Raw genomic sequence first — 72089 nt, 5'->3', positions numbered from 1 at the left:
TAAGTATGACTAATACCATAGGTATGTGCAATTGATGAACTAAATGAGTAATAGGAGAAATTTAGCACAAAATATTTCATCAAGGTGGAAGATGGCATCCATTAAATAGTAAAATAAATAATATTTGGTCTTTTAAAATTTATTAGGAAACTTATAAAAATAAATTTATATTTAAAATTTTTAAATTTAAAGCAGATATATCTAGATTGTTAAAGATAATTTAAATTATATATATTTTTAAAAACATATCATATATCTAGATTGTTAGAGATATATCCAAAATATATATATATATTTAAAAAGAATTGTATAGATGGTTTAATAGTTCATTTTAAAAAAGAAATTACAAAATTATTGATTTTATTCTAAATGTATTTGAAAAAAGTGAGCTTGAGATAAATTTTATCTTATTTAAATTAAAATAGAACTCTTGAAATATTAAAACAAACCTAATTTTAAAACTTTCAAATATTTTTTAAAATGAAATAATTATTGAATGGGATTATTTGGTTAAAAATTTAAATTAAATTATTATCTTACATGTCAAAAATATAAGTTATCTATGTAAGCATTCACGTGGCATATTTTATCAGGTATCCATATATTCTGTAACATTATATATATTTATATATATATTAGATTTTTTTGCATTTAATGTTTGGAATTTAAACCTTTTCTAAGTTCTAACCAAACGTTAAATGTCTGTTTTATAGACTATTTTTTAAAAAAATCACAATCTAGATTGATTCTAACCTGTTAAGAAAACTACCAGTAAACATTCTTTTTAGTCCGAGGCTTAAACCAATTGGGCACAGATCTGATCCGAGCTCAATTGTCCAATTTCTTACATTTTTTTATATCTTGTTTGTCTTATTTATTTATCTTTTAGTCCTTTATTTATCTGGTTTTAAATTTTTATCATAAATTATGTAAATAAAATTTGTAGAATAATTTAAGCACTAATCAAGGATGATATCAACAATTAAGACTAAAACATGATCTCTTCAAATATTAAAGAAATGTTGAAAAGAAATCAAATTAGGGAATCAAAGTCAAATTTAATTTGGTGAATTTTAAATGATTTTAAAAAACTAAGAAAATAGAGACAATTCCAGAAATTAATTAAACCGGTTTTAAAAGGAACCAAGAAAAAATTAATTCAAAGCATAATCATATCTGTAATTTTTTTCATTCAATGCAAATCCCTAAAATTCCTAGTGGAATACCCTATATAAACACCAATCAAACACACACACACAAAAAAAAGGAGAAAAATATTATTCAAAAAATTTTGACAAAAAAAGAGAGAAAAATCATTTAGAAAAAGATACGATTTTCTAGCAATAGGTTTTTTTTTTTCTTTTTGAAATTCTTTGTAGAATCTGGAATTGTCAGAATTTATTCTAGTAAGTTGCACAGCTTAATCACTTAGCAGAGCTGACTTCAATTTTTTTTTTTTTATTTATCTAACTATTTTGTTTATTTATTTCTTTATTTGATTATCTATTATTCTTTAAATATATTTTTATAAAAACATATTTAAATAAAAGCCTTACTAATAAATTGGACGACAATCATTTTTTTTTTTTTAAATAGGGTTTTACAATAGAGTAGAGGGCCAATATTTTATTTCTAAAATAAGGTTTTACCATCATATTGGAAAGACTTATAATTTCCTAAAAAAATTAAGTTTTTAAAAATAATAAAATAATATTTTCTATCTTTTTGCATAAAATTCTACCAACAAATTGAAGGATAATTTTCAATAGAAAATCTTACCAACATATTGGAGGATATTTTTGACCATAAACTTAGTTTATAGGTATTTATTTCTGGAAGCAAATTTAAGTGAATCCAAAGACGGAGCCTTTTCAAAACATGACAAATAGTCTCTTTAAATACTCCTAAGGTGAGAAAATATTCTTAAATTATTACAAACACATTGGAGTAATTTAAGAAAAATTTTCAATATAAAATTATTTGGTAAATTTTAAATATCTTTTAAGATTGGTATAACCTTTTGGATATGTATTGTGAAGGTGCTATAACCTTTATCATGCATATCCGTACTCTTAGATATAAATTTTACTTTCGTAGATTAGAATGTACCTTTCAAAGATACCCAAATTGAGTTTGGGATCTCTCTTTAAAATGTTATAGATTTGTTTGGTGGCCAATCACATCTAAACAAAAAAGATTGGTAGTGACTCATTTAGTCTATGTCTAGCGATAGGTTTACAGATTTATACGCTATGATAGTTTGGCAACTCCACTAGGGAGATTGAAAGTAAAGCTAGTAAATAATTTCTTATTATCCAAGCCTAACCTAATAAATTTAAGAATTTTTTTCTCTTGTTTGTATTTTATTTATTTGATAATTATTCATTTCATATATCTGTGATTCACTTGTATATGTATAACATGATCTCTACACCTAAGTTTTGTCCCTTAAAAGGGAGTAAAGTATCTACACCTTCATGATATTTCATGTCTCTGCATGGGTTAACGAAAAGCTCCCACTCAAATTGAATCTTTTCGGCTTGTAGCCTATAATGGGCAAGGATTGGGATACCTTACTAGTTTGTGATAAACAATGATAAGAAGAACAATTTGGAAACTTATGAAGTCAACCCCAAACCACATATATTGAGCTATAATAAACTTAACCCATCGGTAGAACTAAGTCTTTCCTTTTTGTAGAAATAATCCAAATTAGGTCATATACCTTTTAAGTTATGCACTAACTTGTTTTGTATTTTTTTTTCTTTCTTTATATTAGATGCTAACTTTGTTCTTGTTTGTTATTTCTTAAGGTTTGTAATTATTTATTTATTATTTGTTTGTTTGTCTATTTTCACTCATTTCATACATTTTACTCATTCATAGATCATCATCATCATCATTCATTCATTATGTCATCACTTAATAGAATGCCTTTGCTTACCTAGGATAGAAATTCAAAAGATATGGTTGATCAATTAGAAGTACGAATCCAGGCCTTGGAACTCAACCAAGAGGAATTAGGCATGGCTTGCAAGAAATAAAAATGTAACTTACCAAGCTGGTAAAAAGTGTTGACAATCTTGAAGTGGCCCATTCTCAAGAATCCTCATCAACTCCAATCCGTATGTGCATTAAACAACCACTTTGTCAAGATAAAAAAGCCATTCACAATACTGGTGGCCCAAGAAAAGACTAAGTTAGAGAAGAAATGGAAGAGATAAGGTCTTCTAACCTTGCATCGACTTTGCATATTAGCTCATACCTAAATCCCTAACTAGTTATTCCTAAACAACTTCTTTTGGCATCCCAAACAAGACCTATTCCCATTTAACCTCTATAGATTGGTCCATACCCATACCTTATCGATTATGAACTATGCTTTTCAAAACTTTCGTGCTTATCAACCCATCTAGCAACCAAGTTTCCCAATGAATCCTTGGGCATATACACCTAGTTTTACTCCAAAACCTACACATCCAAGTCAAACAGCTATTCAACCCAAAAAATCATTGAGTAAAAAAAAAAAACCCTTATTGATCAAATCTTATGACTTATATAGAATTATTCCCACTACTCTTCAAAAATTATCTAATCACATCAGTTCCTATAGAGCCACTAAAATCTAGTTATCATAAATGGTTTGATGCGAAAGTTTGGTATGATTATCATTTGGGGAATATGGGCCATTCAACAAAAAATTACCTTACTTTTAAACATAAGGTGTAGGATTTAATTAGAGTTGGTGCATTGAGTTTTGGGGATAAAGGAAAGCCCAAGATTGTTAAAAGGTCATTGCTTAATCATAGTAGTTGAAGAACTTATTCATGATAGTACTAAGATCTTGAAGCTAAATGATAGAACCATGCAATAGATTTTAAGATTTTTTAAGAATGTTTTTAGGTGTTCTTGTTAGAATAATTTTTAATTTTTAATTAAATATTCTTTTCTTTCTTTTTATGTAATGGCACTCAATGCATTCATGCATCCATTCATTCATATATAATTTTTTTTTTTTGCATAAATTTACAGTGGATATTATCCTAATTCTTAATTATGGTAGTAAAGGTTCAAGAGCCTAATATCAAGAAAATCTACTTGCCACTTATAGAGCCAGAACAACATAGTCGAATTGAGAAATTTGAGAAAGCTCAAGATTTGGCCTAGATAATGGAAATGTTAAAAAATTTAAATCAAGAGAAAGAAGTGGAGAAAGCCTACGTATAAGCATCTCAAGAGGCATAATCATAACAAGCACCATTTTTTAAAGCATACTCTCATCTTGGAATACTTTCAATAGCCATAAAAAGATAACTTCAGGGATATACTATTTTTAGTGGAGATAAATTGATCCAACCTAAGTCCTTAACAATCCTGAAGAGTTAGATAGATTGAAAGAAAGTTTATTTAAAGTAATAGAAGATTCATGTACTCAAAAGAAGATGGATCTCATAAAAGAAAGGTTTCAAGCTATCAAGAAAATGATATCTATGGATTTTTAGATGCATCAAAGCTTTACTTAGTGCTTGATGTGATTGTCCCACCTAAGTTCAAAGTCTCAGAATTTAAAAAATATGATAAAACTAAATGCCCAATGACCCATGTTACTATGTATTGTAGAAAAATGGTTGCTCATGCCCTGATGACAAACTCTTAATTCATGTATTCTAAGATAGTCTTATAGTGTCTACTGCTAGATGGTATACTCAGTTGGACAAAACTCGAATCACTTTATAAAAAGAATTGGCTAGAGCATTTATAACTCAATACAAATACATTGTAGAGTTAGCCCCAGATCGATTGTCTTTACAAAGCATGAAGAAAAAAGATGTTGAGAGCTTCAGAGAATATGCTCAAAGGTGGAAAGATGCTACCACCCTGGTTTAACTTTTTTTAACAAAAAAAAACTACAATTTTATTTGTCAACACTCTTAAAACTCCATACTATGAAAGAATGATTGGAAATGCAACAAAAAAATTTACTGACATGGTCATATTGGGGGAGATAATAAAGAATGTCATAAAAAGTGAAAAGCTTAAAAAGAATGATGCAAATGGCATGAATGATATAGGTGTACTGAGAATGGAAAGAGAAATTGTTTAAGCTAAGATGTATAAAAAGAAATAGGTTAAAAATTTTATCTCACACTATCTTTATTTGATGTACCAACCTTACTACCCTACCGTAAATAACCTTTCTCAATATCCTTATTTTCACCAACTAGCTCAATCGTCAATTCCTCATGTAAGTCCTTATCCCCAATCTACTGCTCAACTTTTAAATGATCAAAAAAGATCCAGCAACATTTCAAAAAAATTCTCAATTCCAATTTCTAATCATTTTCCTTTGTTGGTAAAGTACCAATACCTCACCCCCAATATTTTTGAAAGCAATTCCAAATCCATTAGCCAAGAGTTATGATATAAATGATAAATGTAATTATCACATGAAGGCAATTGAGCATTTGACTAAGAAATATAGGCAATTGAAAAAAAAGATTGAGAGTTTCATCCATAGTGGTACTTTAACCTAAAAGCTTTTTGAGTAATGGAAAGTTGCTTTATCATAGGTTGATTGTTCTTTGTATATTCATTTCTTGAACATGAAGTCATTGGTTTCTGATGAGTTTTGATTGTTTGGGTTCATACAAATACATGTGAAAAAATCTCAAAATTTTGGTTATTACTATTAAGAATAAGCATCTTTAGCCATTTTCCTAAACATGTTATTCTTTTCAATTTGTAGATTAAAAACCATAATAATTTCTAAGGATAAAATTTTTAGAACCTCACCCTATTTGACCATGATGAACCTTAAAAATTATTAATCTTTATTTGGGCTATGAACAGTGTGATAGTAAATTAATTTGCAAAATCTTTTAAGGTTACTCTCTTAAAATTTTTTGGATTTTGTTAATTTAATAAATGTCAAGGTTAGTTCAAAGACTTCACCACCTAAATTCTTTAAGCTATATTTTCTCAATTTGTTTAGTATTCTAGTTTATTCTACATTCATCTTCTTTTTTAATCCTTTACCAAACGATCCACTATACTCATTTTAGGGTAAATTTATTGAAAAAGCCAAATTTACTTGATGTCTCAAATAACCCTTTTGATCATTCTAATTCACGAACATTCAAATGGCTTTGTTATTGAAATGCATGAGTTACAAAATACAGAAAGGCAAAAAAAGAGTTGATTATGAAATCATGCATATGAGGCATTCAAATGAACCTAAAGTCAATCAAAAAACAAGTTGTCTCCTAAGAATGGCTTTTTAATAGTTATCCGTACTTGAAATGAAAAATAACCATCTTTCAAATTCTCCTCATAAAAGAAGAAAATATCCATTTGTCATCCTTTTTAAGCCTATTGATTATTCTTTCTAGATGAACCCTAACCAAAGATCACCCTTCAAATTTAAGGACAATTTTAAGAAGAAAGGGATCTTATCAAGATGGCATGTGATCTTGTGCTGAAGATTAGAAAATAATGCCTTATGTTAAGGAACAAGCTGGAGATAAAATGAGTTTCAAAAATTTTGAACTCATGTAAAAAAAAAAAATAAGTGAAAAGTGAAAAACATGTTTTAAGAAAAGGAAAGATGTCTTTGAAAAAGAAATGATCCTTGGTTTAATCACCTATAAATACATTTTTGGGTCTGTTTTATCTTTTCTTTCAAAACCTTAAACCCTAGCCTATGTCACGTCCTTTAAAAAATATATGTTGATTAAGTATAGATATCTAATTTGAAAAGCTTTTCTTTAGGAAATCACCATCACTTTTTTATTTTTGATGAATTTTGAACGCTCAAATGCATGATGAAATATAAAAAATATATATATATATATAAAGAAAAGAAAAGAATGAAGATCTAAGGTGAAAACCTGAAAGGGTAATCTAGAGCCAGATTGAAACTCCAAAAATAACTCATGACTTTTCATGTAGCACCGATGAGACTTTTCTTTCAAAGCCCAAAGAGATCGATCTCACTATTAAGATTCCCTCTAAAATTTAGGTCTTGTTCATTTTTTCAAACCTAAAATTTTGAGCTTAACATAGTTGGTCTTAACATTTATTAAAATACCACATATCAAGAACTAAAAGGAAAGCTTAAATAGATTGCACTTTAAAAGACTATTTTCAATTGTGAGCCAAATGAAAAGATGTTCCTATTCTCATTCAGTTGCCAAATTTTTTTGGTCATTAAGATCTTTCCTGACATGCCAAACCATTGCATCTTTCTGGAAAGTCCAAAGTTATGATTCATTATCCTTATTCTAGGCAATAATCACTAGTTTTTAAGAAATTTGATCATATGTGGAAGAGTTTTGTGTAAGGCAATTTCCATTGCTATTTTTGGGAAGTTTTGAGAAATGTTCAAAATGTATTGAATCTTAATACTCATGATGGGAGATAGGTGAATGCTATAAGAAAACTTTCTGGGGCAAAAAAATGCCAAATGCAAGGGACCAATACTGAAACAACTCACTAGACGAGAATAATAGTTTTCAAAAATGAAAATGTTGAAAATGTTTCCTTTATTGCATGAAAGAACTTGTCAACTAATTGAGAGGCTATGTTATAGAAAGATGGAAAAAAGAATAGTTTCGAGAATCCTATTACCATAATTAAGGACATTTGATATAGAATTCATGCATTGCTTTCATTGCATTTCATACATTGTATGCATCACATCCATTTCATATGTTGCATTCATATTTTTTAAGGGAAAGAGATGTTAACTTAAATTTTTTATAAAAAAAAATTTGGTCAAACAAAATTTTACCTCAAGATATATTTGTTAAAACTTTCGAGTATCAGTCTTAAAAACCTTTAATAATTCTTCCTAAAACCTCTAAGTACATCTATAAAATTGTTAAACATTTTTTAAAAATCCTCTTGGCTAAATTTATAAAGCCTCCAGGCATAATCTTAAAAACCTATAGATATTCATTTTTTGTAAAAGTGGTTGAACATTTGTTTTAAAGGAGCTTTTTTGAAATTTAGTTTGTAAGACCTCCAAATGTAATCTTTAAGTTCTCTGACCAAGATTCGTAAGTCTTTGAACTGAATTTGTTTTAGAGTCAAGATTTGTAAGACCTCTAGACATAATCTCTAAGTTTCCTGGGTAAGATTCATAAGTCTTGACATAATCTCTAAGTTCTCCGGGTAAGATTCATAAGTATTATGAGCTAAATATATTTTAGAATCGAGATTTACAAAACCTCCAGATATAATCTCTAAGTTCTTTGGGCAAGATTCGTAAGTCTTCTAAGCTGAATCTATTTTAAAGTCAAGATTTGTAAAACCACCAGGCATAATCTCTAAATCTTTCAGATAAGATTCATAAGTCTTACAAGCTAAATCTATTTTAGAGTCGATATTTATGTAATCTCTAAGTCCTCTAAGCAAGATTAGTAAGTCTTTCAAGCTTTAAAATTGATATTTATAAGACTTTCGAGCATAGTCTTCAAGTCCTCCGAGCATGCTCTTTTAAAACTTTAAAGTACCTTTTTTTAAAATTGTGTAGCCTTTGTTTAAAGGAGCATTTTTTCAATAAATGATTTGTAGGACTTCCAAGCTTGATCTTCAAGTTCTTTTAATGCAATCTATAAAACCTCTAGACATGATTGTCAAAAGCTTCAGGTGTCATCCTTAATTTTTCAAAAAATTATGAGTTTTCATTTTCGAAGAGCCTTTTAAAAAAAAAAAAAAGAAAGTTGAATAATTTGGGTTTGGAGGTAATGGTATCTATATCTTTACACAATTCCTATTTCACAAAAATTGTGCAAAGAAAGGTAGCTGTAGACACCTTATTTAGTCCAAGGCTTATACCAATTAAGCCCAGATTCAATCCAAACCCACTTGTCCAATTTCCCACATTTCTTTCTTATATCTTATTTGTCTTATTTATTTATCTTTTATTATTTTATTTATCTAGTTTTAAATTTTTACCATAAATCATGTCAATAAAAATTTGTGGAGTAATTTAAGCACTAATCAAGGATGATATCGGCAATTAAGACTAAAATATGATCTCTTCAAATATTAAAGGAATGTTGAAAAGAAATCAAATCAGGGAATTAAAGTCAGATTTAATTTGAGAAATTTTGAAAGATTCTGAAAATCAAAGAAAATAGAGATAATTTCATAAATTAATTAAATCAACTTTAAATAGAATCAAGAAAAAATCAATTCGGAGTATAATAAGATCTACAATCTTTTCCTTTCAATGTAAATCCCTAAAATTCCTAGCAGAAGGCCATATATAAACATCAATCCACCACAAAAAAAAAAAAAAAGGAAGGAGAAAAAGATTATACAAAAACTCTTGAGAAAAAAAAGAGATGAAAATTATTCAAAAAAAATACAATTTATGATAGTAGTTTTTTTTTTTTTTTGAAATTCTTTTCAAAATCTAGAATTGTGAAGATTATTCTAGTAAGCCACGCAGCCTAACCACATAGCCAAGCTGACTTTAGGTTTTTTTGCTATTTTTATTTATTTAACTATTTTATTTATTTATTTGATTATTTCTTATTCTTGAAATATATTTTTATAAAAACATATTTAAATAAAAACCTTACCAACATATTGGAAGGCAATCATTTTTTAAAAAATGGGATTTTATCAATATATTGAAAAACCTTATAACCTTTTTTATTTCAAAAAAATAAAAATAAAAAGCTTTACCAATAGATTGGAGGGCCAATATTTTATTTTCAAAATAAAGTTTTACCATCATATTGCAAAACCTTATAATTTCCTAAAAAAATCAAGTTTTTTAAAAAATAAAATAAATAAATAATATTTCTTGTCCTTTTTGTATAAAATTTTACCAACAGATTAGAGGATAATTTTCAAAAGAAACTCTTACCAATAGATTAGAGGATATTTCTGACTATAAATCAAGTTTATAAATATTTATTTCTGAAAGCAAAATTAGGTGAATCCGACAACCAAGCCTTTTTAAAGTGTCACAAATAGTCTTCTTAAATACTTTGAAGTGAGAAAATATTCTCAAATTATTACCAATATATTGGAGTAATTAAAGAAAAATTTTTAATATTAAATTATTTGGTAAATTTTAAATATATTTTCAGGCTTAAATAATTTAAAATCAGACTAATACCATCTTTTGGATGGGTTTTATAAAGGTGATATAATATTTCTCATGCATAATCATACTCTTGGACCTAAAGTTTGGTTTCATATATTAAAATCTACCTTATAAAGATATCTTAATTGAGTTTTGGATATCTCTTTAAAATAAGATAGATTCAATTAGATGGTCAATCATACATAAACAAACAAAAAATTTGGTGATGACTCTTTTAGTCTATATCTAACTGTAAATCAATGTATTTATATGTTATGACACTATCCAAAAAAAAAAAAAATCTTTCCTTCTCTTTGATCTCAGCCACAATTGGAGCTTTTCAATCCTGTAAGTTATCTTTTCTCTTTCGTTTTGATTTAAAAAAAAAATCACAATTTAGATTGATTCTAACCTGTTAAGAAATCAAAATATTATTATATTTTTATTGGTATAAAATAACATTAATGTTTTAGGAGATACCGACGATGAAAGATGAGATAGAAAAAATTATTCTGTTACTTTTTCTTGTTTCTCGATTTTGGTTTTTATTACTATTGTATTATTTATTCATTTTCATTTATTAATGTGAGTAGCAATAAAGCGAAGAAAAATTAGAATTATACTACCTTTTATGAAATCATTGAGTGAATTGTAATTTATTCAATATTAATACAATTGTTTATTTCTATTTATAATTTTCTGTACAAAACTTATATTTTTTTGAACATATGCCTCGACAATTTCTTTTCTCTTAAAGAGTTAGCTCCTATATATGGATTAGTTCTTATGGAATCCATATGGTTAGTAAATATAAAAAACGTTCATGCATCACATATGGTTAGTTACAATAATGGTTAAAGAATCTAACATAGATAAGGTGAGTGATAATTGAGTACTGCATCATGTTGTGAGGATTTAAAATAGCCATTTATGTTCTTTAATTGTAAGTGATATATTTTCTGCAATGTACAACACTTAATTGGCTTCATGCAAGTGAAAAGAAAGCTTTCCTCAACTATTAAATTGGAATATAATATAGTGTTTTTGCTCTTGTTATAGGAAAGAGTTTCTTTTCCATCCTTCTAATAACCAATTGTTAATTAGGATTGCCCTTAGTTTTTCTATAAAACCGTATTTAAACCAGTAAATGTTTGTTAATTTTTATAATCGGTTTCCCAAAAAAATATATTGGTTTGCAAAATTTGATGCGTAACTTTTATTAAATGCTCAAATATGTTGCAAATCATTTACAAACAAACGTGTGTTGCATGCTTGCATGCAATAATAAGATTAATTCTTCTATAACTATAATTGTTTGCTAAATGAGTCATCACCGATTGCTTGAAAAGATGGATTTTTTTGTAAAGTAACATGGATATGTGAATTATCATTATTAAGATATTTGTTTGCATTGTTGCTTTTGCTTTTGAAGGCTACTGTAGTATATCATTCATTTTAAGAAAAAACTTGAAACTTTTATTTTATCGTGTCCTAGCATTGACTATTTTATTGATAGGTTTATAGCTGGGTTGCGCAATTTTTTGAAGAAGAAAAATTCTGAAGAATAAATGGTCTCTAAAAAAAGAAAAGACTACTAGGACGCCAACCTATTGATTGCATGTTCCTACCTTGCATTTTAAGACAAGATAAATTATGTATACAAAAAGTATTTTTGCCTTTGGGAAATAAATTGTTTGTTATGTTTTCATAGATTCAATCAAGTCAAACTAAATAAGATAATATTGTTTGTTATCTTTCCTTAGATTCAATTAATTGAAAATAAATAAGATAATTGTGCCATGTTAGAATGTTTATGTTAGACTAGATTTGTGTATTGTTTATAGGCAAAGTGCAAAAGGTTCGATGGCAATTAAAAGTTTCAACAATCAATCTTGGTCTATTGGCACTCAAATAATCAAGTATGAACACTTTTGTCATTAGCTTTGATAATAGACATTATACCTGAATTTGATTGTTATGAATTGTTCTTTGAAATGAAAATTTATTGTATGGTTTAGAAACAGTCGAAAGAATGAAATCATGGGATAGTAGTTTTTTAAAGCTTTTGTTGATAATGATGGAAGGCTTATGAGGCTTTAGACTTTAGCACTTCAAGGTATATCTTCTTACTGTTTGACCATCCTCCGTTTCAGTCTGAAGAATGATGTGAGAAAGATTAGGATCAGAAACATTGGCGCATGAAAGTTTTTTTACTTTTGAAATGGAAAGATTGAGGTATTTTGAAACTTCTTAGAATTATTTACATAACAGTGTTGTTTCTATTTCATCACCAACTTATCGTTAAATAGTATTTCTATAATTTTATTGCCTCATGATTTGATATCATATTGATAGATATACCGTGACATTGGTTCCTTTTTCTTATTCTCATGATTTAATTATGCTATTCTGTGACATTGATTCCTTTTTCTTATTCTCTTGATTTAATTATGCCCTTGACAATGGGAAGAAATGCTCAAAATAATATTCTTGATATTGTCTGCAAGTTTATAGAACTTCACTGTTGTTGTGTAGGAAGTCTTGGAAAGAAATTGTACAAATTGTCACCTGCAATTGATTTTTCAGTAATGGATTATGTTCCTTGGCAGCAATTTTGAAGATTGATATACATACACATATATACATATAATGCAAACTTTTTCTTTATTGAGAATTCCTTCTCATAGATATAATGCTCTGAATATACTTGGTTTAGATTTCGAATTTAGTATAAAAGATACAGAAAGCCGATGCTTGGTTCATGTTATCTGAGCTCGAAAACCCTTGCAGTTGCAAGTCTTACTCCAGTACTAAGAATTTAGATTAAGATTCACTCAGAAAACATGAAGGCTAGCATATTGCATAACCCTTCTGCTATTGAAGACTATGGAGAATTGCTGCAGGATTTTTTGGCTTAATGCCAGTGGAACTTTACTGTATCTATCTCATACTTCCCGTCGCTATTACATCTTTATATTTTTTATTCATTAACATAATGATTGCCTTGCTCATAAATCTGTTAGTTAAGTTGATCATGATCCATGTTTTCCTTTTTGAAATACTATTGACTTTACCTTTGAATTAACTGTTCAGCTTCCATTTCTATCAGTTCCTGCTACTACTACTGTTGAGTGAGCATTTCTTTAATTTTTTTTACATGTTTGCTAAAAGCTAACAAATAAAAGGATATTGATTGATATTCTAAGATTGTTTTATGTAATAATGTTTTTTCATGATTGTATGACATGTTAATTTAAACCTAATGTGTAAGTTATCAATGTTATGAAAGAATTGAATTTATAGTTTGTTGTTTGTTAAGTTTCATGTTGTTTGTAAATTGCTTCTGACATGCAAATGCACAAAATAACAATGCTGTTATTTATCTTTCAATCCCTTATACATGTGTTTCCATATGCCAAGCCTCCCAATGTATAAGAAATCAAAATTTGTTGTAATATTTCAATCTGTATTCACTACAGCAAAATGGCGTATTAGCGGCAGTTTTATAGTAACTTTTTACTTACAAACGCCGCTAGCTTCTATGTTTTTACAAAACTTCAGGCGTTTATTATCCAAATGCCACTAAATATTCAAATAGTAGTGTTGTTACTTATAAACGCCACCGAAGACTTATATTAGAGGCGTTTCTCGACTAAATTGCCTTGAATATTTTTTATTAAAAGTTTCTGCGAATAGTTAAGGCGTATTTCTAACAGACAACGCCTTCAATAATCATATCATAAAAAATTGTATGAGATTAAAGAAGGCATTATCTACAAGAAACTCCTTTAATATTTAGACCAAAAATTTTTCCAAGCTTATTAAATTTATTTTCTTCAAAAATTCAACCAATATTAAGCTTATCAAATTGTTAGGATTGTACGGATGTTTAATCACCATAAAATTGTTGATTCGATCCGTCCTTCAATCTTTTTTTGGGTTTAGGCACATATTATTTATTATTGATTATTCTAGGCATTTTCTTGGCATAAACGCCTTCACCAATTGCTTTAAAAAATTTATCGTAGAATATTGAAGGCATTTTTTGTTGAGAGATGCCCTTAATAATCGATAGGAAAAAATTTTTAGGTCAATTATTAAAGGCATTTTTGACTGAACTCACATTCTATAATCCAATCAATAAAATTTTTTTTGGATTTTTAAAGGCAGTTTTATAATAAACGCCTTCAGTATTTCATAGACAAAACTTTGATGGGATGGTTGAAGGCGTTTTTAGCTCAAAACGCCTTTAATATTCACAGCGATAATTTTTGATGGTCGGATTATTGAATGCCGCTATATCTAAAAATGCCTTCATAACTTTATGTTGGGATTATTGAAGGCGTTACTCGTAGGAAAACACCCTTCATAATCCATTCGATTTATTTTTAGTTAGTATTATTGAAGGCATTTTTTACCCAAAATGCCTTTAATATTTCAGACAATAATTTCTTGGGAGGATTATTGAAGGCAATTTTGGTAAAAAAATGCCTTCAATGTTTTCTGTAAGGGTGAATGAAGGCATTTTCTTACTTAAAATGCATTCATTAATCGCATCAAAAAAACATAATTGATATGTGAACTCAGTTGTACGTTCATACATAGAAAAATGTTTGCTATCAGTTGTATATTTATGCTCAGAAAACATTTGGTTTATATATCTGATACTATGAATTACATTTTGGAATTTGTATAATAAACATTGTTGTATTCCAAAAAATTTACCACACATCCGAAATTAAAACTGATAACGTTGCCATATTAATATACTTTTTAAAAATAATCGTACTCGGTAATTTAATAATTACACATAGTTTATTCATATTAAGTATAACAATAATATTAAACCAATACCCATAATGTACAAACTTAAAGTTTCCATTCAACATTGCATGTTAAAATATTATAACAAGTTGTTCCATATATATTTACAATCGACCAACAATGTCTAACCTAAAGGTTTATCAACATTGATAAATGACAATATATAATCACACCATTCTTTACGTACTTCATCCAGCTCCTCTTTTGTGAAGCTTTCTTTACCTTTCTACTAAAAAAAATCAAAAGTAAATGTTAAGAAATGAGAACATAATGTACCATTTTATTTTTTTAAATATATAACGATTTTGTGAAATTTATACTAACCTTGAATGGTGTGGTTATAAAATCATGTAACACAATCTCTCACATAAAACGAAAGACATAATATCCACATTCAGTATTACCGGGTTGATGAGGAACCTAAAAATTAAATTGAGTCGGTTTAGAAAATAGTTATCTACACAAACTCAATATTAAAAGAATAAATTTGACATTTACCGGTAATGACACCCATTTCAGTTTCTTTATCTTCTTATTGAATGTAGATATTACCCTAAATTGGAAAGAAAAAAAATTAGTGGGAACCTAAATAAAATTTACAATATGAAGAAACAGAACATATATAATATAATAAAGTACTGTAATACCTCTTTATAAAATTTTAATATCGGGGTTAAGCATCGCTGTTGGATTAACTAAATTAAAAAGGTATGACATTAAAGATTTAGTGTTAATCACAATAAGCACCCAATGACGACTGCAAAATAATAACAATGATATACTTAGAATAAGCATCAGATCATAAAATGGAGTAGGTTGGAGTAATTAAGGTTTGAATATAGCTTACTACGCATTATACAGGAGCAAATAATAATCACTCGATATTTTCATGCATTAGATCACATGATTAGCATGATACACAACTGTGCCACTCTACTCACAATGAAGTTAGGGTCAATGAATCGAAATCTATTCATCAACTGTCTCCCCTTCAGCTCTCTATAAAGGAAGCTACACAATAACAATCAACATTGCTGGTTAGTATATACTACACCCTAATACTAACTTACTACATATTGAATGTGCATATTTGTATTTATAAGCTTACCTCATATAAGTAACAATTTCAGCAGCTGATAATTCATTCTTTTCACAAAATTCTTTTACCTTATCCACACCAATGAAAGAAAATGATTGTTTATCAAATAAGTCTTCCTCAGCCTCAATGGATATGAAGTTTTTATCGGTACAATTTTTTTACGAATATTTTGTTAACTTATCCATGGAAGCCTGGGCTAGGGTCAGACATTGAGGTTGAACATCCTCCTATAATATTAAACTTATCTATAAGTATTAAAACTAAATCAATCAATATAATAATCAAATTAATATTCAAATTATAACAAAAATCTTACTCTTAGGTGGTAGCAGATGATGGGATCGCTTCTTTACTTGCATCACTAGCTTCTCGCACGGGGACGATGCTATCAGGCTAGGGAACTGGCATTACCTACCGTATTGCTGCCAACATGGACTCCAAAGCAGCGAGTCTTTGCTGTTGGTCATTGAAGCATTGCTCCTGGTCATTAATTTGTACTATTGTTGTGAAATTATTGCTTCATATTATACATTTTTCATTCATGGGGTTTTTGGTTGTTTACTAAAATACGTTGATGGCAAGACAATTTACCAACCTCACGAACTCGACTAGGTCTTTCTTTAGCACCTAATGCTAAAGACAAAGGATCTTTGCCATACTGGACTGCCAGTTCACCAGAATTTATTTTGACAACATAATCATCCTGAAAGATAATAATAAGTTGGGCTGTTAGAACAAATCTACATAAGCTAGTATACACTCATGCATACAACCACATTACCAATCATACATTATAGCAAAAAAGTAGTTACACATACAATCTTTTTTGCCAATTCCTCAGTTACTTCATTTACGAAGGATCCATCCTTCCATAGATGTCCTTATTTCTAGACATCCCATCTAAAAACTTTTGTATTTGAGCTCAATGATTTCTATTAAATTACCACAATAAAAGAATCATAATGTATGAAATGAATGTTCATAAATATTCATTAATGAGTATAAAATAAGTGTGCGAAGACATACAAACTTATACTTCACAGTTGCATATCCTTTTTTTACTGTCCGATGGTGATATTGCTGTTTGGCCCAAATGTCCCGATATTGTTCTTTGATTTTCTACAAAATAAAGAAATTACGTCAATCACATATGAAAATCAAAGGCTATATTGCATAAAGACTTATAAACTTGGTTTAATTTGGTAATGGGTTTGCGTATCGAGAAATTGTCTGAAAGTCGAGATTGAATAAAATTTATCCAGTCTTTCACACTTATGACATCTACATATGCCGTAGGTGGAACAGCCAAAATATCATCTTCACAGCCATCGGTAAAATATATTGGGTTGTCAATTTACTTTTAAAGTCTCTGAAAGCTTTCCCAGCAGATTGTAACACAATCTTTTTACACTCAATTAGGACGTCGAACCGTTCTTAAATAAGTTAACATAAATAGTATCAACACATTAAATTTCATTTAAATGGCCATATAACAAATTTTACGAAATAGTTGCATAAACATACCACAACGGACTACCATATCTCATCCTTTAGATCATCAAGAACTCGTCACCAATTGGTATACATAATTGAAATCCTCCGACAGACGATAGCTCTAATATGAGTAGCCATCTTGGTAGCTACTTTTGACATAAGCTACCCACTTTGATTGAAGTCAACATGAATTTTTATGTCAGTCAGTTTGATTTGTTTATTTGGGCCCCTTCATTTTCTTTTTTAGCCTACACTTATTTATTTTACATGTTCATTAGAAAGAGAATGATGTTGTTTGGAGTCCATATTACTTGCAATATTGATCATAATTATACGAATTACACAATATAACCCTCTAAATTGATCATTGCAATTAATTTAATACAACCAATACCATACTAAGAACAGAAACATCATTTAGCATACCATTCAGGAATGTGCTCATACACACCCTTCAGCAAATCACTCAGAAACATTATTCACCTCCCATTCAAACCCATTCAGTAAAACAATATCAGACAACAAGTTCAGCAAACTATTTAACATGAAATATTATTCAGACCCCTAATATCATATAATATCATTCGGTAATACAATATCAGTCAATAAGGTTCAGCAAACTACAACCTAGAGGAATGCGTACTACATAGAAACAACATACTTACCAATATTAATGAAAATATATAAACGCATATGCCAATATTAAGGAACTAAAAAAGCAAAAATTCTCTATTAAAGGTGTAAATAATATAGTGAACTAAAAAAAAAGACTTACCAACTTAAAACAGAGGTTCGCAGTGATGATTTATTGAAGGTCGGAGGCGAGGAATTGGAGAAAGAAAGCAATGGTTTGGTAAAAATGTGTTTAAGGGTTTGGTTTGTTTGGTAGAATAATGCAGCTTCTAATCGTTTTATGTACTAGGACTTTGCAACTTCCTATGTTCAAGGTAGGGAAATGAATATAAAATTAATTAATAAAGGCATTTCCATGGAACAATGCCTTCAATAATCACTTGAAAATTTTTTTGGAGATTATAAAAAACGTTTCTTACAAAAAAGATGCTTTTAATTTTAAGCCTTTAAAATTGTCCACCCAACTTATTAAAGGCCTTTTTTTTATAGAAAAAACGTCTTTTCTAAATCTTAAAAATAATAAAAGGCATTTTCAAAAAAAAAAAAAAAAACCTCTTTCAATAAGTATAGATTTCCAAAATTTATAACAAATTATTGAAAGCGGCTTATAATAAAATATGCCTTTAATAATCCAAAAAAAAATTTTTGAAAAAATATTTAAGGCATTGTTATCTAAAATCACCTTCAGTAATTATATACAAACTATGATAGGAATTATTAAAGGCGTCTATATTAAATATACGCCTTCAATAACGATGTTACAATTTATGTGGTGGTATATAGAAGGTATTTTACAGTAGAAGAAGCCTTTACTAATTCCAAAATATTTAGTGAAAAAATTTTTAAGGCATCTATTATTAACAAACTCCTTCAATAATTGAAGATGCCTTTTCTAATAAATGCCTTCCTTTTCCAACGTGATATATTGAAGGCATTTTATAATAAAAAATACCTTTAATAATCCTGAAAACTTTTATTAGAAAAATTATTGAAGGTGTTATTTTCTGAATCACCTTCAATAATTATATACAAATTATGAAAGAAATTATTAAAGGCATCTATCTTAAATATACGCCTTTAATAACAGTGTTACAATTTGTGTGGTGGTATATAGAAGGCATTTTACAGTAAAAGATGCCTTTACTAATTCCCAAAATATTTAGTGAAAAAATTTTGATGACGTCTGTTATTAACAATCGCCTTCAGTAATTGAAGGTGTCTTTTCTAATATTTACCTTCAATTACCATCGTGATATATCAAAGGTATTTTATAATGAAAGACGCCTTTAATAATCCGAGAAAATTTTATTAGGAAAATTATTAAAGGCATTATTTTTTGAAACAGCCTTCAGTAATTATATACAAACTGTGAGAGGAATTATTAAAGGCATTTATCTTAAATATACATCTTTAATAATAGTGTTACAATATGTATAGCAGTATATAAAAGGCATTTTACAATAGAAGATGCCTTTAATAATTCCCAAAATATTTAGTGAAAAAATTTTGAAGGCGTCTATTTCTAGCAAACGCCTTCTGTAATGAATTACTAAGTTTAAAGGTATATTGAAGGTGCCTGTTCAAATAAACGCCTTTCATTACCATTGTGGTATATTGAAGGCGTGTCATAATAAAGGACGCCTTCAATAATCAACAAAAAAATTTTTAGTGAAATTATTGAAAGCGTTGTTTTTTGTAATCACCTTCAGTAATTAACTACAAACTGTGATATGAATTATTAAAGGCATCTTTCTTAGCTATACGCCTTCAATAACAGTGTTAAAATTTTTGTGACGATATGTTCAAGGCGCCTATAGTATATTCAAAAAATATTTGAGAGGTAATTATTGTTGGCATTTTTTGTTAGTAAACGCCTTCCATAATCTTGTCCAATAAAAATCTTTCCAAACTTAGTGCATCCAATCACCAACTTCAAGCTTTATCTTCATTATTATATCTTTTCAGATCAAGTACAATTTATTTTCCCTTTCCTTCCGCTTTTAGTATTTGAGCATTGTCTTTTAGAAACCTATTTCGACTATTAATAACTTATTGACTTTAGCTTTTACTTCATTCGACTATTCCTTTAGCTATTGCAATTCATGATTTTTTTTTCATGAAAAAAATTTTATACAAAACCCACCCTATTTCACCTTATGTCAACCCCGATACCATATACTCTTGGGTACTGTCTGCGTTAGCAGTAGAGTTTTAACAATCATAATATCTGGTAGCTGATAAATTACTTCACACCAAGGAGTTATCGTTTTGTGTAAGTACTGTTCTTGTTATTATCTTTTGTTTAAAATATAGTAAACTATGTAATTGTACATGTTAGTTTTCATATTAATTGTTTCTATACATTTGGTTGATTATGTAGCAACTAATAAATGGATAAGAGTTGGATGCAAAAGTCTAGATTAAGTCAAGAGTACAGAGATGGAGTAAAATTTTTTTTTAATTTTGCATTTAAGAATACAAGTGTAAAATGTGCTAATATTGAGTGGCAAATGCGTCAAGTTGTTTATGAGCATTTAATTTGTATTGGATTTCTATCGAGATATGTTAATTGATATTTTCATAGAGACTATGTACCATCAAGGTCTTCCACTATAGTTTCTTCAACATCAAAGGCTTCCCATCACCAACATGATCCCTTTTATAGCAGATAACATTGAAGGCATGTTGTGAGATGCTTTAACATTCATAACCAAAATTTTCATAATCTTTCTCACGAAAATGAAGGATTTAATCAGTCCAATGTTGAAATGCATGAATTTGGTGGACCTGGGATAGCTGTACATGACCAACAACCTATAGGAAAAGCATCAAAGTTTTATAGGTTACTTGATGAGATTAATGAAGAACTTTTTGAGGGATTGAAGCATTCAAGGTTATCTTTCTGTGTTTGTCTTTTTCACTTGAAATGCTTATGTGGATGGACAGAAAACTCTTTAACTTTATTATTAAAATTTATGAAAAAAATGTTTTCTTTTACAAAAATCCTTATCTTGTAAGGAATCAAAGAAAATGATCAAGGATTTAGGTCTCGGACATGAGAAAATTCATAGTGTCTCAATGATTGCATGTTGTATTAGGGGGATAAAAAAAATCAAGACTTTTGTCATTTGTGTGGTATTTCTCGTTAGATCAACAAAAACCTCGATGAAAGGTTGAATGATGATGGTGATGAGGTATGTGTAAAAAAAAAAGCTTGTTAAAGTTTTACGCTATTTTTCATTAATACTAAGACTGCAACGACTCTACATGTCTTCCAAAATTACAGATTCAATGAGGTGACATCATGAGAAACGGACGGATGATGAATCATTGAGACATCCTGCAAATTTTTGGCATGAAAGTCATTTCATTCTAGGTTTCCAGACTTTGCATCTAATCCTCGAAATGTTATGCTTGGACTGGCATATGATAGATTCAATCCGTTCAAAATGATGATTATTTCTTTTAGTACTTAGCTAGTTGTATTGATTCCTTACAATTTGCCACCATTGATTGCTATGAAGCAACAATCATTTATATTGTCTATGTTAATTTCAAGGGAAAAAAGGTTTGGGTAATGATATAGACATCTACTTACAACCTCTTATTAAAAAGTTAAAATAATTATAAGAATGAGTTAAAACCTATGATGAATCAAATATAGAGAACTTCAATATGCATGTTGCTTTATTATGGATTATCAATAATTTTCTTACTTATATGAATTTATCTGATTGGAGTACAAAAGCTCATTATGCTTGTCCATGTAGTGCTACACAGACATGTTCGATGTGGTTACGTAATGGTGAAAAGTTTTGTTATATGGGATATCATCGATGGTTAGATGATAATCATCAATTTAGATTCCAAAACATCTCTTTGATGGAACTAAAAAGTTGAAGAGATTGCATTTACCCATTAATGGGTCTACTATCTTGTCAAAGTTAAAAGATATCAATTTCACAATGAAAAAATGACTCTATCAAGGAAAAGAGTGAGGGACATATTTGAAGGTATCTGGCCTCGTATTACTCAAGTTGGTGATAGTCATACAGAAGTTGGTGATCTTGATATTCAAAGTGATGAAGAAGATGATGAAGTAGATGACCCCAATGAGTATGAGTCATGAAAAAAAAGAAGTATATTTTTTTAGTTACCTTATTATAAATATAATTTATTACTCCATAACCTTGATTTGATGCACATAGAGAAAAATGTTTCCAAAAATTTTATCGTGACAATTCTCAATATGAATAGAAGATCCAATGATGACTTAAAGAGTCGGCTTGACCTAGTTGATATGGGGATTCACCCAAATCTCCATCCAATGTTGCTTCCTAATGACAAATATCGATTGTCTGCTGTTTGTTTTGAGATTTCTAAAGTCAAAAAATTATTGAGGCATTTTTTCGAAAACGCTGCTATTTACCACGACACGAATATAGGTAGCACTTTACGTGGCATTTTTTTGCAAACGTCCAACCTTATAGTGGCATTAATAACAGTTACTAAACGGTTAAAAAAATGCCATTAAAAACCAAAACCCCTATAGTGATTCCTACATTCCAATTTGCTAAAATAATTTTAAAAAAATAAGTATACTTGCAGCATCAACGGGATGTGACCTTGTTAATCTTAAAGGTTAAGACCTAACTATTCCCTAGTCATAAAAATTTTTTTATTCACTAAGAGTTTTTACTCATTAAATGTATTTAACCTTTTTTTATTTAAGTATATTTAACCTTTAAATAAATTTGACCACCAAGTAATTCTCGGTGAATGGTAGAGTTTGTTTATCTAATAATTTTTTTATCTTTTCCTTTTAAGTTTTATAAATTTGATAGAAAAACTACTAAGTTGAAAATATTAGATTTAATTAATTTATTGTTACATTATTCCATTAAAACAAGTATAGAATATAAACTTCCAATCCTAGCTAGTGATAACGATATTATTCTTAACCCCTTCCCCCCAATAAAAAAAAAAAGAGTGATCATATATGTAGCTCATTGTTCCAATCAATTTGTTGAAATGTCATTATTGAAAGATTTTGAAATAAGATACTATTTATAGGAGTATTTTTGGAATCAATTGTAGAAGAACATAGTTAATATTATGAATTTTAATGCATTAATCAAATAAATTATCTAATATATTAATTTTAAATAGAATATCCTTATGTATTTAAAAAAAAATTATTCTTAGGACACTAATTCACAAAATTCTTAGGTGCCGTCTATTTCGTTTAATCCCTTTTTGTTAGAGTAATAATTAAGAATTGAGTTTTGCTAATATTTAAGATTAATATCTTCTTCCGATACATTAAAAATTATAATCAAATTAATTGCCAAATATATATATTTAATATAAAAATAACTATAAACAATAAAATAAACTATTTTATCCACTATCAATAACTTCATAAGCGAGATTAAGAAAACAATATATTAAAAATAAAAATAAAAATTAATTAAAAATAGAAATGAGATATGCGTAAATCCCTTAATCTTATTAAATTAAAAATGTATACTAATAATATATCAAATATTAACCCAAATAATAATAGATTAAAAATACATTTAAAAACTTATTTAATTCAAGAAAATCTGAGATACTGTAGAAAATAAAGTTGAAACTTTAGTTTAAGATAATATTTGGTATTATTTTTAAGATTACTGCAGTTATCTAATTACTATGGTGATAAAATCACCAAAGTGATTTGCTTATCAATGATTTTAAATTATCATTTTTGATACAATATTATAAATTTATAGTTTTTTTAAATCATTATGTTTGGTATTATATAAAAAAATAAATTATATAGTACAAAATATCCAAAATAACTTTAAAAAATAAAATATTTAATACTTATTTAATCAACAATTTATTTAATAGTTAAACGTTATTTTATAGAAAATTAAAAAGTATAAATCAATTTTGATAAAAATAATTTCTAAAGAATTTATTAAGTAATTTTATTATCTTTTTTAATTAATATAAATTTATTACATAAAACATTTTTAGAATAAATGATTAAAAAACTGATTTTTTAAAATTTTTAGTGGTCAATTTATTGGGGTAATGTTAACTATATTTTTTATGAAGGTAAATTTGTTAAAAAAAAATATTAAAACTTACTTTCCTATAATGATAAAGTTGTTTTATCATTTAGGTTGAAAATCAGGTCACTTCCAAGGCAATAATTTATCACCCCAATGATTTAAGTTTATTGCCATAAAATTTTTAAATGATTACCAAATAAGATGATGTAATTATTGAGTACAAATCATTATCGTTTTTAGATAGATTACCTCATACTAAACACTTTCTAAGTAAATTATCACAAGATAGTAGCATGAGGAAAAAACCTAGATAAAGGTTTTTAGGAAAATTTTGTGAAATTTTTTAATATAAATGATTTAATTAAAATTTTAGTAAAAAAAGCCAAATCAAAATATTGATAAAACTTAATAAAAAAATTAATAATATTTAAAAAATATTGAAAATACTGTTTATAATTCAAATTCGTATTTATTCAATAATAAATATTTTGACAGAATTTTTATTAAAAATAATTATCTTAAAATATATCAAAATTTATTTAATTTATTTAAAAATTTACAAAATTAATTTATGTAACAAAATCTTTCAACCCATCAATTTAACTTTTAATTTTAATTTTAATTTAATAATTTATAATTAAATTTTCATAAAATTTACTTTAAAAAATTTCCTCTAAAAACTTGCTGCGAAACTTGACGGCTCAAGCTGTATCCCTGTACATGCGGCACAACACGAGAAAAAAACGAAGAAGAAAACAAAAAACTTGTGGACAGATCATTAAATCAAGCACATGTGATGTGCTCAATTATGGGGCTACAACTTTTCTCCATCTATGGCAGAAAATCAATCACTCAATCCGCTTGGTACATACGTCTTTATTACAGCCACCTCATCAGCCACTTCTAAAGTAGTAACTGAACATGCCAAGGTAAGAGACTTTTGCTTTGGCAGAAAAGAAGAACATGGGAGATCTTAAAAACACAGGTTTATATTTTGCATTTCTTCTGATTTTGACGATGATGACAATGATTCCATCATGTACAAGCCATGCTTCAATCAGTTCACACGAAAGCAATAGCCTCAGCTTCTTCCATTGCAACGGCTCATCCACTGAATGCTTCATCCGTCATGATCAGCACGACTTAGGATTCGAGTTCTTGATGGAGCTGGAAACAAGCCAAATGGTTCTTGAAACAAGAGGAAGGCTGCAGCAGAGAGGTAGAGTTTCTACCAACACCCTTGATCCTGGCAATGCAGCTTGTGGTCGTGATAAGTTCGGCTACTTGTGCACTCCACTGCGTAATACAGATGTTAAAAGATCTGAAAATTGTAAAGGGAGTACGTTCAATCGTGGCTGCCACCAGCAACGCAAATAAGTAGTTGATTTGCCAATATTCAGTGGCTTACTGGGTATAAAATCTTCCCCCTCGATCCCCTCCCTTTCCCTACTACGATTTTTTTTTTGTTGTTTCTCTTTTTTTCCTCACTAGTCCAAGTTAGATCTTAGATGTTCGATCGTGATCGGTTTCGAAGTATCAATGTATCATTATCTATCATGGAAAATTATTATCGTTTCCAACTCTGGAATATATAATTCATTTTTATGTGGTGATTCTTTTGACTGAGTTGTCAGGCACAGATATACAGAATTTTCATCGTCTTTTGGTTTAAAAGCTAATTAATTTTGATAAAAAAAATAGCTAATTAATTAGAGATTCAATGCTGATCTTTTTGGGGTCCTTAATTTTTATTAAAATTAAAACTTGCTGAGCGTACAAGTTTTACAAAAACAAAAAAAAAAAATGTTATATAACAAATGAACCAAAAAGAAAGTTGTCAATGTTGAATTTTTAGTTGTATAGGTGCTCACCGGTAGCGTGGGGATTTTATAGCTTCATATTTAATATTAATAAATTATATATTTATTTAAATTTAATTTAATATTTAAGATTTTAAACTATTTTATCTTACTCGAGTTATATATTATTTAAATCTATTCATTAAAATTTAATTTATATAATAAAAATTTAAAAAATAAAAAAATTTGAAAATAAAAATTAAAATAAAAATTTACATATATAATATAAATATATATATTTTATTCAAGTCGGATTAGTCAAAGCAAGAGCTTTAAATTTCTTGTCTAAAATTCAACCTAAAATTAAAATTGATTTAAAAATTTTATCCAACAAAAAACCTATTTTTTTAAAAAAATATTAAAATAATTCACATATACATTACACAATTATAATAATTTAATTATACATATTTTATTCAGGTAGGACGAAGCCGGAGTTCAAGGCAGCTATCCCATCTAGAAACTTGACAAATAAATTTTGTTATTAGTAAGTCATAAAAAATTTTAATGATTCCTCCACTAAAATCTAAAAAAATAAATAGAATTATTAAAAACAAATAAAAATTTTTATTCCCCCCCGCCCCCGCCCAACAAAATTGTAAATTGAAAGGTATAAAAATATATTAACAAAATAAAAAGGACAATTGAGTAAAATAATAGTTCATAATGTAAATATAAAATTATTATTATTATTGGTAGTTAATTTAACAACTTCTTTTGATTTTTGTTGGTATTAAATCTAAAAAAATTTTCAAAATGTTAAGAAGATTCTAAAAAAAAAAAAATTATAATGGGTGAAAGAAAAATAACTACTTGCCAGGAATCGAACAATTAAGTAAAAGAAAAGAAAAAAATTGAGGAAAATGAGATCTAAATTAATAAAGTGTAAATATCAAAATAAGATTTTTACTAAAAAAACTAAATAAACATTTTTTTAATTTATTTTATTTTAGTGTGGTCAAGTAAGCTTATTTGAAAATTTAAAATTTTCATTTAAGTTTTTAGATTTAGATTAATTTTGAAAGCATAATATAAAGATTCAATATTTTTATTTAGGCACAATAAATTTATTTAATTACACCATCCCAAAAGTAAACTTGAATAACATCCTTTTGAACTTAATATAAAAAGTATGTCTAAAACAACTATAAATGAAAAATGTTAAAAGAATTATGAAGAAACTTTTTTTATATAAAATTGAATTTTTATACTTTTCAATTTTTATACAAATATTTTAATATTTTATATTTTTAGAAATATTTGACTTTATATAAATATATTTTAAATTATAATAATTCTTGTAAACAAATATTATTTAACAATTTACCTTGTAATATAAATTCTGGATCTGTCGCTTGCAACAATTATTAAAAGCATTCTTAAATTATGCACCCAGCTCATAAAATATTAAATATAGATGAGGTACGTCGACTTTCCTTGAAATCTAATATTAATGATGCTACAATACATACAAATTTTTCTTCAATTAAAATAAAAGTACTAATAGTTCTATCATTAAATAACAGTACTAATTGATCTATCTCAATTGAACCAGGACACTCCAAGATACCATTCTATATGCAAGCATGCATCAAGTTTTGATCATCGTCCTTGCGGATTTCCAATCTCGGAAAACACTGCCTTAGACAAGAGTCTACCAGAATCTTTGCTAACAAAACTTTGTTCATCACTTGTTGTTAAGCTGAAAGCACTAGTGCTCTTGGAATTCATGACATGATCACCAATGCTACTGAACACTTCCCCACTGTCATCTTCCAATCCATAGTTTTTAAAGGGGCTCTCCTCATCGATGTCTTCTTCAATGCCCGCCCCACCATTAGGCTTAAGCCCCTCCTCACCGTTTTCTTGCAATTGTAATGCGAACTCTAGGCTCCACACAATATCGCCCATCGATGGCCTCTCGATTCCTTCATCAAGCAAACAACTCATAGCCACTTCTGTGAATTTTTTCAAACACTCAGGCGCAATCTTACCTCTCAAAAAAGGATCAATGATTTTGTACAGAGTTCCGTTTCGATCGCATTGTTGTGCCCATGCTGCTAAGCTTGCCTGTTCCTTCTCAACCGTGCGACTAATTGGTGGCCTAGCACATAATATTTCACAGAGGACCACACCGAATGAATATACATCAGATTTTTCTGTCAATTGTTGACGACGGTAGTACTCTGGATCCAAGTATCCGAAGCTGCCTTTCACTACCGTGCTAACATGGGCTTTGGACATGTTCGTGGGGCCCACTCTAGACAACCCAAAATCCGAAACCTTAGCAACCCACTTCTCATCCAACAAGATATTTGTTGTCTTCACGTCTCGATGAATGATTGTGTATTTTGCACCTGAATGAAGATAATGCAATCCACGTGCGGCACCAATACAAATCTCCAGCCGTTGTTTCCATGGAAGAGGAGGATTTTCAGTGTTGTATAGATGATCACGAAGTGTTCCATGGGCCATATAATCGTACACAAGAATCATCTCACCGCCATCGTTGCAATAGCCAATCAATGAGACCAAATGGAGGTGGCGTAGCTGGGAGAGCATCTCGATCTCGGTCTTGAATTCATGAGCCCCTTGTTGAGATTCAGGATTCAATCGTTTGATTGCAACTTGGGTAGCCCCGCCATCAATGAATCCTTTGTACACGTTACCAAAACCTCCAACACCAATAATGAAAACATTGTCGAAGTTGTTGGTTGCTCCTTTGATCTCGGCCAGTGAAAAGTAGCGACAAAGATCGGAGGGCAGAGATGAGCCACGAGACTTGGTTGACTTGTTGGATTTTGTTGTAGAGGAAAATTGGTTCCACCATGAAACTGCCTCACTGGAACCTGAATCTTTGACTCTCATCTTTCGCCGGAAAATGAAGAAACACAGAAGAGAGAAAACAACAAAGCCCGCTATTACACCTACCACAATACCTAATGTTGTATTGTTGGTGTTCTTGGGCTTCGTTGAGCTTGGTGGTGAATTTCCTGGTGGATTTATGAGGACTGGATCAGGATTAGGTCCGGCAAGATCAAAACTATTGCTTAATTTGAAGATTTCTAGCCCATTCAAGATTGCATCAGAATAAAGAGTTCTCCATCCCGGCGAAGGATGCAAAGCAATCGAGAGACTTTGTTGCTTTAGATTTCCTTTTGTTCCTATTGCCACCACATAATCCCTATATACTGGAAGCCCATTTCCACCACTCCAGACAATAACATCAGCTTGAGTTTGTGCAGTTAAATTAGCCAAGAAGATCTCAAAGACTCTATCACCTTGTTTTGTTATCTCTACCTGAAACTCACAAAAATGTAACCTCACAAAGTAATTGAACCCAGAATCAACAAGAAACTCCCATGTCAGATTGTAGTTCTCATTCTCCGTCTTGTTCCTTCCCATGGTCCTGGCAGTTACATAAACCTCTCTTGGAGCAGAGAACGATAGTATATTGCTGAAGGTGAGATTAATACTGCTATTAACAGGAAGAGCACTTGGTTTCGCTATTGTCAAATAGTGTTCGTCATCTAACCAGCTACGGAACATCCCAGTGTCAGCTCCTGGAGAGATTTGCTTCCCACCAACGTTGACTCGATACACCATCTCAAGGGCGGAGTTGTTTCCTAGGGAGTACAAGCTTTCCTGGCCTAGAAAAAAAATCCCAGCATCACTTGCTTGTTTGTAATACAGATTGGTTGGCATGGAAACGATTTCAATACCGTTGATGAAAGCATAAGAATCAGAGATATCAGGACTTGGGGTGAAGGTTAAGTTGAGCCTTTGGCCGTTATCAATGTTTAAACAAAATTCTTTGATGAGAGTAACTTCGCCTCTAGCATGAAGTGAAGCACTGAAATTCCTGAGAAGGGTAAAGGGACCTGCTTTAACAGAGAAGAAAGCTTTATTAAAAGGGTCGTCAAAGCCTGGATATGAAGTTGGATAGAAGTACAAGCGAATAAACTTTTGGCCAGCAGTGAGGGGAATTGAATAGGTGAATTCTGAGTAAGAAAGACGAGCAGTGTAATACGGAACCTTATCAACTGAGGAGGGCGGTGGTTGAGTTGCTGTTAAAGAAACTGATGATTTATTATTATTGTTTTGTTGCTCTATGGGGGTGAATTTTCCAATGCCATCTCCGATCCAAAGGCGATTATCGAGAGATCGGTCATCGGTGGAAGAACCACAGTCAATAGTGATGTTTTCTATGGGGTTGTAAGGGGTTACCAGGGAGTCTCCTGTAACAGGGACAGCAAGGAACTGAACTAAGAAAAAGAGACATGGAAGAAAGAGAAATAACGGGTTTTGAAGGCAAAAGGTACTTCGTTTGCTTGTATTCTCCATTGCAGGGGAAAAAACAGACAAACAGAGAGATAGATATGAAGATAGGGATTAAAGATCAAGAAAGCTCGAAAGTTAACTCCTGGACAGTGAAGCCAAGAGTCAATACTGTATTTCAATGAAATTTTGAAACAACATTCTCTTTCCCTTCTTCTTCTTCTCTTGTTTTTTTATTTTTTTTATTTTTTGGGGGTGGGGGGGTCAATTCACTACAATTTCACGTTTCTTTTTTATACACAACTTGAAAATCAATGTAAAGGCCAAACACCATTTGACAAACTGGATTTTTGTAAATGAACAACTAACAAGCGACTAAGAGAGTGACTGAAAAAAAAAATTAAAATTAATGTATTGATCAAATGGGTCATGGAAGACTTTTCAGAAAACGCTAGATATTTTGTCAGGACTTTGTTGGAGTTTTTTGCCTGTGAGGGATACATTCATTCAAATGTTTCCTATTTTTTTTCTCTTATTATCCAATTAAGATATAGGTAAATGTTTTTTCTTTTAAAATACGTCGACTACTGATAAGTTTGGATGCTTTAATGTTATATTCTTTTGTAGACAAATTAATGTCTTCACGAAAAATAAATGTGAATTACTATAGCCTTTTTAATATGTAACAAAATTTAGTAAATTTTAAATTTTGATTTTTTTATTCAATTTGTTTTGAACCTGTATAAATTACAAGATATATAATGTAATGTGCAACTGAATTAAGTTTTTTTTTTTAGTAATTTATTTCATTTATTTTGAAATCAAAGAATAATTTTAAACAATTAGTCACTTGAAATTATTTTAAACAACTGTTGTGGCCTAATTTGAAGAAAACAAACACGTCCATCTTATGGGTTATAATATACCAAGTTTTTCTCAATTTCAAATCTCCAAATTTAGTTTTGGTAATTAAAGGATGCTTAAAATACCCATCTTTTATCTCTTTTTCTCTAAAAAAAAAAAATTTTGAAGCAAAACCTTTAATACCGCGCAAAAAAAAATTTTAATGCATAATTTATATAATCTTGATATTTGGATGTCATGCTTTGATTTTAGTGATGTTTGTACATTCAAGGACTGAGATTAGTGGGTGAACGGGGGTTAGAGCCGTACTGAAAAAAAATATTTTAAGGTTTTTTTTTTCTTTTTTTGTGAGGTAAGGGTGAATTTATTATGGGCTCTAAAGAGTTTGAGCTCTGCTTAAAAAAGGTTTCTTAAAATTGTTTTTTTTTTTTTTGAGACTCATTAAAAAAATTATTAAAATATTTAAAATTTCATTTTACTTTTTTTTGGGCTTTTATTGAAAAAAATTCTTAAAGTTATTAAAATTCACTTTGACTTATTTTCCGCATAATAGATTTTCACATTTTTTCAAATTACAAACATAAATAAAATTTGATAATAAAATTATTATGTTTTTAAAATAAAAAATCATATTAAAAATAATTATAAATTTTTTAATATTTATGATTGAATATAAAATATTTATTGTTTTTTTTTTTATTATTATTGTTGTTATTATTATTTTTCATAATTTAATATATTTGAATTAAATCTCCATTAAATAAAATTTTGGACTAGGCGACTGTGTACATCTTCTTATTGAAAAAAAAAAAATAAAACAAAATCAAATTTATCAATCTTCAAATTAAGGGAGAAAAAAGAAAGCAATACTGCTGGCGACTAAGAGAGAAGCTAGGATTGATCCTTTTCCCTTCACATGGTTCTCGTTTTACCCGAAAGATGCATTTAGCGACTAATTCACGAGAAGTACGCACTTGCGGTGAAAGTTGAAAGATACTTCATCTTAATCTAAATCATTTCATTGTCAACAAGGCCTTAAATCTTGAAATAGCAGTAAGATTTGGCTGGCAACTAGCAATTATAATTGTCACTAAATTAAATTTCAATAAAAGAGATATTTCTACAAGTTGCCCATAAGTGTCAAACTATAGTGGCTAGAGTTCTTTGAATTTTTGGAAATTTATTAGACTGATTCATTTCTGTAATGTAAGAATAATTATATAATATATAAGTCAAATTTAGATGATAGAAGTTTTTGCCTATAACCATCTATTCTTTTGATAAAATGTTAATTTTTAATTTCAATTACTAAAATTCAAATCATGACGGTTTCAATTAACTAAATAAAATATGTAATTTTTTTTTATGAATTTGTTTATATGTTAGTTCAAATTTTAAATTCTACGGTTTAAAAAAAAATTACAAATAGCATTAAAAAATTGACAATATATTTTTTATTATTTTAATATTTTTAATATATATATATATATATATATAAGATATGTGTCAAAACTCCTTTACTAGGTTTAAATATTGATGTTCTAACATAGTTATAAGCAATAGTCACTTCACCGGCTCAAAATTTCAATGTGGGAAACCATGTGAATGGGGTCGACATTCGCCACAATGTGGATATTCCTTCGCACCCCTGGGTTTTAATATTCAAACTAATATTTTCATAAAAAATATCAAAATTTTGTTGTAGTAGTTTTTTTTTTTTTTTTCTGAAAATGAAACTCAAACTTTCAAATTGTATATTACATTAACAAAAGTCTTTGTCTATTACATAAACTACCTTAATAGGTTTAAATATTGATGCTCTAACATACTTGTAAACAATCGTTTCACCGGCTCAAATTTTCAAACATGGGAAACCATGTGGATATTTCTTCTTGCCCTTGGTTTTCAAAATTTAAACTAATATTTCAGTATAAAATATCAAATTTTTATTGTTGGAGTTTTCTTTATTTTAATTAAAACTCGAACTTTCTAATTGTATACTATTTATTACATTAACAAAGTGTTTGTGAAAGGGTCGTACGCTTTAGACAAAAAGTTAAGACAACACTTTAATTCGTCAACTCTGACGTATAATTGTTGTATCTTGACCGCCATTGACCGTCACATTTGCAGTCGTATTGACTCCTTCCTCTGTACGCGTAAGATCCGGTAAATCAACTAATCACATCACCACCTTATAAAATATAGAGTCAGACGAGGCTGATAGCCCATGTTCAACTTCGCGTTTTATCTTCTTCCTTTGACTTTACCAAATCTCTTTCTATCTCTTCGAAGCTCCTCTCTTGCTTGCAATCTTTATTGATTTTATTTGAGATTAAATATAATGATAGAAAAAAATTTAATTATAATAACAATAAAATTAATATAATATTAAAATATGTATTTAGATATAAAAATAATTGTAATAATTAAATGAATTATAATGAGAATATAAAATAATTATTAAGGGTATTAAAATAAAAATGATATGTAATAATAATTTTAAATTATTTAATATTTGTAAAATTAGTAAATAATTATTGAATTATTTTTATATAAAATAATAATTTTATTAATAAATAATTAAAAATTAATAAAAATAATAATATAGCAAATAATATTTTTATTATATTACTTTAATAAATTTATTTTATTATTTTAAATAAAAATAAAATAAAAAGAAAATAAAAAAAGAAATATTATTAAGAAAAGATATTTTAATAATTACAATATTGTATTGAGAATATAAAATAATTATTAAAGGTATTAAAATGAAAATGATATGTATTGATAATTTTAAATGATTTAATATTTATAAAATTAGTAAATAATTATTGAATTATTTTTATATAAAATAATAATTTTATTAATAAATAATTAAAAAATAATAAAAATGATAGTATATCAAATAATATTTTTATTGTATTACTTTAATAATATTTTTTTATTATTTTAAATAAAAAGAAAATAAAAAAAGAAATATTTTAAGAAAAAGTATTTTAATAATTACAATATTATGTAAAAGATAAAAAAAATTTTAAAAAAATAAAAATAAAAATGGTGACGAGTTGGTCACTGGAGCAAATTTCATCGGTGACTAAAAGCTACAAAACTTACGCCAACATTGACACCGAATTGGGTAATCAATGCAGTTGGTATAAAATTTTATAGCAACTAAGCTCCACTAGAGGTTCAGTTTATTCTAAACGAAAGCTCAACATTGAAACAAATTCAGCCCCTAACAATTTTAAACCGACTAGAATGGAAAGACCGCCTTGATAGAAATTTATGCACGAAGTCTATCAGCAGTTGCAATGCCAAGAGACTGTAGTTTGTAAGCGGCTTGACTACTCTTTTACCAAAAAAAAAAAAAGACAGTTCATATATGTACAATTTTCTTTGGTCCATTCACACTTTATTTTCCAAGAAATGGAACAATTTGGTATTATATATACAATATGAACTTTATAAATAGCGTAAAATTTTGAAAATTGGAGAGGTTAGAACAACATTATTCTACTCTATATCTTTTCATTGGCCAAATTAAAATAGAAAAAAATTTTATATCTTTTCATTGGCCAAATTATTCTACTGAATAAATCTTTGCTAACGTCTATAAGTCTACAACATGCAATTAACAACGTAGAATAATGAGTAGTTAGTAATTTATTAAAACTGTGGATGTAACATTCCACCCACTTTGAGAGGTAAGTAACATCAGACAAAGCTTTGTTTTATTGAAATTTATATATTTCCGTTTGAAAAATCAATCCACATGGGTTATATCCTTACTCCAACTTGATCTTAAAAAATTAATGGCGTGCATGGTCCGGTTGGACTGTCCTAAAGTTAGGATCTGATTACTCATACAATATTAATTTTGAAATTTTTGAATAGTAAATTGATTCATCAGTTTTTAGAACCTATGTATGGATCACCTACACAGGATGGGTCTGGTGTGATCCGAAATTGATCCTAATTTTAAAATTTCTTTAAAAAAATAAATAAATAATAACTTTTTAATATCATAAATAAAAATAATCACTTAATTCAAACTCACAAAATTACATTACAATTCATATTAAAATTAATTATTACAAAATTTAAACCACAAAATATCTACAAGTTCAAAAAGAAAAAAAGAAAAAAAATTCAAACATAAACATTATAATGTACATTTTTATTGACTTACGATAAGAAAAAATAAATTACTAAGAAAATTATTATGATAAAGAAAGATGATAAAAATTAAATTATATTCCAATTAAAACAAAACTAATTTTTCAATTCAAATAATAATATATTTTTTTCAAAATTTAAACGCTTATAATATGTAAAAATATTTTTACAATCCGATCATACGGTCCAAGTTTTGATTCGGATCGAGTGACTATGTACTTAGACCCGTGAACCATCTTCAGAGCATTAATTCTAAAATATTTAGATCACGAACGCCCATCAAATTTTAAGGCCACCTTAGAAGTTAGAACCAGTCCAAAATCATTGGCAAAAAATAATAAACAGAACCAGTCAAAAAACATCAGTCCCAAGGTGGTCCTATCCATGGGCGACCCTCGACCGTAGCACATCCCTATAAAAGACCTGTTTAAACTGAGGCATTAATTGAGAGAGAAGAGAGTTGAAAAAACATACCGAAGCCGAAATGAAGAAAAAAATTATTTCTATTGCAATTTTAATGCTGGTATTCTGCAATTCATTGAATCCCTGTAGCGCTATGTCAATGGAAAGAAACAGCAGCACCTCCATCATCGCTGACGACAACAATTTGGAGTACCTGATGGATTCTCATAGCAGTAGAATCCTTCAAAGTGGTGGAACTGTGACTGGGAACACAGGCAATGCTGGTCAACCTGCAGCAGATTGTGGGAGAAATCAGCCATATACCAGCTGCCTTCCGAACCCAAACAGCTCCAACATGCAACAAAATTGCGGGACTTACACCCGTTCATGTGGAAGGTGAAAGGCCATTTGACCTACTCTATGAGCAATTAATTTGGCTTTGAAACCTTTGGTTCCTATTTTATGAATTTCATCGTCTCTTTTCAATCTGCTGGGGTCATTACATATTGGTCTGAAAATGATTATATATGTATCAATTATCATATTTATTGAATTTGCCATTGCTTGACGTTATTCATAGCTTGATCAGTGATCATTAGTTTCCAAAACGAACTTTCCCGTGGTGAACGAATCAGTTTGGCATTCTATTTATTGTACATGTATTTCTCGTTTAAAAAGCTAGATTTTGAACTTTCTTGTGACAAGTTCGGAGATGGTTGGCATTGCACTTAACATGCAAAATTTTTTTAGATAAAAGAAAATAAATTAGTTTCATGGACTTACGATCAGTTATTCTTAATTAAAAACATGATGTGACTCAAATTAATGAAAAGCTCAAACTCGACTGAATTCAAAATCTAGAACTCATTTTCAGTTGAATTTTACTATTGCATTCAAGTTTATCTAACTAGAAATTAAGGAAAATAAAATCCAAAAGGCCGTTAGGTTTGCAATAGACTAAAACCAACTATCAAATTACTGAATCAGACAAAACTCACAATTCAGAACCCAAGCTTGAGCATGACATATCCAACAAAAGTTCTAATTCAAATATTCACCAAATCGAAATTGGAGTAACTCAAACATTCATTTACACCTATGCCATGGCCTTAGTTTACTAGTATCTAGTAATTGGACGATAAGCCTTTTTTAAAACTTAGGCCTTTTTTAAAACTTAGGTTATGAGGTCATTCGTGACACTCATGCCATAAACCTTGGAGAAAATTTTCTCATTAATCATTAAAGGAGTTTTGTAAATTTTATTAACGAAATTAAAAAACATATATTTTAAAAATATATTAAAAAATAAAAATACACATGACATTTTTTTAATTTTAATCTTGAAACTTAAAACTTGTTCGATAATATAAAATTGAATTTCAACTATATTGTAATTATTTAGGATAGCATCTTGTATTTAAAAGCTGAAGATTACTTAATTCGTTGTGATGTCAACATCAAGGACGTCAATAATTTCCCCTCTAGAAAATAAATCTTAGCTAGCCTCAATTGTTGGTTGGCTGTCTACATGGATCATGTCAGCACGTGTTAGAGACGGATAAATAAACCACACTAATCTAGCACGGTTGGAGCTGCCCATCCATCCGGCCGGGCAGCCGTTCCACTATAAAATTGTATCCTAGAAATTTGGATGGCATGAAATTGATCCTACAAAATTGGACTTTATACAACCTAACGCATTTTTGGGCTGCTTAATGGATAGGAAAGTTCTAACAAACATTTCAAAATTAGGGCAAGGTTAAACGTCAACATTCACTTTGCCTATATATTAAATGTTAGGTTTATTGGGTTTTTTATACAACTACTATTGTTATTATGTGCTTTGCTCATTTCTAATTATATATTATAAATATATTTAAATATAAATAATAAATAAGTGATTCTTAATTAGTAATCCATTTAAGAATAAACATATATATGCATCTCTAATTTGGTCGAGCTGATTTGATACTGAACTTGTGAAATGCCCTCAGATCGACCTTCTTTGGATTGAGGTCATGATTTCATGGGATCAACGTGAGGGATTTGTTATTTGTTTCAATTCGACATTTCTTGATGTGTGCGAATTTGATGTGAATTCGATCTTGTGTGCATACTTTAAGTTAAATGTATGGCTTATTTAGAAGTTGCTGAAATGTCTCTTATTTAGGATAATTTTAGGTGAAGATCAAAGGTTTGGAGGAGTTGAGGAGTTTGTCTAGCCGATGTGAGACTTAGGCATTTCAGGAAATGAAATCTTTGTTTATGTTTTACTGTTGACCTGGTTGCCAGTTTGACCTAGACGCTAGTCTAATTTGGCCAGACTGGCAAATTCTGGTGGTTGAGGTTGCAATAAATGAGTAGAGAGATAATTTGGATAGTAAAATTCAAAATGAAAAATGTGAACAGACACTTTCAACAATGTTTTGACAAGTGGCTTGATTTGGGCTATTCATTTTATCTGAGGTGTGGCATATAAAAGGCTATTGGGACTTTTATTTTTCATCTTTTTACTCTCTATCCGACCTAACTTTTTAACCTCAAAAGGTTTTTTTGCCTTTTCCAACCTTATAGTTTTCTTTCCTTCAATTGTTTTCTCTATTTTCCTCAATATGTATTCTCTTTATCACATTTTCTAGCTTTAGTTTTGGGGAAGCTGAGAGTTTCAAGGTAGAGCCTAGGGGAGGTCAACTCAGGGAGGACGATGATGATCTAGTCTCACCAATCATCAAAGGTTAGGACTATCATAAGATGGCCTACTGGCTTAACCTTATGTCTAATTAAAGGTAATGACAAATCAATAAGAATACTCGAGCAATAGGAGAACAGGTCCTGAATATGAAAAAGCTATGTGCTACTATAGATTTTGATTTGAAAAATCTACCTCTTTTCCATGTCTTTCAGGTCAGTCCATCTTTTACGATCAACCTTCCCTCATCTTTAGCTATTCCCCCTTCAAGGTCCAATCTCATTAACCTTTTTTTTATTTTGCTCTTGTTCCTATAAATGCTCTTGTTATTTATTCTATTGCTCTTTGATTAACTCTTATTGACATCACCTCTTCTCCTAATAAGTCTCTTCATCTTTCTTTTTACCCTAAGGTTGTGGTGCTCTCCGTCACTTCTCTAATTCAGAATCCTATTCTTACTGAGGAGTTTGAGTCTTTTAACAGTGAGGGCTTTGACGACAAAGAGGTTTTTGAAGAGGAATAGGAGAATAACAATAACCCTATTTGGAAAAGTGATGGTAAAGAGAGGATTTCCTTGAAGTAAGATAAATTGGTTAAGGTTCCTGTATATACCCCTTACTCCCTAAGTATGATCTCTAAGGATGTGATGAAAAACCTAAAAAATAGGGTCAATCCTAATGACTACCTCAATATATGTTTAGCTCATCACGTTTGTTCTCTAGGAGTGAATTTTCATTTTACAAATGAGGGGTATAGTATATTGATGCCAAACTCTTCAAATCGGGTCACCAATAAATTAGAGCCTTATCAACTTTGGGTATATTGGGATTCATTTGTAGCTAGTTTAAGGTTTTTACTTTATTATTTATTTGTTTCAATTTTTAATTATTATAATTTGATAATCACTTATCTCACCCCTAACTCAATACGGTACACAATAGGTTTTATTATTCTTTGTCGACATTTAGATATTCTTTTCAACCTTCCTTTATTTAAGAAATTCTTTTCTATTAAAAAATGCCCTAGTGATAAAAGGTGATTTTATGTCATAACTTGGCCGAATAAAAAGTTGTTCATTGGTTATTTAAGCTCTATAAAAAATTGAAAGGTATATTTTTTCTATTTTTTTTTTAAAAAAAGAATAAAGATAATGAGGTCGAGGCCTGGGAGGTGATAAATGAGTTTGGCACAATTGTAGATGTGCTTGTTACTCTTTTTGGCTTGGATTTTTCAAATCGAATAAAATAATGGAGTACATTCATAAGAGAAAGCTTGTCATAGATGCATATGAGTTGACATCTTCCAAAGTAATAAATGATACGAATTATTGAAATAGGTGTGAAATAACCTCGTAGGATCTTTATTTTATCTGATCTTTTTCTCTAACTCTTAGATTGATTTTACAGAGATGTTTACTAATAAAAACTTTGACTTATCCCTCTTCTAGCATGAACCAACACCTAAGAAAGGGCTAAATAAAAAGATCCAGCTCGGTGCCCCCTCTCAAGGGGGAATAAAGTTATAAATCCCACAGTTAATAAGAAACCAAGAAACATAAAATGATGGCACACCTAAAGTGTTTCTTAGTAGTCCCCTTTTCTATAAAGAAATCGAGGACTGAGGCTTCTTCTTTTACCCTAAAAAATCTTGAGTCTAAGGTTGTAAGGCCCAACTTAAAATGGTTTGTACTAGCCTAGAGGATACTCTTGGTGAGAACCCACTGGAGAACTTCGATGTGATAAGGAGGTTTTGCAAGGTCACAATCCCTCATAGTAGAAAGTAGTTTTTTTTTTTCACTTCAACTCTTTTCTTCTTTACTTTTTGCTTTTTTAATTTGCTAAGTCTAAGTTCATCCTATATAGTTTATCAAAGCTCCTACCTTAGCCTTTTGGTAATGTCAACCAAACTCTCTACCATGCCTATTTGGTTAAAGCCCACTACTTAAGGCTAAGAAGGACATAACTACCTTGGTTAAGGAACATAAGAAAAGCTCAAATGCTTTAGGTAATATGAGGTCCAGCTTCAACGCTTTTTATAAGAAAGAGGCTAAACAAAGAAAGAAGATTGACAAGCTGATGGTCAAACTGGAGAGCATGGATAATAAAAAAAGCCTTAATAGAGTATATGAAAGAATAGGCCAACCTAAAACTTAATGATGCTCAAGCTGAAATTGAAAAGCTAAGGGTCCAACCTAGAGGCTAAGGTGAAAAAAAAAAGATTAAATAAAAGGCTAAGGTGGTTTACAAAGATATGGTCATCCAAGAGTTTAAAACATCAAGAGAATTTCTTCAACTCCAGGTAAAGTTCTCAAAGGATAATGTCTTTAATGCCTTCAAGCTCATGAAAGATGAAGTTCAATTTAAATTCATTGACCTCAACCTCAACCTCTTTAACATCAACTTGAACAACATCGGATTGAGGCCTTCTCCACAAAATTTGGAAAAAAAAAAAAAAGAAAAGAGGAAGAGACAAAGACATAACAATGAAAGCTAAGTTTGAGGCTACCTTGGCCCTTAAAGCTGAAGAGTAACCTACCAATGCTATTGCTGTTGAGGTTTATAAAGGTGCTACTGTTGCTGCTAATGCTTAAAAGTATTTTTTCCTTTTCTTTGTTTTTATTAAGTTTTGTAATTTTTGTTGAAGGATAAGGTTAGATTTTTTATTGTGACCTCAAGTTAAATCACTCTGTAAAATTTCTATCAATTAATAATTTTTTGTATTGATCTACTAACATCAATGAAAAGTGGAACATTTTGCTTCAAGTTTCAATTCAATTTTGCTTCGTTTTGTCTATTTAATTTAAATTTCAAGTTTAAGTTTAGATAGCTATTCATAAGATAACCTTGTGGCTTAAGTTTTGTAACCATAGCTCAGTTAACTTAAAATAACTCAGCTAAACTTTAATTTGATTCAAAATAATTCAAAGTATTAGCTAAGTTTAAATGGGCTTAAATTTAAACAAGCATTTAAAAATATTTTAAATTAACTTGAGAATCCATTTTGATACAAGTTTTAAGTCAGACTATGTTAGGTTAGTTGAATTACAAGTCTTAGGTCAAACTAAGCTGAAGTCATATTAGGTCAAACAAAACACTATTTTAAGACTCACAATGAACATGATCATTGTAACTTCATTCAATGACTTTTGAATTACAAGAATTAGCTCAATCAAGTTTGAGCTATTGATAATTCATTTTTCAATTATCTGTATTTTATATCCTCAACAAAAAATTACTATTCATGTCCTTTAATCTGTAAGTCACATCATGGATGACCTCTTTAATCATGTAGGGTCCCTCCTAGGTCGAAGCTAACTTACCATCCCGGTCATCAAACCTAAAGGCTTCAGTCTTTCTAAGTACTAGGTTATTTTTCTTGAAGTTCTTATGTCAGACTCTTTTGTTGTAATAGTTGGATACCTTTTATTGATAAGCTGCTATTTGGGTTGGGCCCATGTCTTTTTGCTCTTCAACTAAATCTAGGTCGACACTTAGGGCCTATTTATTTCCTTCTTTTGACCTTAATTTGACTCTTATGCTTGGAAGATTGATCTCTATAGACACCATGACTACTATTTCAAATGCCAAGTGGAAAATAGTTTTTTCGATAAGGATTTTATGGTCATCCTTAGGACTGATAATGCTCTTGAGAGCTCATTGGTCTACTTGCCATTGGCCTCATCTAATCACTTTTTTAGGGACTCTAATATTGTTTTATTGACAGCCCTTGCTTATTAGATTAGGGGTGGATAGCCGATGTGAATATTAAATTGATGTGAAGGTTAGAATACCATTCCTTAAACTTGAAATTTTAAAATTGTTTTTCATTATCCATAATTATAGATTAAGGTAGGCCAAACTTATAGATTATATTCTTTTATACAAATTTCTCAACCTGGGATTTCGTTGTAGTAGCTAGGGCTTTGGCTTTGAGCCGTTTCATGAAGTAGTCTATTACTGTTATGACAAATCTCTTCTAGCTTATTACCAAGGTGAATGGTCTGAGGACATCCATCCCCTACTAAATGAATGATCAAAGACTAATGATAGAAGTGAACTCAATCGATGGAAGATGCTACAAATGGGTGAATCTTTAGCATTTGTCATATCTTTTCATTATATCAGTCATTTTTCTTCTAATAATGGGCCAATAATAGCCCTATCTAAGTACCTTGTAATAAATGGTCAAAGTCTGAGGTGATTCTCATAAATCCCTTTATGAATTTCCCTTAGGAAATAATTTGCTTCTTCATCGTCTATATATCTGAGGTAAGGTAAGCTAAAAGATCTCTTATATAACTTTTCATTGATCATTATATACCAAGAAACCTTCCTTATCAAGGCTTTAGCTTAGATTCTATCCTCAGACAGCTCTTCCATAGTTAGGTAAGCTTTGATCGGAGTCATCTAAGTTTTTTATTCTTTGATCTATCCGACCAATTTCTCTTTAGTGCTTTTTTATGTCAATCTTTTTGCTAATACTTAGCCCAAGTTCTTTGTCATTATCCCTGACGCCAGTTTGGATAGAAAAATTATTAATGAGTTTTCAAACCTTAGTATTTTCTTTAGCTTGACTTTTTGAAAAGTAGTGATAATGGTAAGAGCTTTGTCTAAGTATTTGCAAATTATTTCTTCTTGAGCTCCGAACTCACCATTTATCTAACCGACCATTAATTAAGAATAATTGTATACAGTTATATACTTAACATTTAACTCGACTATTAGTCTTAGGTGGACTATTAATTTTTCATACTTAGCCTCATTGTTAGAGGCTTTGAATATAAATTTTAGGGCATATTGATATCACAGGCCTTCCACACTAATTAGGATAAGGCCAGCTCTACTATTGTGGCTAATAACTGATCTATTAATAAAAAATTTCCACATTTCCTTTTCTATAACTTTCTTATTCTTTTTAGATTGTTTATTAGAATAAGCTGATGTAAGCATTACGATGAAATCTACCAGTACTTAGGATTTTAGAGTCGACTTGGGGAGTATATATAGGTTAAATTCACCAAGTTTTACTATCCACTTGATTAGTTTACCTAATAACTTTGGCTTTTGTAAGACCTGTCTGAATGGTTGGTCAGTCAATATATGAACCATGTGAGCTTAAAAGTATAGCTTGAATTTTTTGGCTGACGTAACAACCATATAAACTAGCTTTTCTATCTTGGCGTAGTTTATCTCTGATCCCGTTAGTACCTTGCTTACAATGTAGACCAAACTCTGCTTTCATTCCTTTTCACAAATCAAAACTAAGCTGATTGCTCGGTTAGTAGTGGCCAAATATAGATGCAATATCTCATCAGACCTCGATTTGAAAATAGTAGATCAAGAGGATAAAAACTCTTAAAGTTCATCAAATGCTTTTTAACATTGAGGGGTCCATATGAAGTTGAAGATGCCTATAAAAGATTTTAAAAAATGGCAAGCATCACTCTATCGATCTGGACATAAACCTACTTAAGTCAACTATTCTCTTAGTTAACTTTTACATTTCTTTCACCAAGGTCGATGCTTTTATGTCCAATATTGCCTGAACTTTCTCTATGTTCATCTTTATCCCTTTTTTTATCATATAGTTAAGGAATTTACTCAACATGACTCTAAAGGTGTGCTTGCTCGGGTTAAGCCTTATGTTGTATTTTTTCAAGGTGTCGAAGGTCTCGCCAAGTCTTTTAAGTGTTCAACCAGGCATTTACCTTTTACTATCATGTCATCCATGTATACTTTTATATTTTGGCCACTCTAGTTCTTGAAAACCTTGTTCAATGATCTTTAGTAGTTCACTCATGCATTTTTCAAACCAAATGCTATCACTTTGTAACAGTAGAGACCCTTCTTAGTAATGAAAGCCATTTTTTCTCATCTTCGTTCAATATTTTAATTTGGTTATAACCAGAGTAGGCATCCATAAAACTAAGAAAATCAAGCTTGGCACTATCATTCACAAGCCAATTTATGCTAGGGATAGGAAAACTATCTTTAGGACACACTCTATTGAAGTCATTAAAATTGAAGCACATCCTTCATTTTTCATTGTGTTTCTTAACCATAACCACGTTGGCTATCCATTTAGGTAATAGACCTCCCTAATGAAGCCTACTTGTAGAAACTTGGCAATCTTTTTTTTGATAGCTTTTTGTTTTTCCAAAACAACATTCCTCTTCTTTTACCAAACTAGTTTCATTTCTGGACTGGTGTGTAGCTTATAGATCATTATCTCAGTATCAATACCAAGCATATAGGACAGTGTCTAAGTGAACAGGTCGATAATATTTCTTAAGAGAATTAACTATTTTTTATGTTCAATTTTAATTCCATTTTACATGTGCTTTTTAGGAGTGTTCTCCCAAAATGGTATAAATACAAGGTTTTCTACCAATTCAAGTCTGTTCCCATCTGTCTCAGGTTTTTTATCAAATTTTTTATTCAATTAGGTCAGGACTATTTCATACAAGGATAGATCCCAACATGATGATTAGTAAATTATTGATAAATAGAATGATAAGTAATCAAAATGTATAACTAAACAAAATGTATGTGTTTTTCATTTCAATTTTCCTTTTAGCTGATGTGTTAGCTTGGCCTTATTAACATGTAAATGTTTGTGCTGACTTAAGAGCTAGGTCTCAAGATCTATTCAAAAGTTCTAAAAAAAGATTGAAAGTGTATCTTTTGTTGGATCTTAAAAGCTCAAAGTGATTTAAAAACATGCTTCTATCACGTCAATTTTATGTTATAAGTGCTTATGCTTGTTTTTTTACTTTTCCATGACTTTTATTGTCTACTTCTCTTTCTTAACCTTTTCGACCTCAATTGAACTGCCAATCTGCTTCCTAAGCCTTTTATTCATTATTGTAACATAACATTGTCATACTGTGGACTGGTCTCTCCTTACCTCTTCAACCCCATGAGGTATTGAAAACTTTACTTTTAAATGCAAAACTAAGCCTATGAGCCACATAACAGGTTGGCTAGGTCAGTCCAATATCATATTATAAGTAGATGGGATGTCTACAACCATAAACTTTATGACCAACGTGACTGTCTTTGGTTTTACCCTTAAAAAGATCAATAATTTGATACTCCCTTTCATCGATACCTGTTTATTTCCAAATTCGATCAGGGTTATAGTGATCAGTTACAACTAATTTTTCTTGATTCCTATCTTTTTTATGGTGCATTGGTACAAGATGTTGATTAAGCTTCTATTATCAAACAAGATCTTTTTGACCATGTAATTATGCACCATTACTATGATTACTATGGCTTTATCATAGTTGTATTGAATTCTTTCCAAATCTTTTAAACTGAATGATATTGGTTCATTTTTTTAGTCATTTTCTTTCTTTGCTAGGGAGTCGATGGCCATGACCATGCCTTAGTTAAACTTTTTTTTAGCTGAGGTAGAGCTTTCTCTAGTAATCATATTAATTACCCTAGCAATTGGTCTGTTATTAGTAGCTTGGCCTTCTTTCTGTCTTTGCTAATCTTTCTAAATTTTTCTTGTCCTATTTTCTTTTAGCATATCTTCTCTATCCCTTGTAGGTTTTTTTCGATCCTATCTATGGTCCAACCTATTTTGCCCTTGTCATTGATCCATAAATCTTTCCTGTTGACCTTTTCTAATAAAGTTTCAATCTTGTTTTTGAGGTCGACACAGTCCTTAGTGTTGTGACCTATGTCTCTGTAGATGGCATATCTTTTGTTCAAATCCCTCCTTATATTTTACCTTAGTAGCTTTGAACATCTAAGCTCTGAATTTCTCTCAATTTGGATTGGAATCCTTTCTCTGGAGGTATTCAGTGTAGCATAGTTTTTTTCTCCATTAAGGATCCTAGCCCTATGTCATTTCCCTCTTAGAGGAAGATTATAGAAATCCTTACCTTTTTTATGATCAAGGAAGAGAGATGAGCTTTTTTCATTTCAGCCATCAAGGAAGGAAGATGTGCATTTCTCACCTTGGCTATTTCTCATGGTAACTTCAATATTTATGTATTTTTTAACTATGAGTAAGACATCGGCCAATGTTTTAAATGGCTCTAAGAACAATGATAGCTTAAGGTAATACTCTTTATCATTAAGTTCACTTGTTAGGGTGGCTATAGCGGTTATTTGCTCTAGGTCTTTCACCTGTAGGGCTTTCACATTAAAACGCATGACATAATCTTTTAAAGATTCATTCCAACCTTGATGGATTAACATCAAGCTTAATGTTGTCTTTTTCATTTTTTGACTGCTTACAAATCAGGACAGGAAAAAGTAGCTTAACTTTTTAAATATCATGATTGACTTTGGCTTTAGGCAGCATACCAAGAATAAGCCACACTTCTGAAGGTAGTAGCATGATTTTTACACATTAAAGCTTCGTCTACACCCTACATCATCATATTAGTTCTACAAAGTTTTAATGGTTAAAGGAATCAAATGCACCATCATAAGTTTCTAAGGTTAGCATTTTGAACCTTTTCAGAGGTATAGCTCTATCAATTTTTTCATTGAAGAATGAGGTCTCCAAAAGTTTGAGCTAGTACTTAAAAGCTATTGTCTTCCTTTTTAGTTTTTTCTCCATGGCTTGCATCCAAGCTTTTAGGTTTTTGTTCAGAGGTTCCAGGTCTATTTATTTTGATTTTTGGGTTGTGGCATGTGTTTACATATGACTTGGGTAATAGTGAGCGATTGGGATATCATGCTCATTTTTCCTAAAGGTCGAAGAAGCTTTTACCTTTTCAAAACTTAGCTACCTTTCCATGGCTTATCGACCATGGGTAACTAGGTTAGGCACCTTTAAGGCCTGAGGTAGGGTTGTAGTCTATAGAATTTGCTTAAAAGCTTATATTTACTTGGTTAGAGCTAAAATTGCTCTATGGTTGGAATAGCTTGTTGTGGGGTAGGTCAGTTTGAATGCTAATTAAGGTTGGAATAGTGCCTTTTCCTTTTTCCAAGTTTTTTTTTTAGGCATTATTTGAAGCTTGATTGATGAATAAAAAGCCTCATACCTGGCATGTCAAATATTAGTATGAGCTTCAACATGAGAGTAGTCCTGAAAGGATAAGAAAAAGAAGAAAGCGGTTAGGTACAAGGTAAAGGATGTTTCCTATGTTTGTATTCTGATGCGTAAGTTAAAAACTAGAATAAAGAAGATTGAAAAAAGAGGAAAATAGGTGGTTAAAGTAAGATAAAACCTAGAATGATAGTACTTAGGTTGCATATTTATAGACGATGGGCAAAAAACCAATGAGGGACAATAGTGATGTGGCCGAGTTGATGTTGCATTAAACATGTTAGGCCAACCTGACATGTCAAGTTGGTATAAATGTCTAAAATGCCCTTGATTGTCTGTTGTTAGCCTCTAACAAGGAAAAAAGACCAACATTCTCTTTTGACCACTAATGCCTCCAATAGAAAAGAAAAGTTTTCACAGTCAACAAATCTTCGTAGTCAATAGTACTTTAGCTCAGCATGGTACGGATGTGTAGGATAGAGGTAAGACATCATATAGAGAACTAAAATATGAGCAGTTTGGGTCTAGAGATATTGTATAAACTATATATATTTGGAAAATTTGTAAGAAAAAGCATTTGGTGTATACTATCCTTCCTTCATCCATAGCTGAAAAAAATTAACACTCTATGCTAAATTAACTTCTATTCCATGTTACATGGATTTGGAAAAGGTGATAAATTATTTTTATTTCGTGTTTTCCTTTATGATGCCAATCAAATTGCTAACAAAAATAATTGATGGCCTCATCTTACCTTGATATAATATAAGCTTTAACCATTCATTGAAAATATTTAATCATTAATCTATGCTTCAATTGCTCACATATTAGATAAAAAAAACCTAGGACAATGCTCTTTTGATACCTTTACCATGAGGAGAAGCCTACTACTTATAAATGGTAAAATAGTGGCAAACTATACTAGTAAAATTAAGCAAACACTTTATTAGAAGAGGTTTCACTTTTTGTTTTCTGGACTGCATATATTCTTGGAATGTTTACCAACACTATTGTACTCTTTACCACTGCTATCCACTGAAGAGTAATCCTTGTAAGAGAGTAGGTACCATGATGAAGATACTTTAACTTTGGATTTTGGCAAAAAATCAAGAAACATAGAGTAGAAAGCCTAACAAAGCTCGATGCTACACTAATAACAATAAGAAATATTGTTAAGCTATTGTACTTTGGCCTTGTTGATGCTGGGAGAGAGTTTTTTATGGAATGATAGGTATTCTGTCAGGCTTTTGTCCTACAAGATTGCCTTCGTTGTTCAATTTGAAGATTTCAAGATAGTAGCAGAATATCTAGTCTTCCAAGTTGAGGTAAGGTGAAGTGCAATAGATAGATTTCTTGTCTTTTCAATTTTTGCTCTACGAATCATCACATCATAATCTTTATGAATTGGTACCCCTTTCGTACCAACCCGAGAGATTACATCCGCTTGACATTCAGCCACAATATTGTCTTTGTAAATCTAAAATGCTCTATCACCATGCCCTGTTATTTCTTTCTGGAATTCAAAAAAATGTAATTAACTTGATATAATAAATAAACCCAAAAACAACTAGGAATTCCCAAGTGAGTTGATAATTCTTATTCGTAATTTTGTTGGTCCCAATAGTCCTAACAGTTTTATAGACTAGGATTAGGGCACCATAATTTGGTATCACAGTGAAATTGAGGTTGATGCTAAGGTTAATAGAAAGAACACTAGGTTCATCATCGATCAAGTATTCATCATCTTCAAACTAATGCTGTACATACTAGTATCTTGTGCAGGTGAAATGGAGCTACTACCAACATTCACTTGGTATATAGTTTCAAGAGCCTACTTCTCTAGGATATAGTAAGGTTTTACCTAATTTACAAAATTGAACCCTTTATTATCATCTGCATAGTAGTAAAGATTGTTGAGCATGGAAACTATTTCGATTCTATTAATGAAAGCATAAGAATTTGGCATATGTTTAATTCAACAACAATGTTCTTAGAAGCAGAAGCCATTTCAAACTACAATTCTACATTTGAGAGACATATGCACTAATTAATGCCTAGCATTGCACATTTCTAATTTTGCTGCAATATCACAAATAAAATAGTAACAATCTTTCCCATAAAAATGAAATCAAAAGGTCATTGTATTTGTAATCAAATTCCATTTTTTATTAATTTATTTCATTATGCAAAATCAATCATTCTAAGATAGAACAAATCATTTATCTTAGAACTCCTACTAACCATAAGGTTACCAACATATAATCAATAACATATATATATATTGATTTCAAACATAGAAGTGTTACAAAAACATAATTCAAATCCATAAACATGTTCATAGTAAATATATATATAGATACTAAATGTTAATAAAAACATGTTCCTAATCATTTCGAATGACTTGTCTAAGAACAGGGATAGATTTTAAAAATCCCTTAGATAGTTTTACATTTCCATTGCCTATCCATAGAAGTCCAAGAATTTTGTATTTCCTATTATGGAGACTTGGGCAGATTGAGAAAGTTGCACTCTTATTTACTCCCATTCTCACGTATTTTTTCACTAAATTCTTAATTAATATTTCATACTCAAGATCACTCCCCAAAGACATTCAGATATCTTGAATAAGATTTTTTTGTCTAAAAGTAAAAAATGTATCTATCAACATTTTATATTTGATCTGGTCTTTCCTAATGTGCATGCTACCACACCATATCAATTCTTGGATCATGCCATTAACCTTGATGATATACCTCTCAATATCATCATTTAGATCCATTTAATATTGTCTTAATTCCATCGTAAGCCTTATGACTTTTAAAAATTATGTCAGTGCCTTGGAATGATGGGAGCCCTCAAGAAAATGATCATGATTCTTTGTAACAAAATACAAGAAAAAAATCATGAATTCATGAGTCAACATAAGTCAAAAAAATGATTAAGACTAATTTTAATCATTCGTGTGTGATCTAACATTTTTAAGTCAATAAGGATATTTTTTTTTAATTTTGCTTAAAATAAATAAAGATCTAAAATGGAAAAACATCAATGGTATTTTCTTGTTCCAAAAATTATGATAACAACATTAATTATAGTCAAGAACACAAAAATATTTCATCTCCTACGATATTCATAATCATGCAAGAATATATCATTTTTTTATGAAGAACATACAAATGAACCAAAAAATAAGCCAACTTGGTTCTGATACCAATATAAGATAAATTCATTAAAGATATATATATATATATACATGAGCATAATCAAATATACTTACTAGTTAAATGGAAGCATAAGCGAAAAGCTGGCTTGAATTACTAGTCATTGAATAATATCACAATATGAAATTTATTCATTTTCACAATGTAAATCCTTCACACCAAATGTAAGAATTCCTTATTAAGAAATGTTCAATGCCTGCCCAGTTGTTCTTTCTTCTTTATTTAATTTCCTTTTGTTTTTGTTGTTGTAAAAGAGAAAATTTTCTCTCCTTTTTTGTTAAATGGCCGAATGTCATCTTAATATTTGTTTAATAATGAGTAGCAATTCATTTTTGGTTTGTAAACTGCCAATGGCAATTTTTTTCATTCCAAGTAAACTACACAAGACAGTTGTTTTAATGAGTTTAAGCCCATTATGGGTAGTTATGCTTACATATAGCTTTGAGTGAGGTATGTGGCGTAGGTCACCTAAGAGAGTCTTATCCTATTCACTCAAAGAGTATTCATTATGTAGGAAAGGACCCAACAACCCTTATGCTTCCATATATAGATCAAGTTGGAGGAATAACTTTGTCTTAGTCTAGTCCATTCAAGCACCAAACAGCCTCAAAACACTCAACCACCCAACCCTCTAGGTTTTCAGCAACCTATTTCATATCAATAGCAGCAACACCCATAATAGTTTACACCTTAATATCTTTCTGTGCTACCCTCTAAAAAGAAACCTTCGATAAATGATCTCGTAAGTTCCATGATTATAACCCAGGTTTCTTTCATACAAACCCAAAACACTATGTTTCAAAACCAAGTTATGTCAATTAGGAACCTAGAGACATAGATAGGTTAGTTAGCTACACTTTTTAGAACTCGACCTAAGGTACCTTACCTAGTAACATAGAGATTAACCCTAGAAAAGAAGGGAAGGAGTAGTGCAAAACCATTACACTTAGGAGTGGGAGACAAGTAACTAGTGGCCTAGTACAGATAGGTTCCAAGAATGTAGTAGTCGAGAAATCTGATGAGGATAAACTTGGGGGAGATCTAGTTCAAAAGGGAGATAAGGACAAAAAGATGGATGGGAATGTCAGACCTACCCAGTTATCTTATACACCTACACATAGTGTTATACCTAATTCATCTAGGCCTACTTCTCCTAAAGTCGAGCCATTTAAACCTTGTAATCCTTTCCCTTAAAAGTTTGAGAAACAGAGAGAGAAGAAGCTATTCTCTAAATTATTATAGGTGTTTAAGAATTTGTATATCAATATCCCTTGTACGGAAGGATTAGAGTAGATACCCACTTATGCCAAATTAATTAAGAACATTATCTCTCAAAAGAGGAGACTTGAAGATTATGAGACAATTGCACATAATACTGAGTACACATTTTTTATTCAAAGAGAACTATCTATAAAGCTAAAAGATTCTAGTAGTTTTACCATCTCATGCACTGCAGGTAGCATGTCCTTCGATAAAGCTTTGTCTGATTTAGGCATTAGTATCAATTTGATGCCTTGGGCCATTTTTAAGAAATTAGGCATAGGATAGGTCAAGCCCACCTTGTTTACTTTGTAGTTAGTTGATAGGTCACTAAAATATCCTCAAGGGATTGTGGAGGATGTCTTGGTAAAGGTAAGAAAATTTATTTTGCCTGCTAATTTTATGATTATAGATATGAAAGAGGATCATGAAATCCTAATTATTCTAAGGAGACCCATTTTAGCCCTTGCTAAGGCTTTGACAGATGTGCAAAATAGAGAATTGACCATGCAAATTCAAGATTAAAAGGTCACTTTTTCATGTTTTAAAGCTTTATCATTTCTTGATGATTCTAATGAATACTTGAGGGTAGAAGTAGTAAATGATATGATTAATGATGTTTTTCACTTAAGGCATCTTGTTTTACATTTTGAAGAATCCTCTATAGTCGATGAGGTAGAAGACATTGATTTGAGTATGGATGATGATAAAATATTGATAGTCTTTACTTTTCAATTTGCACCACTTTCCAGTGCTGAACCTATAGTTGATTTTGACACTCTCCCCAAAGTGATTAGATCTTTAGATTTAGATTCACCAAATTTTGAAAAGTTTTAGTTTAATTATGCCTGTAAAGTTGATGGGTTAATTGCATTTAATAGGATACCTTTTTTAATTTATTCACCGATCTTTGAGAAATTTCAATTTAACCATGCTTATTATAGTCCTTATAGGAGGGAATGTGTAGATTTGATGCAAGAAGGATATGATATGGTTAATATTAATAATATACTAATTGATTGGATTCCAAAATTGAAATCCACTTAACTTAGTCCATTTATGTGTGAGGTTAAGAGTTCAGTAAAAATTTCATTATCACTCATACTTGCCTACATTATTCATCATTAGACCTTATTTTTTATGAGATGAGTAAAAGATAGGTCTTATAATGGTTAGATTTAGGAATTAAGTATGGACTGATCACTATAAACATATAGTTGTGAGCTTGTTTTGATAGTCTAACTTTTGACTTTAAATAAAACACTTGAATCATTGTATGCTTTATTTGATTAGTTCTTTATAAAGCCAATGATAGGTAGAGATTAAGAATGAATATAGCTTTAGAAAAAGATTGAATATGTGAGAAATATGAGATGATACTTAGGTTTAGTGAATTTTTTAATATGGTTTTCACTTATGAGTTGATCTTTTGAATATTTAATTGTATTTTTTATCTAGTGTTGAGTATATGAGCATGAAATATTATTTTAATTAGTCTTTAAAGTTATGTTTCATTTCCTACAATTTGTTTTTATCATTTCTTAAGGCAAAATCCTAAAAAACACATGATTAAGTAAAGGATATAGGTCATCTTTGGATCATTTGAGCTTTTTCAAGCCAACTTTGATACAATTCTTCCATAGCCACCCCATTTGAGCCTTATGATGCCTTTTCTTTATTTTGAAACCACATTACAAGCCTATAGCCTTAATTGCTTATTTTCTATCTTTTTGGTCCATTGCCCTATATGCATTAGGACATTGATACACTATTTGTGAGCTATGCATTCTTAGAGATGAAGGGTGGAGCTTGGAAAAATAATGAAAAAATAATAATAAAAAAAAGTCAAGCTAGCTTGCAAAATAAAGAAAAAAAAAAGCAAAAGCAATAAAGTGGTGAAAAAGCAAAGAAAATAAGAAAAGAAAGAAAAATGAGCAAAATCAAAGTTTATGAGATGATTCTTTAATCAAGCTTACCTTTCTTACCTTGGAAGCTCAATTATGAATGATCCTAGACAAGTAATGCATTTTAAGGGTACTTGAGCCTAAATGACTTTTCTCATACCTTAACCCTAGCCTTACATTATAAGCTTATGAAAGTCCTAAATGATCATTGGTTACATGTTTGTCTATATTAGTAAAGAGAGATATGATAAGTAAACTTATGGAACTTCAGCATACTTTATTAATCTTTGTTAATGAAGTTTCATGTGTTGCATAAAATAACTCGATTTCATGCAAAGATGTGTGAGAGGTATTAGTTGCTTGTGGAACCATAGTTAGGAATGATCTTAGTATAAGTTGATTCTTGTATAGTAGCATATGTTTATAATTTTACTTTGGTTATATTCGTTGATCAATTCATGAGGCATTCATATGGAATGAGGCATTGAAAGTATATGATGATTCTCACTCGATCTTGTTTTGCTTGAGGACAAGCAAAAGCTTAAGTTTGAGGGTTTGATTGTACTAAAATTTTAGTATTTTCATGCTCATTTTTAGTGTAATTTTTCTTATATTTTGGTTTGTTCCTTGCAAATCGTGTTAAATATACTCATAAATGCACACTTCTTATGTGTAGGTAAAATTAGAGAAAATGAGAAATTTTGAACAATTTGGACACAAATTGGAGGATTTATAGTGAAAAAGATTAGTGAAGGCCAAACTAGTGTTATTAAGATACACTGCATTTTAAGAGAGTTTTCTTGATCCTTGCTTCTATGATTTTTTTAGCATTATTTCTAAATTTGTTTTAGTGATTTTTATGTTTAATTTGTTCATGTAATGACTTGCATTTTGCAGCAAAAATGAAAACATAAATGTATACAAGAGGCATAATAGGGAATAGAAGAAAACGTGTACTTGTGGCATGGAATGAATTTACATATGCATGTGAATTTGGCGCCACTTCTTAAAGATTCAAAAGAGGCAATGAGGAGTTGCTGACTTGGCATTTTGGATAGCTCTCATTGGCCATAAAGTGGACATATTGGAGCAAAAAAATACAAGAAGAATAACAACTTGAGGTGCCAAACACAAATTGCACCAGCTTTGCAACCATGTAGTAAAAAGAAAAGAAGGATAGAGAATACTCCTCATCCTTAGATATTTTAGAGAGATTTTTTGGGGTTTAAAGTACCACTCACCTGCCTATAAATAAGAGGAGAGCTTACCATTTTGTGAGACTTTAGATTAGGATTTAATTTTTTTTTTATCTTTAGTTTTCTGCGTTTTCCTTTCCTATAGTTTTATTTTCCTTCTTACCAAACAGCTTTAGATTTTAAGTTTCCTTATTGAACTTTATTGCAAATTTATGTTTCCTAAATTTTTTTCAATGTTCTTTGAGATTTTCACAATGAATTTTTTAATTTCTCTTGATTTCACAATGAATTTTGCAATTTCTTTTGATTTCATTTTCAAATCTAACAAATTTCACATTGATCTCAATTATGTTTCAAATTCACGTACCTAACTTCTATCCAATTTTCTATTTGAAACTCCTTTATTTCTTGCTTCTTTTTACTCCATTTTTTTTTATAGTTTTGTAACTCATTAGGCTACAATCCAGTAAAATTTTAGCTTTAAATTCAATCCCAGTTGTTTTAGTTACTTCTTGCAAGTTATAGTTGAAATCTTGGAGGTAGTGCAGTCTAGATGTGAAAACTAGTTTGATGCTTGGATCTTCTATTCTCTAGGTGATTTGTTTGCTTCTTTTGAATCTTGCCCTTTTATATTTACATGTTGACTTGCTTAGTTTCATTTTATTGCAATTTAATTCATGCATTTGATGGCTATTTGGATGAATTTTGTTGATAATGTTTTGTTTTTCTCTGTTTTGAGTAAATCTAGAGTTGCTACTTCATTGAACTTGTTTTCTTCTATTTTGCTGAGATTTTCTTGTTGGGTTTTAGAGTAAACTTGTTGATTATCTTACTTTAGCTCAATTTAAGTTCAGGTTTTCCAGAAATTTCCAGATTTACATTTTTCTCTTGATTTGTAAAATTCAACTTCAAAACAGTTTCTGTTTAGTTAAATTTTAGTTATTTCATAAAGTTTTTCTTTAGGTTTTTATCTTCTTTTTAATATCTCATAGTGTTCTTTAGTTGAACTTTAAATTTCCTGCTCCTAATCACTTGTATTGGCATCCCTTAGATTTTAATCTAGTGATTCAAGTCCGTTAAAAGTTAGATGGCTAGTGGTGAATTTTTTAGTTTTACAAGTTAGGTAAGTTTGGTTGTATTTTGCATTCTCATCACCTTATTTTCACTTTAAATTTGATTTTATTTTGATTTAGTTATTGCTTTTTTCATTTTATATCATTCATGTACTTAGTATCCTTATTCTTTTTTTTTTCTCATGTACTTAGCTTTATATTTTTTATGCTTTATTTGCTTTTATTTTTATGGTTAAATTTTATGTCCTTTTGGTGATTTGAGCCAACTATAGAAAGGTAAGGTGATAATAGATACTTAGTCTAGAAAATTCTTTACCTAATCTTTATGGGATAATATCTTGAACGAAAGGTCACTATTATTACTTGTATGGCCTATGCACTTGCAGATTGACCTAATTAATAGTCTTCTCATTCTTTTCAAAGTTTGATACGGTTTCTTTTTTATGGAAGGCCACATCTCTGCTTCTAACTATCTTTTTCTTCACTAGATCCCATAGCCAAATATTTTATCACCATATCCATAAACACACATTGTGTGGTTTTATTGTTAAGTTTTGATCTTTGTTCTTTCGACACATACATGAATGCTTTATATGCAAAAATCTTCAAGTAATAGTATGAAGCATCTTTTCTTATTCATATTCTTTTTGGAATGTCAAAGTCTAAAGAAACTGATGGTGATCTATTAAGTAACTAACAAGCTATGTTGACTACTTTACCTCATAATGACTTTAGTAATTTGTCATCCTTAACAAACATCTAACTTTTTTCACAATGGTGCAGTTCATCCTTTCAGCTACACCATTATGCTGTGGTGTTCAAGGTTCTGTCATTTCATGCTTGCTCCTATTCTTTGAACAATATTCTTTAAAGTCTTCAAATGTGTATTCTCCACCATTATCAATCGGAATATATATTAAGGACAATCATGTCATCCTTCCCACCATTACATAAAATTTTTAAAAATACTACAGTACCTGATTTTTATTTTTCAACATATACACCAAAGTCTTATGTGAAACATCATAAAAAAGTAACAAAATACTTACTACCACCCAATGACTCAACCTCAATGGGACCACATACATCAAAATGAATTAATTCCAATATGTTTTCTTTCCTTTAAGAACATTTATGAAAAGAAACTCTATGATACTTACCATGCAAACAATGATTATATGAATCGAGATATATACTTTTAGTCAAAGAAATGAAAGACTATATTGCCAAAATCTATAACCCTTTCTTGCTCAATGTGCCAGCATTTTATGCCATAAATTTGCTGAAACATCATCCTCAATGGCGTTTATCTAGTTATCATTTAATTGCATCCATGTCTTATACATTGTACAACATAGTTTTCCTTTTACAACTATCATAGATCTTTAAAAAGCTTCCATTGCCCATTTTTTTGTCAACTCTCATATCATTCCTTATTAAGGACATTAATAGTAAGTAAGTTTATTCTCTTACCTAGAATATGTCTGACATACCTCAAAGTTAACAAGCAGCTCATACTAACTTGTACAATAATATCATTGATCCTAATAATCTGTAACATACTCTTATTTCTCATCTTGGTGCAACCAAAGTCTCTTGCTTTGTAAATTCTAAATTACTCATTTTTAAGAGCACAATGATATACCGCTCTTGTGTCAACTATCCACTCAATGTCGAAATCACCAACATTATTTCAATTACCATTTGTACAAATTAAAGTAACTGAATCACTATCTGAATTCGTTGCTGCAACACTATCATCATCTGAACTCTTATCTTTCTCATCTTTCTACTTTTGCTTTAAGATTTTATAATTTTGCTTTATATAACCAGGTTTACCATAATGGTAGCACTTTACTTTATCTTTGGAATTATATTTATATTTGGACTTATTACAGCCTTTTAAGTTTTGACCTCTATTGATGTTTTTACCCAATGTTCTCTATGATAAGAGCTTTATTCTAAAAGTCTGAAGCTTTTTGCCTTACTTCATCATTAAGTATACTATCATTTATCATCTCCAACATCACCTTGTAGTCAAGAGCTAAATTAAGAACAATCACAACTAAAGTATTCAAACTATCTAAAAATGAACTCAAAGAAATAATACCTTCATTTCATCATCCACTTTAAACTCTATGTACTCATCTGATTGAATATATCTTGAAAAGCACTCAAGTGCTTTGCAATCAGTTGTCCACCTTGTACTATAAAGTTACAAATTTTTTAATAATTATAGCTTTATTCATGCTTGTCTTCCTCTCATACAGTGTTACTAATTTTTTCAAATAATGTGGGCATCTATCTCTTATGGTACATAATGAAACATGCTGATATCAATCCATTTTCTAATTGTGGCTAGCATCTTCCAACTTTCATCTTTCAAATTTATTAGTTTAACTAAATCACCCTATACTGGCTCATACAAATCTTTACAATATAAATAATCCTCTATCATTGGCTTCTAAATTGAATAATTAGATAACATCAATTTTTATCATATAACCTGTATCACCTTTCATGATGTCACATAAAATTTACTTATATCCTAGGTTACTACTGTATGGATACCTAAAAAATAACTAGTACTCTAATACCACTTGTTGGGCTTGAAGTGACAAACACAATAATACATAAACAATATATCATAATAAACCCTAATAAAATAGACAACAATCAATAATCAACAACATAGAAAAAATAAATGATACCAAGATTTACATGAAAAACCCTTTAATGTAATGGAAAAAAATTACGGACTACAAAAAAAAATCTCTACTATCAAATAATTATATACAAAGTTTTCATCTAGCTAAAACTATAACTAAAAAATAATTAGAGAAATTTCACTAAATAGGTAACTCAACAAATTCACCTTGAATGTCTTTCTAGAGAGCTTCAAACTCAATCTCCACTGTTTAAAATATAAAACACTAAATTGTGAACATGCTAACAAAATTTTAGCTCAATCGAATCACAAATCGACCACTGTTCAACCTCTCAATCAAACTAATAGCTCTCCCCTTCACTTTACTTTCTCTCATGCTTTAACAACCTTTTATTTCCTTTCTCTGACAGTTCACCTCTTTTCTTTTTTATGCCTAAAAATTGCCCCTACCTTTTTATTATGTAGGGATTTTATTTTAGTTAAAAAACAAAAGGTCTATGGCCTTTAATTAGTGAAAAAACATGGGGCTAAAACCCATGTTCTTAATAGTTCTGTAAGGTATGGAATTTTCCTTTGTTATAGAACTTAAGATAACCAATGCCTTATTTGACTAGCGTAAATAGATGGTGTTATCTACAAACTAGGATCAGCCAGCAAGATCACTTTTGTTGTTCGTGGAGCCATAATCTAAAGCTATGTTGTCATGAGGGATGTAAGCCCTTAGCAAACCACCAGTGAAGGTGATGGTTAGGCTATAAAGAAAGGTGAAATGGAAAAATGTTAAGACATAAAGTTTTTTTTTTGTAAAAAAAAAAAGTACTTTATGGTAAAATTCTTCATAGCATATATTAGAGAGAGATTACTTAATGAATTGAATTGAAAGTGAAAAAGTTTCTTGTTAACTATCCAAGAGAGTGGTAAGGAAGACAATCTTGACAAAAGGGGAAGAACTATTTGTACTTTGAGAAATTTTCAAGAAATTTCTTGCAATCATCTCTTTCTTCCTCTTTCTCTTTAGAAAATGCTGATAAGTCAAAGATATCAATAGTCAAAATTGAATAAGTAAAATGCTAAAAAAAGTAAAAAAAAAAATGAAAATTGCAATGGTTGAAGAAATATTGTTACAAAACACTTATTATTGGAAAAAAAAACCCTTATTAATGGAAAAAAATAATAATTGTTGGTAATTGCTTTTTTATATATATAATTTCCATTTTTTTAAACTATGCCAGAGGTCTCTATATTTAGTGAAAATTTAAAATTTAATGCTTATACTATAATTTATAAAAATTTAGCTCTTGTACTATTTTGATTTGATAATTATAATCCAATCACTAACTCCATCAATTTTTTGCCATTAAAAATGTTAATGTGGTAATTGACTTTGCTAACATGGCATTGATTTACTAATGTGGCAATTAAAATTAATGAAATTAGTTGTTACATTATGTAAATGACTCATGTATTTATACGAAATTTGAAATTTAGTTTCTATACTCGCACAAAATTTGAAATTTAGTTTCTGTACTCATATGAAATTTAAAATTTACTACCTCTAATATGAAAATATTTTGAATTTTTTTAAATTTTTTAGTTTTTTAAAATATTAAATTTTAAAAATTGCTACAATATTCTCTCATAATATTATATCACAATATTGAAAATCTATCATAATATTCTATCACAATTTTTATATATTATCACTAAATCTATCACAATTTTTTGTCACTTATGTGAAATACTATTACTAGTTCGGTCACTATCTTTTGTTACATTCATCACAAAATATAAATCTATTACTAATTTTGTCATACTTTTCTCTCTCAATTGTAGTATGTTGTGGCTATATGAAAAAAAATATTACACCAATCTATTAAAAATCTATTACAAATTTGTCAAATATGATATAAATCTATCATTAACTAATTTTAATAAAACTATTTTTTTATTAATTTATTAAATGAATAAGAATTATAATTACTTCCCATAAAGGTAAAATTTTCCATCAAACATTGTTTCTATTTTTTAAAATTAAACTTTATTTAAATGATTTTTTATAATCAAATCTAAATTCAAGATTCTAAATACATTAAAGTAATTTACTAAACTTAATGTGTATTGGTTTTAAAATCAATCTTATTATGTAATTTAACATAATTATTTAGATAAGTTTTTTTTTTTTTGTGAAAATTTAAAAAATTTAAAGTTCTCATTATAATATACGATATTGATGTTTTGGTTTATCAAATAAATCATTTCATCCTTTCATTTTTCTAAGATTCAAAATTTATCCTTCAAATGGATAAAAACTCGTCTATTGTAAAATCTAAATTCGAATCTTTTATTTTATTTGATTGAATGAAACGATTATTTCATTCATGGTCTATTACAGATTTATTACAAATGTAAATATATTCAATAGTTTGGTGTATTATAAATTTTGTTATATGATATATTTAAACTAATTAAAATAATATTAATTTTGATATATTAATTTAAATTATTAATATTATAATTGATTAATATAAATGATAATAATAATAAAATTATTAATATGATATTATTAATAATTAATTATATATAATAAAAACTAATATATTTGGAAAAGAATTTATATGGGAACTAAAATATTTTTAAAATTTAATATTTTAAAAAACTAAAAAATAAAATATTTTTATATTAAAAGGACTAAATTTTAAATTTTGTGGGAGTATAGAGACTAAATTTTAGATTTTCTATGAATACATGAATCATTTATATAATTTAATAATTAATTTCATCCATTTAAATTACTATGATAATAAGTCAACGTCACATCAATAAAATCAATACTTATATTATCAAATCAACAACCATGTTAGCATTTTTAAAGGAAAAAAATTAACTAAGTCAATGATTAGACTAAGACAAATAGTAGATCCTTTAAAGAGCTTAAAAGGTCAATGGCCCTTTAAATAATTTGAAATTTTTTTTATATATATGTGATTTTCATAATAATTTTGAAATTTTTAATAAAAAATAGTATGGTCCCTTCAAACTTAAGTTTATTGTGTTGATAAACATTATTTTTTACTTTATGTATTTATATTGGATATATAATTACAAAAATTATTTGTATCTAAATATTATAACTCTTACAACATGTTTAGATTAAAGTAAGGGGAGAAAAAGGGAAGGAATGGAAAGGAAATAAAAAGAAATGGAAAATCTTTTCACTTGTTTGTACATGACTTAAAAAATAAAAATAAAGGAAAGGAAGGTATACTTAGCTCCTTTTGGTTTCCCTCAACTTCTTTCATTTTTTAATTACCCTAAATTGGGGGAAAATGAAGGGAAAGGAAAATGATAAAATTTTTAAAATATAAAATGACTATTATATCTTTATTAATTTCTTTAAATTAAAAGTGTATGATTTTAAACTCTAAAATTAAATTGAAAATGCAAAACATCATTTACCAATAAATTTATTGTCTCCAATTTTTTTCTTTTATTTTTATAAATTACATAAATTTCATTGATGACTATTTTTATGAAAAAATAAAGGAAAATTGAAAACATGGAATACATTAACATAAACATGTAAATGTTATAGTAAAAACAAAGATTATCAAAGGTTATAATCGAAAAAAGTAATATAATAAATTATTTCCTTCCCTTTTTATTATTTAACCAAATAATAGTTATTAGAATTTCGTTAATTTTTTTCTTTTATTAATTTTAACTATCCAAATAAATTATACATATATCATTTCCTTTTCTTTAAGTAACATTTCCTTCTTTTACTTTACTTTCTTTTCCTTTCTTTTACTAATATTTATCCAAACATAGCGTTAATTTAAAATATATATATAATTCTTTAACATGTGTTTACTTATTATAAATTAATTTTAATTTAAAATGAATAAATTTGTCAACACTCTATTTTCACAAACATATAAATTTAAGCTTAAGATATATATGTAGGTATTTTAATTACTAAAATCGACTTGACAAATATTTAATTATGATTTTTTTCAACTAATTTTTTTACTATATGCATGCTTATTTTATTTGAAAATTATTACATTTTAAAATAATTAATATGATTAGTTTAAATACTTTTTCATTTTTCATAATGTAAAAATATCATGTAAAAAATTAGAAGGTATCGATTTATCATATCAAAATCTTTATTTTATTGTTTTAAAATTTAATTTTTTATTTAAAAAATATATTTTTGTGATTTTTTCACTTTAATACTTTAAATATTAAATATAATAAAATAATGTATTAATATTGTCAAAAAATATAACGATTTTATTTTTATAAAGAATATTGTTAGCGATTTATAATTAAAAATTGTGAGACCAATTGTTTAATACATTTATTTTTTTATATATATGTTATATTAACATCTTATAATTTATTATTATGTGTTTGTATCTATTTTTTATTATTAATAGATTTGATATATTTTAAAAAATTATTATAAAATATTACTTTAATTCCTTCAAAATTGAATGTCAAAATTCAATACAAAATTAAAATTATCATTTCAAAATAATATCAAAACTAAATTTAAATAAATTACAATTTAAAAACTAAATTTTAAATTTTCATAAAATACAAAAATCTCTAACATAATTTGACTTCCCTTTATATTCTGTTCATGATTCATTGACTTGAGAAATAACAAAGCCAAGTACTTTCACGTGCTGGCCGTGAGTGAGTCCATTCTTGAGCGGTGGGACTGGTGGGGGCAGGAAAGAATTGCAGGAGCAATTAAGTGGTTGACAGTTGCCACAGATAAATTGGACACGGAAAGTTGCAAAGTCCAATGTTAATTGGAGGTTTCAGGGAGCGAGCAATCCTTAAGTTTGTGGGTTCAACATGATTCCAGCGAATTTTAGTAGACCCTAGTCGAGTTTGATTATATATTTATTAATAAATAATATTTTTATATAAATTTTTTAAAGAATTCATCATTTTGAAATATTATATTTCTATAAAAAATCATTAAATAATCAACTAGGATATAATTACACAATTCTAATATAAAGTCAAATTAAATCTTACCAATGAAATTTAAACTAAAAATTTCACAATTTTAAGATTTTTTTCTTTACCACCAACTAAGGCAAAGTTTAATTGACATGTTTTTATGTAATTTTAATTTAAAAATATTAATATAAAATAATATTTTATTATTTTAACAATAGATTAATATGTAAATAAGTGAGTGAAGCCAATTTTACACTTTGTTTAGAAAAAAGTCTAATAGATCCGACCACCACCTCTATTGTTAACTTTTATATCATATGTTTTTTAAATGTCATAAATTTTTATTCTCAATTCATTTGTCACATGGGAATTTACTATAGTCAATTGAATTTAGAACAAGTTGTGTCAATTTGATTTTATAAAAAAAAAAAAAAAAGCTTGAATCTCTTACCTATTCAAATATATATATAATTTTAGAATAACAATTCATTTACATTAGTTTATATTTTATATATAATTTTTTTATTTTTGAATCAAAATTAAATTCATAATTAATTTATATTAAAATAATATTTTTAATTTAATCATTTTAATTTAAAGATTAAAAAAGAGTATAAAATTTATGTTGATGTAAGTGAATCTCTCTTTGTAATTCTATTATTACATGATAAAAATATACTGAGATTAATAATTTTCAAATTTGTTATTCATTAATATAATATAATATAATATAATATAATATTATTACTAGTGAAATAGGGTTTCACGAGTTTAATTAAACTTGTGAGGCCCAACAAAGCTACTTGTTTTTTCGATACTTCAAAAATTGGCTTAGTGATCCACCTTTGGGATGGGTAGCCTTAAGCGGACGTGTCGACGAGACCGAAAACTTTTTCGTCTTTGTCAGAGATACGCCAATTATTATTTTTTAATTAATACACAAAGCCATTTATTATTTTTTTTTAAAAGGAAATTGTGACCTTAGGATAAAGAAATTTATTATAAATATTAAATTTTAAATTTTAAATAATTTTTTTATAAGTAATTGCATATATCTATTGAGTTAATTTTTTTAAAAGAAATTGTTTCATTCATTCATTAATAATAATAGCTTCATCTTCTACAAGTGAATGTAATAAAACAGAACATTCTTCAATCTAGAACTTTCCTTCGCAGCCCCCAGTTCATACTTTGCTAGCGAGTGGGCAGTTGTATTTCCTTCTCGTCTATTATGCTGCACTCTACACTCATGAAACTTAGTAGCTCTAACCCTTGCTTCCTCTATCAAATTCCCTATAGGAGACAGATCCTGGTTTTTGTTCTTCATTCTTGTAATTACTGTTAGTGAGTCACCTTCTAAAATGATATCATGGATCCCAATATCCTTTGCAAATCCCAGCACCCTTACAGCCGCATAAGCTCTAACAGTGAAAGGGCTTGTCACCCCAAGCAATTTATTACAATAAGGTCCTAAGACGTTGCCTTCATAATCTCGGATCAATACCCCTATACCTCTGTCAACTGCCTCATCAAAATCGATTTTTGATAAGTGTCTGTCTGGTGGTTTCCACGTACTCTCCCGTTCTTCATTGGCATTAACATGCTACTGTCGAGCCTTGTGAAGCTCTTTTATATAGCTTCTCACAAACGTAGTAGATACCAGTGGGTCCATTCTTTGTTCTCCATGATATTTATTGTTCCTATCATTCCAGATTGTCCACATACCAACCAGGAGCATTGCATCTGTTCTACTGTGATATTCTCCATAGCCCTTGCGCACCAATGTAAAGGCTCATCCTACTGGTCATCTTCTCTCTCCCACTAGACATTGAGATTTTCCCATATCTTTGTTACCCAACAACATCCCTTAACTGCATGCAATACGGCTTCCTCTTCATTTCCGCATCTCATGCAGGTGCTTGCCACTGGAATATACCTCTTCACCAAATTCACCCCTACTGGTAGAAAACCTTTGCTCACCTTCCGCATCAATATTTTAATTTTTGATGGTGCATCAGTTGCCCAGATCTTCGTCCATACATTCTGTCCCCTCTCCCTTTGTTCAGTTGTTTCCTCATCCGGAACATTCTCCATAGCTTGTCTGTTTAGCAATTTATATCCACTTTTCACTGTGTAAAGACCTTTGTTGTCAAAATTCCAGGGTAGGCAGTCCGGTTTATCCATCTTGGTCAAAGGCATTTCACATATAGCATCTGCTTCATCTTGAGTAAACATCTCATGAATTAAATCCCATTTCCATGTTCGAGTCTGTTCATAAATCAAGTTAGCCACTAAGCCATAGACGTTGTAATTGTTCCTCGGTAACTACATCATGAAATCTGCGTTGCATGGACCCATTTATCCTTCCATATGTGAATGGACCTTTCATTTTCAACACGCCATCTCAATCCGTTTAGCAAGACTGCTTTTGTTGTCCAAATACTCCTCCACGTTAGTGGTGGGTTGGCTCCTAAATCAATATTTAGAAAAGATCCATGAAGATTACTTAGCCTGAAGGACCCTATGTGCCAGCATGTTGGGATTGGCAAGAATTCTCCACCCTTGTTTAGCCAACATGGCCTTGTTAAATCTTCTCATTTCTCTAAACCCCATTCCATCGTGGTTTTTATCCCAACACATCTTTAACCAGCTTTGCCAGTGAATTCCCCTTTTTTCCTTTTCATATCTCCACCAATAATTGCTTATCAATCTATTAAATTCATCACATAATGCTTTAGGTAGGAGAAAACAGCTGATTACAAAAGTTGAAAAGAATTGAAGAATAGACTTATAAAGACTTCCTTTCCCCCAAAGACAACATTCTTTAGCTCCTCCTATTCATTCTAGCCTTCGTGCGGTCTTTCAATTTTCTAAACGACCTCCATTTGTTTTTGTCGACCCATAATTATCCAGATTTTTCGTTTTTTGGAGCTTGAAAATACTCTTTGTTTCATCTATTTGTCTGTCTGTAGTGTTGGTGCTAAAAATATAGCTGATTCGTCCAGGATTATCTTCTGACCCGAGATTTCTTTATATCTCTTTAGCACATGCATTATCCTCTCACTTTCGCTTTTGTTCACCATAGCAAAAAGATGACTATCATCAGCAAAGAATAAATGATTAACTCCAGGCAGCAGCACCTACATCTGGTTTTTGTTTAATAATGTTGAGAGCCCTTTCGTGCAAAAAAAAAAAAAAAAAAACAAATGTGGTGAAAGAGGATCTCCTTGGAAAAGTCCTATTTTTGAGGAAAACTCATTAGAAATATCTCCATTAACAACAATCGAGTATGAGACAGATGATAAACAGCTTATGATCCTAGTAATCCACTTAAAATGGAAGCCTAATCTACCCATTATAGCCTCAAGAAAATTCCATTCAACTCTGTTATACACCTTACTCATATCTAATTTAAGTGCAAAAAACCCTCTATTTCCGTGTCTTTTGTTTTCAAATGATGTATAAGTTCATAGGCTATAAGAATATCACTAAAAAAAAACGTTTATTATTGACGAATTTTATGGACGAAATTTTTTCATTGCTAATTATCAACGAAATTATTAAAACACTTTTACTGATGGAATTAAATCCGACAGTAATCTGTCACTAAAAGTGTGGCACGAATTGTTGTCTATTTTACTGATGGATTTTTCTATCAGTAAATCCATCGCAAAAAGTTATCGATGGAAAAATCCGTCAGTAAAAAAAATTTGTACAAAAAAACTTTTTTACATTACTAACAAAAATTGTCTCTAGAACTATTGGTAAAAGTATTTTAAAAAATTTTTTTATTAGTAAAACCATTGCTAAAAGCCAAAAAATTTCAAATCTCCCCCATTGGGTGGCTCATTTTTCCCCTCAATTTCTTTCTTAAATCCCTAATTTCTTTTTCCCTCTCCTCTCCCCCTCCCTCTCTCCCAGCCACTTTGCCATCCTCCATCGCTGTCCAAGTGTGCCAGTCGGCCCCCTTCCAATAAGTTTTTTTAAAATTATTTTATTTTATATTGTATTTTATATAGTATATTTGTTGAGTTTATAGTTTAATTTTTTGTTATAAATTTGTTAAAATTTGTTTGGTTTTTGGTTACCAATGTGTTGAGTTTTTGTTAGTTATTTATTAGTTTAAATTTATTTGGGTTTTGGTTATCAATTTGTTGGGTTTTTGTTGGTTTTATATTTGTTGAAATTTGTTTAGGTTTTGATTATATATTTATTGAAATTTGTTGGTTTTATAGTTTTGTTGGACTTTTTATTGAGTATTAATGTTGAGCATTGTTAAATTTTTGTTGGATTTTTTTTTAGTATTGTTGGAGAAATTTTTTTATTTGTTGAGTTATTTATTTTTTATTTGTGCAAGTTTTGTTGAAATTTGTTGGGTTTTGTTATAAATTTATTAACTTTTAGATGTGTAAGATTTATATTAGTTAAATTGGATTTGACATGTATTAAGATTTATATATATTTTGATGGATGTTTTATATTTAATATTTTTTAAAATTTAATAATAATTATAGAAATTAAAATTATTTATGTTGATTTGAGGTTATAATTTATATATTACTAATAGCTATCTTATTTTGAAGTAATTTATATATTATTAAGGTTTATATTTGTTTTGAAATAATTTATTTGTTTAATAGTTTAGTGAAATTTATATATTACTAATTATTAAAATATTATGGTTTTATTGTATTGATCAAACTTAATATAAATAAATTAAATTATTCTATTTTATTCTTTTTTTTATAACCTATTCGTGAATATATGTTATGAAAGTGGATTTAGGTGGATGTATATTATGTAATAAATATAAATTTTTTATTCATTTTCATCATACTAACTTGCTTTATTTTGCATTCCAATTACTTTGAAAGTAGAATAAGTTTCATATCTAAAAGTGCCTCAATCAGAGAAATTCTTTACAAAATCGATGGAATTGCACTAAAAAGGCCAAGATCAAAAGTAAAATTTTATAATTAAACCAATAATATTTTGTTGTGAATGTGTTGTCTTGCAGTATATATGATAAATTTTTACAAGAGTTTTTGTGTCATTGATGGTCTATTTGTTAAAGTAAACTAATGATTATCTCATATTATCTTTTAGATAATTTTGTTTAGTATAGCAAAAATAGTTTATAAGGTTAATCAATAAAAAGGTTTAACATTTTATATGGCTTTAATTGCTCATACTTTAAATCAATTAGGATTCAATAATAGACAAAGATCACTCTTGAATGTACTATAGTATAGGATTAAAATGATATATAGTTTTGAAAATGTTAATTTAGTTTGTAGTTAAAATGATAAAATTTATAAGTTTTAGCCTATTTGTTTGAACTTCGTTGTTCTTTTTCTCCTTGAAATGTGATTCAAGACTCTGATTTTTTTTTTTTTGATATGTTGGTCGCACTCAATTACGGTTTGAAATCGTTATGCTAAATATATTTGATAATTCATTACAACGAATTGCTATTATTGACTTTTAATATGTTCTAAACCTTACCTTGGTAGCCCTTAGTCTTTTATTGTAATGTTCTTTTCTTTGTATAATTTGTGTTTGCTATTTAGGGAATCACAAGGCTTACCCATTATCATGTTCTTTTAGATGTGATTAGATATTTAGCAGACGCTTTGCAGGAACTTGTCCATTCTTTGTCATAGATGTAAGTATATAATCATATGTTGTAATTTCTTCACAAATGTTTTAAGATTAACAAATATGCCTATGCTTAATCACGTATTATATATCATATGTGTAAATGTATAATCATGTGTTGTAATTTCTTCACAAACATTTTGCATAAGAAGATATTCCACATGGCTAGTCAGTTGGGACTTAATCCACCTACAATAACTCTTTGTGGTGGAGGCCCAATTGTAAAACTTGAATAGGCATTACAAAAATAGTGAGATAAAAACTTAAGTTAAATTATTATTCTGATTGTTCCAAGTGATTTTCATTGAAAGATTGTCTCTATTTATATAAATGGAATGAACTAGGTATAGCTCTTTTGTTCCACAACCATGTTTCAAAATTTGATATATTTTAATGAAATATCAAATTACTCGATTATTAAAGGATCAATTGTACTTTAGATCATGTTATGAGTGTAAACCTAAGAAGGTAAAAAGTCTTTAATAAAAGTTAAAAATCTAAAAAAGCCTAATGAGATAAATAAGCTTCTTTCATGTTATGTTAGAGAAAGTTTCATATTTAGCAATTGCTACTTTCTTATGTATACGGAATATCATTAGTTCTAGCTCATTCTTCAAGAATAAAAAGGGTATTCTACCTGTCAAGTAAGGGTACAAATTCACTATATATGGTAAATGATACATCCTTTGATTTGCACTTGTTTGAATACATTGAATAAGAGACTATTTTTTATTAATGTTCATCTCATGTCTATACTACTATTTTTCATATTTTTCTATTGCATGGGTTATGATATCTACTATTAACCATGTGAATTCTAATACTTAAAGCTTAGAATATAACTCTATACAAACTATACTTGATCACTTCTTTCTCATAGCAAACCCAGCTATTCTAGATCAGTTGTCAAATGTGGACTACATTGTTTATGCTATGGGTTCCTTCTTCACTTCCCTTCTCTCTTCCCATCACGAGTAACATTTTTAATTATTTGTCATAATACATTATTCAATCTTTTAATATGTAACAAAGACATATATAATTATTTACCTTTTTAATATAGATTATACTTTTATACATGCAAAGACAATACATCCACATAATTTAAACATATGGACTCATGGATATAAGTTCTTGAATGTGCACATATAGGCACGTGATGGTAGTATAGTTCCTATTAAAGATACTGGAGATACCACCAAAGTTTTTAGTTATTGTTTGTATATGGAATTTCTATGTTCCATCTTACTTTTCATTGAGCACTTAATTTTTGTATGCATTTCACTTTCTTTTCTTGTCTTCTTTGTTTAGGCATTTGTATGTCATTATTTATTATGGGTAGAAGTGATAAAGATGGAATCTATGTTTTTCATCCAATGAAGGAGGTATATTGCCTTGTGTCCCAATTGTATTTTATTTTTATTTCTTTTCATTATTTTAAACATTCAAGACAAAAATTTTGACATAATGCCTGATAGATTGTGTTTTGCTATAGTCTTTTAAAAATTTCATTCCACTTTCAACATTGTGGTGTAAATTGTAAATAGAATATGGCTTTTCTTTATATTTTTGTAATTAGAATTTATATATAACTTTGTAAAACATTATTATATTTTTTTTTATAAATGAAATGGAATGTTTTATTTATTTATTTCTTTTATTTATGTATATTTTAGTATTCATATAATTATTTTAAAAATAAATTTAAAAATATAATAAAATGATAAAATAATTATAAAATAATAGTTAAATATGATTTAAAAATATTATTACTGATGGATTTACCGACAAAATTTTATTATTATTGATGAAATTTTTATTATTACTGATGGATTTATTGATGGAAAAAAAATCATTTACCGATAAATTTACCAACAAAAAATTTCATAACTAATTACTAATGAAAAATTTCATAGGTAAAACCATTGCTAATAAATTCGTACCAACGAATTTGAAGCATTACTGACAAAATTACATTACCGACATAGCTAACATTGACGAAATTTTTTTTGTCACTAAAACCATTGCTATTGCTATTATTGATGGATTTAACTTTTATCGATGAAAAATTCCATCAACAAAGCTTAAATTTCTAGTAGTGTATTGTCAAAGATAGATCTACCCAGGACAAACATACTTTACATCTCACTAATACAAAAGGGAAGTATTCTCTTTAGCTTATTGACTAAAACCTTTGAAATAATTTTATATATGACATTTAGGGTTAGCAACGGATCGGGTTGGAGTGGGTTTTTGCTCTCCCTAAACTCATTTCGATTTTATTTTCATAAAATCTGAACCTGACCCGACTCAACTCAAAATTTTTTTTATTTTTTTCATACCTGAACCAGATTCAACCCGATATTGTATAAATTGTACCCAATTTAACCCGACCGGGAATTAATAAAATATTATTTTTAATATAAAATATTTTTAAAAAAATATAAATATATAATTATATATAAATAAAAAATTAAAAATAATTAAAAAATAATTTTTATATAATATTGGGTTAGGTCGGGTTTTGCCTAAAACCCAAACTCGACCTAACCCGAAACTGAATTTTCAAATAAAAGAATTTGACTCTATAAAATCGGATTGGGTCAGAACCCATCGGGGACAAGTTAGGCTG

At 29.1% G+C, this 72089-nt stretch overlaps 1 protein-coding gene and 1 pseudogene across 2 annotated transcripts in view; both read right to left on the bottom strand.

Annotated features, from left to right (window-relative positions):
- Positions 1–27473: 27473 nt before the first annotated feature.
- Positions 27474–30674, bottom strand: LOC111305680 (receptor-like protein kinase FERONIA pseudogene; annotated as a pseudogene). Its single transcript, XR_016331691.1, has one exon. The product of XR_016331691.1 is annotated as a receptor-like protein kinase FERONIA pseudogene (transcript).
- A 34245-nt stretch (positions 30675–64919) lies between these two features.
- LOC149512915 (uncharacterized) overlaps positions 64920–72089 on the bottom strand; it is a 7796-nt gene continuing 626 nt past the window's right edge. Inside the window, exons 2-5 of the mRNA XM_089751113.1 lie at positions 66200–66269; positions 65654–66067; positions 65460–65570; positions 64920–65402 (exon numbers count right to left, since the gene is read on the bottom strand). Of these exons, the coding sequence (XP_089607239.1) occupies positions 64920–65402; positions 65460–65570; positions 65654–66067; positions 66200–66269 (1078 nt within the window). The remainder of the gene's footprint in view (positions 65403–65459; positions 65571–65653; positions 66068–66199; positions 66270–72089) is intronic.

This window comes from Durio zibethinus, chromosome 21 (genome assembly GCF_047325235.1).
Source record: "Durio zibethinus cultivar Kanyao isolate XHJ-2024 chromosome 21, ASM4732523v1, whole genome shotgun sequence".
Classification (NCBI taxonomy): Eukaryota; Viridiplantae; Streptophyta; class Magnoliopsida; order Malvales; family Malvaceae; genus Durio; species Durio zibethinus.
Note: the sequence above shows the minus strand (reverse complement) of the source record. Positions and strands in the feature narration are given on the sequence as shown.